Source organism: Cydia splendana, chromosome 27 (genome assembly GCF_910591565.1).
Source record: "Cydia splendana chromosome 27, ilCydSple1.2, whole genome shotgun sequence".
In the NCBI taxonomy this organism is placed as follows: domain Eukaryota; kingdom Metazoa; phylum Arthropoda; class Insecta; order Lepidoptera; family Tortricidae; genus Cydia; species Cydia splendana.
In genome coordinates, this window is record NC_085986.1 from 7,281,215 (window position 1) to 7,353,303 (window position 72,089).

A 72,089-nucleotide genomic window follows, 5' to 3' on the forward strand; every position below is an offset into this window, starting at 1 on the left:
TCACCGCTATCCGCAGTCACAAAGTCACGCAAATCATTATTATTGCGTCAACAATAAAATTAATATGCATACTACATTCTTACCACCACGGATGACCCCCCCCCCCCCTCACTTTCGCCGCCAGAAGTGGGGGGTGGACATCAAGAGATCACAATAGCCATCTGTAATATCATAACCGCCACAACACTCCCGCCTCTCTTAAAAATTATACGCGCGAAATAAACGGAGTTGTAACCTAGAAAAACCGTGAGATTCTGACTTTGCATAATAGTGCCCAGCGGCCATTTTTATGTAATACGGTGTAATAAATTGTTATGCAACGATTTTGACCTCATAATTTGGCGGGTTGCGAACAGTCCGCGGCCATGATAGCACACGCTCGCGCGCTTTCTCATTGACAGTTCAGTGTTCGAAATTTGAATTTGTGCCTGTGACATTTTAGTGCAGTGACTTTGGATTTAAAAATGTAAGTTTCCCGCTTGTTGTGGCTAACCTGGTTGTGTTTTTTTTTCTGCGAATGTGAAAGTCAGGTACGGAAATGTGCCGCTGTTTTTTATGAAGCATATGTAGGTATGTATGCTGTGATATCGTAACGTGAAATTACATAGTAGGTATATTGCCCAATTTTTCTCGGCTCGCTTCCGCGGTCTTGATTGCTTTGACATTCAACTATTTTGAAATATCGACAGCGTTCTTATTTAGATGAAAAGATTGATTGAAAATAACTAATGGATTCTAAGAGCGGTTTTAGAAATAGAGGTACCTGTAGCTTTAATTTTTTAGTTAGTTTTGAATATTTTGGGTTGTTTGTATATAGAATAAACTGCCAACTTTTGATTGAAAAAAAAAAGAAAATGATATAGAAAAACAAAAGAGGAGAAACACAAGAAAAGCGTGTATTCCCACCTTTAAGTCCGGCAACGCACTTACAAGCCCTCTGGTGTCGCGGGTGTCCATGGGTGGCGGTAATCGCTTACCATTAGGCGATTCGTCTGCTCGTTTGCCTCATATATCATAAAAAAATCGGCCAAGTGCGAGTTGCACTCGCGCACGAAGGGTTCCGTACCATTACGCAAAAAACGGCAATAAAATCACGTTTGTTATATGGGAGCCCCACTTAAATATTTATTGTACTCGTATTCTGTTTTTAGTATTTGTTGTTATAGCGGCAACTAGAGATGGGTAACTACCCGGGTAAATACCCGAGAGCGGGTATTTACCCGGTATATACCCGATATTTACCTACCCGCGGGTAAATACGCGGGTATTTTCGTTTTTCTTCTAAATTTGATGTGTTTAATGGTATTTGAGTATAAATAAGATTAATTTAAGTATTTTTTTATAATGTTACATAAAATGTATGTTCAAACTAATTACGAAAAGATTGTTATGAGGTGAAGTTCGATTTTAACATATCAGTCCAATTATGAAAATGGTGTAAAATCATTCCCTGGCTTCCGAAAATGTTTTAAAACGCTTTTAATATATATTAGAAAGATGAAAATAAAGACTACTTATTGAATAATAATAAAAAAAATTGTGCAGTATCACAACTTGGGAGGCTTATAAGTCAAATACAGTTAGTTTTACGACAAAAATGTATATAATCTTTTTTGTAGGAAATTCTGTCTTCTTTAGTTTGTACATACAACACTTTTCGATATTAATGACAGATTCCAAGAAATATGAAAAAGTTCACTTTTACCCCTCTCCCCCCAACCACACGCCCCGTCGACCCAAGTTCGAATATGTATTATCAACGTATAAGTACGATAATTTACTCAAATTAAAAAAAATACTCTTATCTCGGCCTTTTTTTTTAATTTATCAAAATTATACTAAAAATTCCTTCGTTACAACTGCAGGTTTCATAAAACCATTTCATTTTAAATGACACACAATAATTACAACCATTAACTCGGTTTATATCTCCAATTTAACACAAATCGACATGTGCAACAAGAAATGAATCTACCCGTCCATTTGGGTAGATACGGGTAAATACCGGGTAGATGGGTATTCACCGGGTATTTACCTGGGTGGGTAAATTGGGTAAATACCCGCGACCCATCTCTAGCGGCAACAGAAATACATCATCTGTGAAAATTTCAACTGCCTAGCTATCACGGTTCATGAGATACAGTCTGGTGACAGACAGACGGACAGCGGAGTCTTAGTATTAGGGTCCCGTTTTTACCCTTTGGGTACGGAACCCTAAAAAGGTTTCTTCATTTTTGTCAATTCTGCATAGACTACCACACACAAGACACCGCTTATGAAAACTGATCAGCGGTCGCTGCACATAATTATAGTGGTTCTTTTAAATGTAGAATAATAATAACTATACTATACTATACTATACTATACTATACTATACTATACTATACTATACTATACTATACTATACTATACTATACTATACTATACTATACTATACTATACTATACTATACTATACTATACTATACTATACTATACTATACTATACTATACTATACTATACTATACTATACTATACTATACTATACTATACTATACTATACTAGGTATGATCTAGAATCTAGAACATAATTATTTTCCATCGTATTTTCACGGAAACGCACGAACGTGTCTTGCTATTCTGTCAGTCTCGGTACAAGAAGTACTGAGGCTGACTGAAGTAGCATGACAAATACGAACGTTTCCGACAAAATACGATGGAAAACAATTATGCACTACTAACCATAGTCTAATAAAACATGGTCTTCCATTCCCAGAGTGACACGGGCTTACGTCACAACAACATGGCCGCTATATATAGCGCTATCGCATATTATCATATAGCGCTGTCGCATGATGACGTAGGCCCGTGTCAGTTAGGTGACCTAGAAAAGACGGGAATGGAGTACCAGGCGGAGTATATTATTATACCATGCTACTAACCATAGTCTAATAAAACATGGTCTTCCATTCCCAGAGTGACACGGGGCTACGTCACAACAACATGGCCGCTATATATAGCGCTATCGCATATTATCATATAGCGCTGTCGCATGATGACGTAAGCCCGTGTCAGGCGGAGTATATTATTATACCATGCTACTAACAATAAACATACGACATATAAGGCTAATCAAGTACCCCCAGTGTAAATTTCATTTGAAAGCGTTATTTTGAGTTTCCAAAACGTCCCGCTTGGCGCGCTGTTTAAATCCCATACAAAAATAGACAACGCAAACGCGAACGCTCGTCACGATATCGAATGAAATAGGGGGTATTACTGCAATGTTCTGCCGCCAGAGTGCAGCACTAAGCTAGCTAGTAAACCATAGAGTAACTTATACATATTGTGCCTTAAACTGTTTCTTGACAAGTTTTCACAGACAATAAAATATGACATTGATGCATCAAGGCAGTTTGTTAACAAGGGCCTACCGGGAAACGCAAAAATTGAAATTTAGTTATCTGCCTCTTTATCGCTCGAATATGCAAGAGTGATAGAGAGGTTAGATAACGAAATTTCGATTTTCTTGTTTCCCAGTAGACCCCCAGATTGTGATGGATAGTGGTAGTCAAACAAACAAACAAACAAACAAACAAAATATACTTTATTCATGTAGGCCTAGCAACAAGCTCTTATGAATCGTAATTAATCTTAATCTAATTATCAGAGCAATTTATTGATGTTAATATTATTCCATAATAAAATTGGATTATTATACATACTTATCAAATTTAACACTAAAAATTTCACAAAAGGATCGTCAACATTAAAAAGATTGTATAAAAAAATACTAGCCTAGAATTTCTAGAATAAAATCTAAATGTCAAAAAAAAAGCATAAGTAACAAAAGAAGTAGATAGTATTACATCGGAATATCCATTTCCTCATCAATAATCAAATATACCTAATAAATAAATAATCATTTCGAATAACAATTAATCCCACGTTGTAATATCATTCATGTAGTCTTGTGTGGTATAATAAGCTTTAGAAATAAGTTTACGCTTTACATAATTCTTAAATTTATTAATAGATAATTCAGTAATATGGTTTGGAAGTTTATTATAAAATCTTACACAATTACCCATGAATGATTTTTTAATTTCATGGAGCCGAGTGAAGGGCTGCGAGCTTATGTTTATTTCTAGTATTAATATTATGAATTTCACAATTTTTCCTAAAATTTACAATATTTTTATGTACATACAGAATATTCTCATAAATGTATTGACAGTGCACTGTCATTATGTCAATTTCCTTAAATTTATCTCTAAGTGAGTCTCTATGGTTCATTTTGTATATTGCTCGAATAGCCCTCTTCTGCAGAACAAAAATGGTATTTATCTCTGAAGCACCGCCCCACAGTAAAATACCATATGCCATAATGCTATGGAAGTAACTAAAATATACTAATCGAGCTGTTTTCACATCAGTTAACTGACGGATTTTGCTCACTGCATAAGCTGCAGAGCTCAGTCTATTCGAAAGAGTAGCAATATGGGGACCCCACTGGAGTTTAGAATCTAAAGTTATACCAAGAAAAACTGTACTATCAACTAATTCCAATTCCTCATCCTTCACAATGACACTTGTTTGCACATGCCTTACGTTACTACTAGTGACAAACTTAATACATTTAGTCTTTTTCTCATTTAACAGTAAATTATTAACATTTAACCAATTTACTACTTTTGAAATAGCATTGTTTACATCATTGTAAGCTTGTTGCTGTCGTTTGACTTTGAAAATAAGTGAGGTGTCGTCTGCAAACAATACTATATCATGGTGGGTCTTAACAAGGAATGGCAAGTCATTTATGTAGATAAGGAACAGGAAAGGCCCCAATATTGACCCCTGTGGTACACCCATAGAGACCAATGACCCAAGTGATCGCTGTCCATTCACATCGACCCTTTGTATTCTACCATTTAAGTAGGACTTAAGTAAATTCAGTGCCGATCCTCTAACTCCGTAATAATGAAGTTTCCTGATTAATGTTTCATGACAAACACAGTCGAAGGCCTTAGATAAATCACAGAAGACACCTAAAGCATCTCGTGACTCCTCCCAGGCATCGAAAATATGCTTAATTAGCTCAACACCAGCATCGGTTGTTGAGCGACCCCGTGTAAAACCAAACTGCTTATTATGCATCAAATTATTAACGTTAAAATGTCGTACTAATTGAGAAAGAACTAATTTTTCAAAAATCTTGCTAAATGTTGGTAGCACAGATATCGGTCTAAAGTTAGTGGGGTCAGAGCTGCTACCAGATTTAAATAAAGGAATTACTTTACTATGTTTCATTAGATCAGGAAACTCGCCGCAATCAATACTGTTGTTAAATATAACTACCAAGTCAGGCGCTACAATTTCTACTAAGGATTTGACAGCATGGACAGAGACTCCCCAGAGGTCATTAGCATTAGTGGCGCCCATCACGCAGAGTTGTAGGGGTTTTACGAGTATATATGGAGTAACTGTCACTTAAAATGTTTGTACTTAGCTCTTTTAAGACTTAAGCACATATATATATCAATATACCTACTATCATAATATAATAATTTCAATATTTAAATTAAATAACGAATTTTGGGACCAATTTTGGACCATTTTACAGTAAAAAAAAAAAACAAAAAAAAAAGAATCCTAGTTTTTATTGGTTCCACTTTGTCGATATGATTGATATATAAACCCTTTGTCAGTGAGCCGGTTAAAAACGTGCCTATCTATATGAAGACGTGTTATTTACCGATTCTCTGCTCTCCACCGCGTTGCGACACTGATTCGATCACGTATCGAGAAACGGCAATTGCTTCACGGAGAGTGGGGTCATCATAATCATATGATAAATATTAATTAATTATAAGTGCATACAAACTTAATATAATACATATCTAGAAAGAAAATAATAAATAAATTAATAAATAAAAATTCATTTATTGTCGCAACAAAAACTTACAGCAACAAATCGAACAAAGAGAAAACAAAAAAAAAGGTTACAGCATAATAGGTAATACCATAAGTCATACCTAAAACATAATAAAATATCTACAAAGCTTAAAAACTAAATCTGAAAATAAATAAAACTAATCTAAAATTTAATATTAATTAATTTTTCACCACACCAACTGGTAAAGGCTCTCTCTGGTTGTTCAAAAACCGATAGCAAACTTGCATTTTATTCACGTGTGAGACAAAGTAATCAAATGCAAATTTTGAGTTGTTTTCTTATGTTTGCTGGTTGAATTGACTTTTAAATGATGATTTTGAATGATAAACATTTAATAACATTAATTTGGATTTGATTTGGTTTGTTATTGTTTGATATCTTACAGTTCATATTTTCTTCGGGTTGGTATGGTGGAATTTTGTGTTTCTCTGGGGGGGAAATTTTGTTTAACCCTCGTGCTTTGAAACCCTCGCAACGCACAACGCTACGCTCGTGGTTCAATTTTGGAATCTTTCGCTTACTCAGGTATCAATATGCACGAGCGGTAACTTTGCCCCCTTGTAAAACAAATAACTATTTTTGTTGTATTTGTTATTGCCAAGGTTAGGAGCCCATGATTAACAAGTCCGCCGGACGATATCGGCCTGTCAGTTAGCACAAAATTTTGACAGTTTCGAACAACTGACAGGCCGATACCGTCCGGCGGACTGTTAATCAGTGGGCCCCTTTACGAAAGAGAAAATTAAGACTACAAAAAAAATAGATACTTATATTATAGGTCAGGGGTCACCAATTAGTTTCTTCAGGGGTCCGATTTCTTTAAATAATGTGACCATCGCGGTCCGTTTCCACTTGAGTTTATTAAATAAATATTAAAATTATATAGGTCGGCGGTCCGGATCCGGACCGCGGTCCGCCATTTGGTGACCCCTGTTATAGGTGAAAGGAAGTCCGCCGTGTCATCTACGAGTAGTATATAGGTACAGATAAAATAAGTGCATTCCCGTTGCCAGGGAGGTTTTGGGATTATACCGTAAAATGGGGTGAGTAGGGTCAAAACTGAAATTCAAACCTCGATAACATTTTATTTTTACATATGAAAACTGAATGGTGTATATAATAAGTGGTCCGGACGTTTGTATTTTTGTTTTTATTTTATTTTGGGTAGTTCCATTTCATAACTTTGACGATAAAGAGGAAAACCCACCTCACCCCGTAGTGCCTCGTATTTGGGGTGAGAGGGTTTTCATACAAAGGTGATTTTGGAAGATTGTTGGATCGATTTTTTTTATTATGCGTATTACTATAGCTCCATTTTAAATTGGAATACATTATTTTTGTAGCAGTAGCCTTAAAATCCCTTCTCAGTCTCACCCCCCTCTCAAACCTTCTCTCCCCATTCATAACCCACCTCTCCCCGCGAAACCTACTCACCCCGTTTTACGGTACTAAGCAACTTTTACTATGGGACCAACCCCGAAATCGCGAAAAAAAATGAATCCTCCCATAGAAAATGGACCAGCCAAGATGTATGACACAGCCAAATTTTTATTTCGCGATTTCGGGGTTGGTCCCATAGTAAAAGTTGCTCAGTATAATCCCAAAACCTCCCTGGCAACGGGAATGCACTTATTTTTTGGACACCGTGTATAATAATAATAATATGGGGCATTATCTATGAAAAGGGACCTTATTGTCGATGGCGCTTACGCCGCACAGCGTCGCGCGGCCTTGTATTTATATCGAAGCATCGTTTATAATGGCGTAAGCGCCATCGACAATAAGGTCCCTTTTCATAGATAACGTCACATATATCATCTCGATGATAGTAACAATTAGGGATGTACCGACTAGTCGGGAAAGCCGACTATCCGGCCACATTTGTAGTCGGCGATTAGTCGGCGACTAGTCGGCAAAATGGCCGATTAGTCGGCACTTTATTAGTCAAAGAAAAACAGAAAAAAAAGAAATCGACAGTCAATATTTACCATATGTTTTATGTCTATTTTACTAAAATATACCTGTTCAGGATGCAAATGAAAACTTTTGTTCAAATTGATCCGACCGATGACCGTTTGATCGTTATCGTCTGTTGCTGGGCTAGTGTTTTCCCCTACAGGTCGATCTCAATTGATTCTCGTGTAATTTCATGGGCAAGTTCGATAGCACCTAAAATAATTTTATAATTATTCAGTTTTTTTTTATGGTGGAGCCATGGGGAACTATTAATGTTATTGCAAAATTTAGAAACTTAGACAGGGCACGTTGCTCGTAAAGACGCTGACCACAGGGGATAGGTTCTTAACTGGCGACTACGTACGGGAAACAGAGCCTTGGAAATGTCTCCTACAAGCTGTACTGACACTGACGGTCTGCTCAGGATCGCAAAATAAAAGAAAGACAAAAATTGAACGAGGATTCTTGTGTGTGACATAGGTGTTTGAACCAGTAGAGAACACCTTTTATTTAGCCAAGCTAATATGATGAATAGCGGAATCAAAGGAGCAAAACTATTGTTTTTCACCAGAACTTATACGAAACTCGAATGGCCGACTAATCGGCCATTCGAGCGCCGATTAGTCGGCTAGTCGGCCAAATCAATAGTCGGTACATCACTAGTAACAATATAATAATGTTGTTAGAGATTCAACCGGTGAGACCTTGGCCCGCTGTCGGATTACATATGACTTTATGACATAACCCAACTTGTTGCGTGACCTGCGTATATGTGGGTACATCAGCGGTGTTCCGACTTTCAAGCTTTTTATAACAAGTAGATTTTAATACTCTTTATTGCACACCTCATTACAGAAAACAATACAAATAATACAGGAAGAAGAGGTAAAACAACAGGCGGTCTTATCGCTAATATGTACCTACCAGAGTTAGACCAAGAAAAGTCTGCAGCGATTTTGATAGCCCACGCAGTGCAAGCGTTATCTTAAACGTCAAACTTCTATGAAATTATGACGTATAAATGACACTTGCACTGCGTGGGCTATCAAAATTGCTGCAGACTTTTCTTGGTCTAACTCTACGAAATTGGCTTTAACCTCCTTGCGGTTTTCATCGATTTTCGACAAGATTTGAGCCGTTACTCCTACATTTATTCTACAGATAGAATTATAAGACCAACGGCTATCGGTTCTTCAATATTTTATTTCCATTCTTGTCTGCCGGATTTTGAAAGAAATTAATAAGTACTTATTTTTTTATGATTTTTTTAAACATTGTCTAATAAAACAGTTTTCATAACTCGATTGTTGTGAAGGATTGTACATATACGAAATCTACATATTTGGGTTTTACAAAGTTTTATGTAGGTAGTGATATTCTATAATATTTATTGTATCAATAATGTTGTATATGTTTTAGGACTAAGATAAATAAAACTGGTTATAATAATAATTATAAAATAAACCTGGTCCAGTTTATCACAATTTTTTGTTTTACATCTAGATCCAGATTCCATCAAACCTTACATATAAATTCTTAATTATAAATTAATATCTCTTTTTAGGGTTCCGTACCCAAAGGGTAAAACGGGGCCCTATTAGTAAGACTCCGCTGTCCGTCCGTCTGTCACCAGGCTGTATCTCGTGATCTGTGATAGCTAGACAGCTGAAATTTCCTGTTGCCGCTATAACAACAAATACTATAAAAATTGAAAAATAAAAACTTTTTACAAAAAAAAGCAAACCGACTTCAAAAAGGATGAAATAAAATATTATCCTTTTTGAAGTCTATGCGTTACCAACTGATATGTTTGAAGTCGGTGCCAAGCCAAATTTTGAAGCATACCATGATTTTGGTGCGATTCGATAAGGATGTACCTACGTTGGATTGCCTTACACGACGACAATGAACATACTTTCTGTAGGTACAGTCGACGTTAAAAATATGTTTACACTTTTCGCCTTATAACAAAGGTGTAAGGTGCAAAAGTGTAAACATATCTTTGACGTCGATTGTATCTAAGAACACACCTCAGAACACACGATCAAACCTTCTTGGCGCAGTCTGTACCATGTTTGTCGGCACATTAGTGGAAATCCAATGCATTTTTTTTCCGTCGTATTTTTTAAAGAGCATTTCTTACTAATGCTCGAACAGTCTATAGCACGCAAGTGTGAGATTGGGACTGAGTAATTTCCCGTCCCTTATCCAGAGGACTACATTTCAAAATATAAAACAATTCAAGAAATTTACCTTCTTGCCAAATTTCACCTAAAGCGGTTCAGTTGTTTAGCCACGAAAAGGCGACAAAGAGGCAGACAGAATTACTTACACATTTGTAATAGTTATTAGTACAGTTCTAATGGGATTTATAGCCATAAAGCTGACTGGTATTGTTACTACTTGACTTGGCACCGACTTCAAACATATCAGTTGGTAACGCATAGACTTCAAAAAGGATAATATTTTATTTCATCCTTTTTGAAGTCGGTTTGCTTTTTTTTGTAAAAAGTTTTTATTTTTCAATTTTTAGTTTTAACGCATTGTTAAGAGCGCGACGCATGAATGAAAAACAAGATCATGTTTAACACTAAATTCGTGTACCTATTTCTTTAATAAATATGTAATCAGGAATTTTCTCGAGTCCGTCTGGGAAATTATAATTCCTGTCACTACTACACTAAATCCATCCTCCGCCCCGCCACTGACCCAATCCCTCAACGCCCCGATCACTCAACCTCACAGCGCATCAACCCCTGATCCAGGAACCCCTCGACCCTGAACCAGAAATTTTCTCGAGTCCGTCTAGGAAATTATAATTCCTGTCAACTAAATCCATCCGCCCGCCCCGCCACTGACCCAATCCCTCAGCCCCCCGATCACTCAACCTCACAGCACATCAACCCCTGATCCAGGAACCCCTCGATCCTGAACCAGCAACCCTTCAACCGCCATTCCCCGACCCCTTAATCCCTGACCCCTTAACTCCTAACCCTAATCCCCGATCAGTAGCCTTACCAGCTTACCACGAGTTTGACATTGATATATTCGCTAGCATGTTTGTAACTTGCTTCCTATGCATCTCGCTCGTACTAACCTTAGTGTGAGCGAGATGCATAAAAAGTTACATTTAGATGCATCTTGTTAGGGAATAACGACTTGTTAGCGAATGTGTCAATGTCGAACTCGTGGTAAGGCTACAGTTGCAGTACATCAAATTGGTGGTTTTCGGAAGCAAATGCTCGAGTTACTTTAGAAAACCCCGAAATCACTTAACACGTGCCTTTAAAAATTGAGGAGTTCCCTCAATTTCTCATGGATTCCATCATCAGACCAGAACCAAAAATAATACGGAAACACCTTGGAGGTAACTTCTTCCAAACAAAAAAAGAATTACTCAAATCGGATCACAGGTGCCGGAGTAATCGCTGAACATACTTACATTTAAAGAAATCATCATCATTATCATCAAAATAATCATCATCATCAGGTCTACTTCATCAAATTGGTGGTTTTCGGGAGAAAATGCTCGAGTTGCTTAAGAAAACGCCCAAAACACCATGCATGTGCCTTTAAAAATTGAGGAGTTCCCTCAATTCCTCATGGATCCCATCATCAGAACAAAACCAAATTAAAATGGGACCAACTCGGAGGTAGCTCCTTTCAAACAAAAAAAGAATTACTCAAATCGGACTACGGATGTCGGAGTAATCGGTGAACGTACATAGAAAAAAAAAAAAAAAAAAATAGCCACAACCGAATACAGAACCTCCTCCTTCTATGAAATTGAAGTCGGTTAAAAAACAGAATAAAATAAAGATTTAAGTGGGGACACCCATACAACAAACCTGATTTTTGACCGAAGTTAAGCAACGTCGGGCGGGGTCAGTACTTGGATGGGTGACCGTTTTTATAGACAATGGTACGGAACCCTTCGTGTGTGAGTCCGACTCGCACTTGCCCGGTTTTTTTGTATCGAGAAATGTAATACTTAGTTTATGTATTCTTTGTTAATATATCACAATTATAATCTTATGTTAATCAACTTTATGTACTTAATTAGATATTCGACTAGCGATGAGTAAGTTAAGGTCACTTAAAACTAGGTCACAATATACGTGTGCGAAATTTCACTTACGGAACTCCACATAGGTACAATCAGCATCAGCAAAAGTTGCTAAGCGGGCGATGTGTTCAAAATTACCTTGACACGCTCTTATTCTCTTAACAATAAAGTCGCGTCAAGATCATTGTGAACACCTGGCCCGCTTAGCAGCTTCTGCTGCTGACTGTACAAAATCCCGTGTATTATTTAGATTGGAATTGCCAATGATCCTGATTTAAGAAATAAGTTAGTTTGAAAGAAAACATGTTATACTCTAGCAAAAGTAGCAAATCCACTTTGTCGGTAAAAACGCGCGAAATTAAAATGTTCTATGGAAGACATACCTTTGCGTCTAAATTTTTTAAATTTGGCGCCTTTTTCTGCTGACGGAAATGGCTTTATGTGCCCTAAAACATTTCTGAAAAGTCGCCTCCTCCATAGGGTATTTGACTACTAGTCAAATCAGTTTCTTTTTTCGAACTGTCAAAACGATTTTGCTACTATGGAATTTATATGAAACACTAGCATGTGACGTGACAATCAAATTACCTACTCTTAATTTACTACGGGTTTTAAAATAGAAATTGTGTATAAAACGGTGCTTTATTTCATGCATGTCATAAAATATTTTATTTTAAATACAGCCAAATACCCTCGTATGTCACGAGACACGTCATGCATAGGTCACACACAAAAAAAAATATCCACTAGTCAGCTGGTAGCGTAAATGATGAAAACTTGATTCTGCAAAGTGAAGAAATAGAAAAGTAGTGCAACATCTAAATAGCGGCATAATTAAAGCATCTTTTCGGTCGAGCGGCCAAGCGAAACGTTACACCATAGGTGTAAGCAGCAAAGTATAATTCCATACTAGATATCTAGGTACCATTATTTCTCTATGCTATCAAAGAGAATAGAGTGTATAGAGACGGATTGTTAAAGTAAATTATGTAGGCACTGTAAATTTACTGCCATCTTTCGACAGAAGATTAAAATTGTTAGAACGCCATTTGACTTTGAAGCTTATTCTTTCACTGATATGAGTTAACTTGTTAAATATTAATATTAACGCCATCTACTCGAGAAAAAAAATATCAATGTCCATGTCCATGTCCTCAGGAAAGCAATTTCTATTTTAAAACCTGTATAAAATTATAAAGAGTAGGTAATTTGATTGTGACGTCACATGCTAGTGTTTCATATAAATTCAATAGTAGCAAAATCGTTTTGACAGTTCGATAAAAGAAACTGATTTGACTGGTAGTCAAATACCCAATTATTTACAAATATGCGAAAATAATGACGCCTTCGTCTTGGTTTTCTCTTCATCTGAATGTTTTGTATTGTTGTGCACTTGACCTGAATTAACTGCACGTTTTTGTGTTTCCGTGCAAAATGTAAACGGCATAGACATTGTCGGCCTGTTTGACTCTGCAGAATAACATTACTTAACTCACGTGTTAAGAATCGTAGGTTTTACACCTACCTACACGAAAAGTATGGTCTGAAACAAATAATATTTAATTTGTAATAAATGTTTCGATCGTCTCTTACATATTCAAAATCGAGCAAAAAAAATTAAACCGGCCAATTGCGAGTCAGACTCGCGCCCGAAGGGTTCCGTACCATTACTGTACGCAAAAAACGGTAAAAAAATCACGTTTGTTGCATGGGAGCCCCACTTAAATATCTGTTTATAGTATTTGTTGTTATAGCGGCAATACATCATCTGTGAAGAAAATTTCAACGGCTTAGCTATCACGGTTCATTAGATACAGCCTGGTGACAGACAGACGGACAGACAGACGGACAGACAGACGGACAGACAGACGGACAGACAGATGGACAGCAAAGTCTTAGTAATAGGGTCCCGTTTTTACCCTTTGGGTTTTGGGTACGGAACCCTAAAATCCACTCGCCTACGCAACATACTTAGATATAAACATACATTCAGACACCGTAAATATAGAATTTTGGGTGCAGCGGAGTGGTGTTAACGGAATTGGTATAAACAATTTCAACCCTAATGATTAATTAGCGTTATTACGTTAATGTGAACCTTAATTAACCATTTCAGTTGGAATTATCTATACCATTTCCGTTAACACCACTCCGCTGCACCAAAAATGCTATAAAATTTACAATGTCTGCACATAATACATAAATACTGGTAATTAATACATAGTAAAATACGAGTATAAGTACTGCACATATAAAAACAACTCTGCCGTGATTTCTCCTAGTTCTATTTTTAACTTCAGATTGTGTTAGAACGTCCGTACGTAATTTTTTTTTCAAAAATACTTAGGTATTTACTAGGTATTTTTAATTTTATAAAATGTCAAAACTTGCTCTCAAATTGGCATCATTTCATAACCCTTTCGTTTTGAAAATGCTTGATATGAGTAAAGCGTATGATCGTGTCAAACACGACATTTTACTAAATAAATTATACGGAATAGGGATACGTGGAGATGCCCACAACTGGTTCAAGTCCTATCTGAAGAACAGAATCCAATTAGTTGAAGTAGAACATTATGATATTAAAAGGAAAACAGTTGAGAAAATATATTCAGAAACTAAACAAATAACATGCTCCATTCCGCAAGGTAGTGTCCTAGGTTGTATCCTATTTTTGATTTACATTAACGACCTGCCAAAGATAATAAACTCCATCAATATCAAATGTTTTTTATATGCCGATGATATTTCCATAGTATTCTCAAGTCAAAATAATGAGGAAGTAAACCAAAAAATGAACAGTATCCTAAACGTAATTGTTAAGTGGTTTGATGACCATAATTTACTATTAAATCTTAAAAAAACCAACCTTATACAGTTTAGACCCCATCAAAGATCCCCAATAGATATAAATTACACATACCTGAATAATACTAGATTTAGATTTAGATTTAGATATTTATTCTCATAATATTAAATTACATTATAAATTATGCTAGACTAATCTACACTAATTTATTTACTTTCCTACAAATTAGTAATTGCAGTCTTCTTGGTATAAATATCGACGAAAATATCAATTGGAAATCTCATATTGACAAAATTAGTACAAAACTTTCTCGATTTACCTATGTCTTAAGAAATATTAAAAAAAAGCACAGATTTTAAAACGGCCGTTGCTGCATATTATGCATTTACCCAAACCTGCCTCCAATATGGAATCATTTTGTGGGGCAATAGCACAGACATACTACAACTATTCATACTGCAAAAAAGGTGCATAAGAATTCTTACAAATATTAAAAACCTTGAAACCTGTAGACCTCACTTTAAAAACTTAAAATTTTTAACTTTACCGTGTCTATATATTCTAGAAGCCAGTAAATTTGTCCGCAAGAATCCAAGTTTATATACAAAAGCAACAGACCGCCACACATGTGCCATAAATATAAGAAATAAAGTTAAAATAGCCATACCATCAAGTAACTTACAAATTAGTAACAAGAGCCCTCACGTAATGACTATAAGAATTTATAATTACCTTCCAAAAGAAATAACTATAACGAGCAAACATACACAAAATTTGTTACTAAGCTAAAAACCTACCTAATAGATCACAGTTTTTACTCCCTGCAAGAGTTTTTCAATGAAAATAAGTATAATTCAAAGATAATAAAATAATAATTTTGTTATATTTAATAGGCGTAGAAATAGATAAATTATAGTGTACCTTTCTTATGTGTATACATATTTTATATGCACGTGTATTTGCAATGCCCTTGTAGGTTGTAGGGTAACATGTTGTAACCTTATTGTACTTGTAGAGTAAGATCAATATGTGAGCAATAAACATAATTATTCTATTCTATTCTATTCTAAATTTACGGGGTCCCTTTGTTTCACATAAAGTTTTAAGTCATAATGTATTGTTTGTCATATTATCATTAGTCTTAAAACTGAAACCGTTAACTTTTCAGGGTTTTCGTAAGGTTATCCTATAGATAGGTTAGGTTAGGTTTGTTTTATGGCAATCCTGAAAAGTTACGCTTTTCTGACTAACGAAAATGCGGCCAATCACTACATTATGACATTTATGACTTAAAACTTTTTGGGAAACAATAGAGACCCTTAAATTTACTTTTTTTTTGTTCACAGAATGTGCTGAACTTCCACAATGGCGACTCTCGACACCAATAGTAACATTATAGATATACTGGACATGAAAATAGAGAACAGGAACGCACAGGAAAGCGCGGACAGGAGCAGGAACTTAAAACGGGAGAGGCAAACGGTGAAAACAGGAAACATGAAGGAAAACGATCTAATTCAACAGGAAATCGACAGGAATCAGGAGATAAATGGAACCATGGAACAGGAAAACAGGAATTTGGAGGACATCGACAGGAATCAAGAAATAAACGGAAACATGGAACAGGAAAACAGGAATTTGGAGGAAATTGACAGGAATCAAGAAATAAACGGAAACATGGAACAGGAAAACAGGAATTTGGAGGAAACCGACAGGAATCAAGAAATAAATGGAAACATGGAACAGGAAAACAGGAATTTGGAGAGTTTAAATAATTTGAGCAGTAAAAAGATTGATGAGTGTTTGGAGTGTAGGAAAGATGAAAAGAAATTGACAGAGATACAAAAGTTTTATCATGGGAAGAATATTATGATCACCGGTGCGACAGGTGAGTTGAATTTTTTCATAAGAAAGATAGTTTTTGGACAATAATTTGTCCCCTGTTTTTATGTAATTATCTAATCTTACATGTATCTTTGTTTTAATAAAATTCATTTTTTCCGGATCGTCACGTCCTATGGGTATTGCCTGAATTATATACAGTGAAACCTGGTTAAGTGGGACCTGGATAAGTGAGAAACCTCTATAGCTGGGACTCATGGTGCGGTCCCGACACTTTAGCACTGAATTACCTCTATTAGTTAGATAAAACGAACCTCTATAACTGGGATTAGTTGTTGTGATTTTATAGTCACATTTACCTCTATAATTGAGACAGAGAGTGTATTTTACCTCTTTTACTGAGACTATATTTATAAAATTACATTTTCCTAATTGTTTTTTAGAATTTTATAGGAATTGACCTCTGTATCTGAGATAACGTCAATCTATGACCTCTCTAACTTGGACTTTATTGATCTATTTCCGTATTCTTACTAAACCTTAGTCTATCCACAAATTCCGCATTTGCTTAATTGTGACTAAACGACTTCAAGTTTCATTTAGTTAGTTTATGTAGTTAAAACTATCGAAACGAAAGCTGAAATCTTGATAAGTAACAATAATAAACAAATTTTCATTTAATACATTTCTAAGACGCAATGAAGTCCGTATCAAATCTAATTGAAAAAATCTATCCTTTGGAAAATCATTCAAACTAAATTCAAAAAAATATTTAAACAGACTTAATAAATATTTAGGGACAAGGATTATTTTATCTAAACATTTAAAGATAATTACAAAATACCTTATTAACCACCTCTATAACTGAGATATATCCTCTATTCTCACCTCTATTAATGGGACCCTCTGTAAATGAGACAGAAATTTATTTGTACCTGGCTAACTGAGAGCCTGGGTAAGTGGAATACCTCTTTAAGTGAGACAAATCTGCTCGTCCCTTGAAGTCTCACTTATCCAGGTTTCACTGTATTTTAAACCTATTTGTATGTAGGTAGGTACGTGACGCACCGAAAACTCAACATTCCACACAAAAATATGTCTTTTTTAACCAGATCAACAGAGTGGATTCTCTACCTACTATTAAGAGAATACAAAAAAAACTTAAGTAGACAAAAAGTTTTAAATTTACTTACACCAATTGGGTGACCTTGACCTCATAAGTTCAAGGTTATCATAACGTTTTATTATTTATTTACTTATTTATTAATACACAGTACAGAGCTTAAATCTAGACGGACCCCTGCTGCAATAAGAAAGGCTACAAATATAATGACCACCAAAAAATACTTTGGTACCCTAAATAAAAAAATCATGCTTACCAAAAAAAATTACTGAACACCAAAAAAATAAGGCCTAAAATTACAAAAGTACCACCGTTTTAATTACGACTGCACTTCAAATTGTATTCGAATACCAAATATATTGAATGATCACCAAAAATCATTAATGATCACCAAATCTTGAAGACCAAATGAATGCGATATTTTCACCTAAATAAACCACTATGATTACCAAAAAATGTATACATATTACCAAATAAAGTAAAATGATGCCAAAATTACTAGCCCCTCCCGCTCAACCCCCCGTACTCGCACCGCATAGCTACCTAACCTAACCTACTCTTCTAGTAGCATACTGAAATGCTACTAGAATAGTGGGTTAGGTTAGGTTTGAACTGCGACCCTTACAGAATAGAAATGCTACTAGAAAAGTGGGTTAGGTTAGGTTTGAACTGCGACCCTTACAGAAAAGAAATACTACTAGAAAAGTGGGTTAGGTTAGGTTTGAACTGCGACCCTTACAGAAAAGAAATGCTACTAGAAAAGTGGGTTAGGTCAGGTTTAAACTGCGACCCTTACAGAAACGAAATGCTACTAGAAAAGTGGGTTAGGTTAGGTTTGAACTGCGACCCATACAGAAACGAAATTCTACTAGAAAAGTGGGTTAGGTTAGGTTTGAACTGCGACCCATACAGAAACGAAATGCTTCTAGAAAAGTGGGTTAGGTTAGGTTTGAACTGCGACCCTTACAGAAACGAAATGCTACTAGAAAAGTGGGTTAGGTTAGGTTTGAACTGCAACCCATACAGAAACGAAATGCTACTAGAAAAGTGGGTTAGGTTAGAAAAAGATGACGAAGTGGATTAATTACTTTAATAGGATAACGATATATTAAATATTTGCACATTTTTAATTAAAATGTGGTTACAATTTTGGTGGTCATTTACTATTTTTGGGTTTACAATGATTATTTTGGAGTCATTTGCTTTAATAGGATAGCAAGATTTAAAAATTTGGTTAGAATTTTACATTAAAATGGAGTTCTAATTTTGGTGGTCATTTACTATTTTTGGGTTTACAATGATTATTTTGGTGTCATTTTATTTAATAGGATAGCAAGATGTAAAAATTTGGTTATCATTTCACATTAAAATGGGGTTTGAAATTTGGTAATCATTTCCAATTTTTGGGTTAATAATGATTAGTTTGGTGTCATTTCCTTTAATAGGATAGTAAAATGTAATAAAATTGGTAATCATTTCACATTAAAATGGTGTTATAATTTTGGTGATCGTTTATTATTTTAGGGTGGTAAAGTAGATTTTTTTGGTATTAAATTTTATTAAATCTGGTGATCAGTTAAATAGCAGCCAATAAGAAATAAAATTTAGTTTTTAATTTTGATATTTTGTTTATATGAATTGAAATTGAAACTCTGTAATGTAGAGGCCCAACGGAGCCGACTTGTCTCATTGATAAAGGCTTCTTTTAAATATGTAGATTAAAAAAGAATATTTGTGCTTTTTTTAACTTTTCCGTTCTTTATCAAAATCGCCTTAGTTTGACGCTACAACGGAATCAAAACGCACCCACTATAATATATAATCTATACAATAATATCTTATATTTTTTATAAATTAAAGTAGGTATCGTTACTGTAGCCGTTAAAAATAAATATTAAATAAATAAATAAATATTAGGGGACATCTTACACAGATCAAACCTAGCCCCAAACTAAGCAAAGCTTGTACTATGGGTACTAGGCGACGATATACATACTTGTATAGATAAATACATACTTATATACATAGAAAACAACCATGACTCAGGAACAAATATTAGTGTTCATCACACAAATAAATGCCCTTACTGGGATTCGAACCCAGGACCATCGGCTTAGCAGACAGGGTCACTATCCACTAGACCAGACCGGTCGTCAAAAAATATTAATGACTTTTTAATATTCAAAGAATATACTTATTCATTTTCGTTGCAACACTAACATAATAAGTAGGTATAGATGGTCTAGCAAATCTTGTCAGTAGAAAAAGGCGCGAAATTAAAATTTTCTATGGGACGATATCCTTTCGCGCCTATACTATAGGGTATACTACTACTAGTCAAATCAGTTTATTTTTTCGAACTGTCAAAACGATTTTGCTACTATGGAATTTATATGAAACACTAGCATGTGACGTCACAATCAAATTACCTACTCTTTATACTTTTATACAGGTTTTAAAATATAAATTTTGTCTAAAAAGAACTGCTGTCTACGTTTCTCTATTAATCTTCTAGTGTTTTATTTTATGCATGGTGTAAAATATATTTTTTTAATTACAGTCAAATACCGTATTGTACAGTCAGCAATACCAAAAAAAGTAAGACAATTAATGTTGCCAATGCAATAATTTGTTTGTAAAATAGTAAATACCTTTTGATAAATAATCACGCTGAGATAATTTATTTATTAGTAATTTTACTCCTACGATTTAAAAAAGTACTTTTATTTACTTATTTTTACATAAATACAAGACGCGCTAGTAAAAAGTGGCAACATTGTCTTACTTTTTTTGGTCTTGAATTACGTTTTGAAATATAGCACCTTTGAATACAAATACAAAATACAAATACAAATGCGTTTATTTCATTACTTTTTACATAAGTTCTTAGGTATAGTATAAGGGTTAGGTAGGTAATTAGTCCATCTTAGGTATACAAATTTCGATGCATTTCTATTAGTTCATCTCTGATTGAGAACCAATGTTAAAGAAATGTACCTACTGGCCAATGTCGATAAAAAACTGGACAAGTGCGAGTCGGTCTCGCCCGCCGAGGGTTCCGTACTTTTTAGTATTTGTTGTTATAGTGTTTGACGACCGGTCTGGCCTAGTGGGTAGTGACCCTGCCTATGAAGCCGATGGTCCCGGGTTCGAATCCCGGTAAGGGCATTTATTTGTGTGATGACACAGATATTTGTTCCTGAGTCATGGTTGTTTTCTATGTATATAAGTATTTATGTATTATATATATCGTTGTCTAAGTACCCACAACACAAGCCTTCATAGGCTTACCGTGGGGCTTAGTCAATTCGTGTAAAAAAAATGTCCTATAATATTAATATTAATATAAAAAAGAAATACATCATCTGTGAAAATTTCAACTGTCTAGCTATCACGGTTCATAAGATACAACCTGGTGAGAGACAGACTGACGGTGGACAGACGGACAGTGGAGTCTTAGTAATAGGGTCCCGTTTTAACCCTTTGGGTACGGAACCCTAAATAGTGACAGCATTGATAGAATTTATAAAAGCCGAAACGTGGTCTACATTCAAAATAGTCTGTGACCTCGACCCCATTACTTTAAATCTTCAAAATTCATCGCAGTATGTATGTAGTTCGAAGCGTCCAGACGTGGTATTCACATTATTCATATAAATTAATTACAATTAGAATCTGGGCTATAATCGCGAAAATCGAAGTTCGCAAATTGCGGGCATTTTTCTCTGTTAGGTACTCTAATCACGCCTTCATTGGAGTAAAAGAGAATGATTCCCCCAGGCTGTTCCGTTAGGCACTAGAGTCAGACCAAGAAAAGTCTGCAACGATTTTGATTGCCCACTCAGTTCAAGTGTCATTTTAAACGTCAAACTTCTATGAAATTATGACGTATAAATAACACTTGCACTGCGTGGACTATCAACATCGCTGCAGACTTGCCTGGGTCTAACTCTAGACACCCTATTGAAAACAACTGAAACTCGACCTTCTTGTATTTTCTCTATCCTCGTCCCAATTTTCTATATAAATAGATACTTTGTGTCTATAATCTTGTTTAATTGATCATCTGATCACAGGATGTGATCATCATAATGTTACATAATTGCAACTAGAGATGCCACGAATATTCGGCAACTATTCGGTATTCGGCCACTTTGCCGAATATTCGGTATTCGGCCGAATGTTGTCTACTATTCGGCCGAATACCGAATATCTGTTGCGCCTACCTAAAAAGAAAAATTACACAAAAAACTAGGCATATTTAATATTTAAAATGTATTCTTGGAAAGTAGTTAAATACGAAGGCACGTTTTTGAGCATTTGTTGATTACAAAATATTTTATTTTTATCATGGGTTTGATTTGATTGACTCTAACTACATTCATTAATTCTGTTCCACATATAATATATCTTAAGGGGCCCACTGATTAACAGTCCGCCGGACGGTATCGGCCTGTCAGTTGTTCGGAACTGTCAAAATTTTGTTCTAACTGACATGCCGATACCGTCCGGCGGACTGTTAATCAGTGGCCCCCTTTAGCAAAGGTTGTGCTCTGTTGGCGAACAGTTTTCATAATAATTGTGACTCAAAATGTTCGCATGTCATGCCGAATATTCGGTCGCCGAATATTTGGCATTCGGCCGAGAGAGGGGCCGAATATTCGGTATTCGGTATTCGGCCAAATTCACTATTCGGGGCATCTCTAATTGCAACACAACCGGACTTATCCCAATAAGGCCTAATTTCCCGTCTGAGTTGGAAGGTCAGATTGGCAGTCACTTTCGTAAAAACTAGGGATGTACCGACTAGTCGCCGACTAGTCGGGAAAGCCGACTATCCGGCCACATTTGTAGTCGGCGATTAGTCGGCGACTAGTCGGCAAAAATGGCCGATTAGTCGGCACTTTATTAGTGAAAGAAAAACAGAAAAAAAAAAAGAAATCAAGTCAATATTTACCGTATGTTTTATGTTTATTTTACTAAAATACCTATTCAGGGTGCATACGAAAACTTTTGTTCATATAATTGACCGTTTGATCGTTATCGTATGTTGGTGGGCTGGTGTTTTCCTCTACAGGTCGATCTCAACTGATTCTCGTGTAATTTCATGTGCAAGTTCTATAGTTATTTTTTTTTATTATTATTCAGTTTTTGTTTTTTTTTTAATGGTGGAGCCATGAGGAACTATTAATGTTATTGCAAAATTTAGAGACTTTAGTCAGGGCACGTTGCTCGTAAAGATGCTGACCACAGGGGATAGGTTCTTAACTGGCGACTACGTACGGGAAATAGAGCCTTGGAAATACCTCCTACAAGCTGTACTGACGGTCTGCTCAGGATCGCAAAATAAAAGAACTAAAGACAGAAATTAAACGAGGATTCTTGTGATAGGACGTCTTTGAACCTGTAGAGAACACCTGCTAGCCAAGCTAAATTATGATGAATAGCGCATCCAAAGGAGCAAAACTATTGTTTTTCACCTGAACTTATACAAAACTAATGATCTGGCCGACTAGCCGAGTAGTCGGCCGACTAATCGGCCATTCGAGCGCCGATTAGTCGGCTAGTCGGCTAGTCGGCCAAATCAATAGTCGGTACTTCACTAGTAAAAACTAGTGCCTATGCCAATGCATGGGATTAATTGCCAAGCGGACCCAGACAAATAATGAATTGCGACATTTGCAACTATTACGTATATATAATTCTATTTACCTATAAATAGAATTCATTTTAGTATAAGGTGGCCAGTTATTGAAACCTTAATACTAAAATTAATTTAGTATAAGGTGGCCAGTTATTGAAACCTTAATACTAAAATGAATTCTGTTTATAGAATAGAATTCTTTTTTAGTTTAGGGCGGCTAATAGTTAGAGTCAGACCGTGAAAAGTCTGCAGCGATTTTGATAGCCCACGCAGTGCAAGTGTCATTTTAAACGACAAACTTCTATGAAATTATGACGTATAAATAACACTTACACTGCGTGAGCTATCAAATCCGCTGCAGACTTTTCTTGGTGCGACTATACTAAAAGTGGCCAGTTATTGGCGAATTACCCTATAGCGCGTATTTTTAATAGGAAAGGGGACGACCGCTTCTCCACACCAACCATTCTCTAAGTGTGTTCCGCGGAACCCTAGGGTTCCGCGACACCCCTGCAGGGGTTCCGCAAGAATTTAGAACACTATGCTTTAGTTGCCTCGAAAAATTTTACTATGCAAAAAACACACTTCTAAAAACTATTGTGTTATTGTAGGGTTCCATCAAGTATTTTGCTTTCCAAAAGGGTTCCGTCAAAAAAAAAGATTGAGAACCGCTGCTCCACACAAACTGTCCCCATTTTCCTCTCTGGACATTGACATTATGGAAAATATAATAAAGAAATAAATTTTGCTTAATATCTTACAACCGATTTTGTAACAGCAAGTAACAGGTAACACATAATTCGCAAGTCCCCATTTTTAGGGTTCCGAACCTCAAAAGAAAAAAAACGCAACCCTTATAGGATCACTGGTGCGTCTGCCTGTCTGTCTGTCCGACCATTTCCCCCCCCCCCCCCCCTTTATCTCCGAAACTACTGTGTCTAAAATTTTGAAAAAAATACACAAAATAGTTCTTTACCTATAGATGACAGGAAAACCTATTAGAAATGCAGTCAAGCGTGAGTCGGACTTAATTACTTAGTTTTTGATCCGACCCCTACGGGTTGATTATTTTTAAGGCAGGGTCAAAGACCTATACGGACGCTCCTGGTATCTCGCTCGGTGGCACACCTCTGAACAGGGTGCAAAAGGTGAAGTATTTGGGTCACTGGGTCACGGAGGACTTAAAAGATAATTGTGACGTGGAGAGGGAGCGCAGGTCGCTGTCTGTCCGTTGTAATATGTTGGCTCGCAGGTTCGCAAGATGCTCACAGCCTGTGAAAATTACATTGTTCAAGGCATATTGCCAATCTTTTTATACATGCGGTCTGTGGGTCAACTTTACGCAGCGGGCATATAGCGACTTGCGAGTCCAATATAACAACGCGTTTAGGGTTCTGTTGGGGTTGCCGCGGCACTGTAGTGCGTCGGGCATGTTTGCGGAGGCGCGGACCGACGATTTTGCTGCCATAATGCGCAAGCGGTGCGCCTCCCTGCTAGCCCGAGTTCGCTGCAGCACCAACGGGCTCCTGAGCGCGTTCGCGGACCGCTGGGATTCCGCGCTGATGCGGAGATGGACACAGCTCCATGTATCGCGCTCCACGTAGGTAGGTTATAAGTTTTATTTGTTAAATTTTATTTATGTTGTTTTGCACTAACACTAAATTTAAGTAGTATAAACTTGTTACTAACATAATATGGGACTAGTCCTGAAATAAATATTATTCATTCATTCATTCATAAAGATATTTCTTTCACGTTCCACATAAAAAATACATTGTTAAAAATTGAGTAACGTACGGAACCCTTGGAACGCGAGTCCGACTCGCACTTGACCGGTTTATTTTGTAACAAAATATGTCGTTACTGTACCTACCTATTAACATTTATTTCAGCGTATTTTTGGTTTTCAGACATTAGGTACCCTACAGCTTCGCTGGGCCTGATATAAAAAAATAAACGAACATTAATCGTATACCTACAGTCTGACTAACCTTCTCCATTCTTCTCCAGGATTCCTCGGCAAGGTGCTCATGGAGAAGCTTCTCCGCTCGTGCCCTGGCGTGGAGAACATATATCTGCTGGTGCGGCAGAAACGGGGGAAGGACATCTACACGAGGATAGAAGAGATTTTCGACGATCCTGTAAGTTCTCCATTCTCCAGGCTTCCTTGTGGAGAAGCTTCTCCATTCTTCTCCAAGATCTCTAGGCTTCTATCGTCGCAAGTTTTGCACGGCCCGCCATTTTTTTTGTTCCGTGCTAATTTCCTGACTTTTCGCCCCTAATGTAAATATCATTCGATGGCGTGACGTGACGTACGCGTTTGCGTTAAGTGTCATTTTGTATGGGATTTTGAGTTTCCAAAACGTCTTGGCGCGCTGTTCAAAATCCCATACAAAAATAGATATAGCGCAAACCCGAACGAATTCGTACGTATGTGTGACAGGGAGGCAACACGTCGAACGTGGTTCGCGGTAGACACTCTGATTTGATCAGGCATTTTTAATCAGAAAGGGAGAAAATTGTCCCGTCTGGACGGGCCTTATCATCATCATCATTGGCCTTTACATCGTTTTCAGATGTTTATTACAGCTGCTGTGTATTCCGAGAGTCGCCTCTTTTCTTGTGACTGAACAAACCGATGCGGGCTCTGCACTGCTTCCCACAACGGTCACAAATAAATTTGGCGTTAGCTGGAGGTGCCGGCTGGACGGGCCTTAAAGCTACAAATTTCGTAAAGACGGCCTAAATGTAAACGCGCATTTGAGCGATTGCTCATTTGTTTTGAATGGGCCTGCAACACATTTCATATATTCTTGCAGCTCGAATGTCACAACTGTACGTGGTGGCCATACGAATGCAGTGAGAAGGCGCATTGCATTTATACTCAATCAATAGGTGTCTAATAGTGTGGAAAATTCGCGAACGTTCCGTGTCAATATACTTAAAATTTATTGACCGATGATGGTCTCCGTTTCAAGTTGGGCAAAAATGTTTTCGTATGTCCGGATGTTCTCCTCTACAGGCGTATTATGGATCGCTTTAGCCACGAGATAAAATAACTGTCACTTTTTAACTTCGCGGGATAGAAAGCGACGGACACCGTTTTATCACGCTGTCACGTAGACAAGAACGACCATCATATCCGTAGGTCGCAACTCTCAACCGATTATCGTGAAATTTTCTGAGCAGGTTCAATAATCAAATAGATTTTTAACCGTCAATTATTTTTTGGATTTTGTTCAAAATGGCGGAGCAATACATTTATTCAGTTTTAAGCTATGCCCGCGAGGTCTACAGCTCACAGAGCCACTACCACTAAGTAGTTATAAATTTATTAATCATCTTCCTCGCGTTATCCCGGCTTTTGGGAGCCTGGGGTCTGCTTGGCAACTAATCCCGAGAATTGGCGTAGGGCGTCTAGGCGCTACTTTTTACGAAAGCGACTGCAATCTGACCTTCCAACCCAGAGGGGAAACAAGCCCTTGTTGGGATTAGTCCGGTTTCCTCACGATGTTTTCTTTCACCGAAAAGCGACTGGCAAATATCAAATGATATTTCGTACATAAGTTCTGAAAAACTCATTGGTAGAGTCGGACCAAGAAAAGTCTGCAGCGGATTTGATAGCCCACGCAGTGCAAATGTTATTTACACTTCATAATTTCATAGAAGTTTGACGTTTTAAATAACACTTGCACTGCGTGGGCTATCAAATCCGCTGCAGACTTTTCTTGGTCCGACTTTACGAGCCGGGGTTTGAACCCGCGACCTCCAGATTGAAAGTCGCACGCTCTTATCGCTAGGCCACTTAGTGCTTTACATTAATCAGAATTGTAATTGTAACCACAAGAAAACCTAGATTTGGAAAATGTCAGCCTGTCTATTTCTATAACCTTGAGGCCCTTTAATCTGAGGTGAGGTTTACCACAATTAACTATCATCATGGTAAATCGTGTTTCAGAGTAGGTACCTTCAAAACTTTGTCCGTCCGTCTGTCTGTCTGTCACATTGCTAAATATCTTGAGAACTAGGTACTTAAGCTATCGATTTGAAATTTGGAATAGTCGTGAACAACGCTAACCTAGACACATTGAAAGTATTATTTAATATTGAGCCTAGCGAGGCAGTAGGGTACCTATTAATGTTAGAAAACCAAAAATAAAATAAATAAACAATAGGGTATTGGACTACTAGTCAAATCAGTTGCTTTTTTCGAACTGTCAAAACGATTTTGCTACTATGGAATTTATATGAAACACTAGCACGTGACGTCACAATCAAATTACCTACTCTTTATAGTTTAATAAGGGTTTAAAAATAGAAATTGTGTCTTAATATAACTGTTATCTACGTTTTTCTATTAATCTTCTGGTGCTTTATTTCATGCATGGTGAAAATAATTTATTTTCAATACAGTATCCTATTGGACAAATTTACCTTGTGACATTTAAAAGCGACTTGAACAACATCAATATTATTATACTTTAATATGCATCTTTGCATCACTGGCATTGAACCATATTTGTTTACTGCACTCCAACAGAGTAAATATGTGTCAATTTGACCTTAGGGCCCTTGACGACGTTGACACAAGACACAAAGTGTTTTCTTTGACATGCTCTTGTCATGTTTAAGGTTGAGTGTCAGTAAATATGTCAAGGTAATGTGGGTTTTCCTTCTAGGTAAAAGGTACAGTCAACCAAACTGATACCATTGACGTTTGCGACCGCACGGGCTGATTTGTTCGGACAATTCAATCAGATTGGCATAAAATTGTCCCCGTCTGACATTGAACCTGTTTACAGTAATACAGGATTTCCAATAAGCAAATGCATACATATACATTCGTGCCCCGAGTTAGCATTAGTTATAAACATCGATAACTCAGAAGCAAAATATTGAAGCGTTAGATGGAGCGATGACCTTCGCAAGGCGGCTGGCAAGAGCTGGATCAGAGTTGCCGCAAATCGTGCTCAATGGCGTGCAATAGGAGAGGCCTATGTCCAGCAGTGGACGAGAGTAGGCTGATGATGATGATGATGAAATATTGAAGAATTTTCTTGTTCCCAGGTATTTGACAGGCTTAAACAAGATGTACCGAAGTTCCGACACAAAGTGGTGGTGATACCCGGAGACTGCGAGGCGGTGGGGCTCGGATTATCGCTCTCTGACAGACAAATACTTACGGAGAAGGTAAGATTTTTGCTTAAAGCACACAACAAATTGTGTTTTTTTGAGTTGACATTTTATTGCAAAATTAATGTGGGTTGACACGTTTTTGCTAAACACCATCCAGGATGCTGATACGCAAAAATGTGTCAACCCACATTCATATTGCAATATTAAGATGTCAACTCAAAAAATTACGCTTACTCACATTGTTATTTGTCAATAGTACATACAAAATAGCCAGGGGGCTATTCATAAATTACGTCATTTCAAATTAGGGGGGGGGGGGATCTGGACATCGGATGATGGTAGCATGACGTAGGAGGAAACGGGGTCATTCGAAGCATGATTTTAGGGGGGGGGTCAAAAATCGTCAAAAATCGATGACGTAATTTATTGACAGCCCCCTGAGGGAGACTCGCAGGCCCCTGTTGCCGACCGCTGCTCTACACGAATCGTTTTCCCTCATTTTTCCCTATTTGGCAGTGTTTGGTCTTCATTTGGTGAGCTATCAGCCTATCAATTAGAAGAATGGCATCAATCTACGGAATTATGACGTTTAAATAACACTAGCACAGTCTAGGCCAGTGGTGGGCAAACTTTTTCATGGGGGGCCAGAAAGTTTAGGAAATTTAAGTGGAGGGCCAGAATTGTAGCCAAAATGTATTTTGATTTGCGATAGTCGTGGGCCAATGCCATATACTAAACATATACTAATTATTTCATAGGACCGGCGGCGGGCCGGATAAAATCCATTCGCGGGCCGGAGATGGCCCGCGGGCCGTACTTTGCTCACCACTGGTCTAGGCTATCAAAATCGCTGCCAACTTAGCTTGGTTTACCCTACTTACCCTTTCAGGTAAACGTGGTGTTCCATTCGGCGGCCACGGTGAAGTTCGACGAGCACCTCCGAGCGGCGCTCGCCACGAATGTTCGCGCGCCGCTACATCTGCTGAGGCTCGCGAGAGACATGAAGGACTTGAGCGTGAGTATATAATATGAAGCCACGGTGAAGTTGCGAGCACCTCCGAGCGCCGCTCGCCACGAATGTTCGCGCGCCGCTACACCTGCTGAGGCTCGCGATAGACATGAAGGACTTGAGCGTGAGTATATTATATGAAGCCACGGTGAAGTTGCGAGCACCTCCGAGCGGCGCTCGCCACGAATGTTCGCGCGCCGCTACATCTGCTGAGGCTCGCGAGAGACATGAAGGACTTGAGCGTGAGTATATTATATGAAGCCACGGTGAAGTTGCGAGCACCTCCGAGCGGCGCTCGCCACGAATGTTCGCGCGCCGCTACATCTGCTGAGGCTCGCGAGAGACATGAAGGACTTGAGCGTGAGTATATTATATGAAGCCACGGTGAAGTTGCGAGCACCTCCGAGCGGCGCTCGCCACGAATGTTCGCGCGCCGCTACATCTGCTGAGGCTCGCGAGAGACATGAAGGACTTGAGCGTGAGTATATTATATGAAGCCACGGTGAAGTTGCGAGCACCTCCGAGCGGCGCTCGCCACGAATGTTCGCGCGCCGCTACATCTGCTGAGGCTCGCGAGAGACATGAAGGACTTGAGCGTGAGTATATTATATGAAGCCACGGTGAAGTTGCGAGCACCTCCGAGCGGCGCTCGCCACGAATGTTCGCGCGCCGCTACATCTGCTGAGGCTCGCGAGAGACATGAAGGACTTGAGCGTGAGTTTACCTATGGCTTAATTTTCTTTATAAATTAATCGATGACATAAGTCATACGGTCCACAGAATACAATACAAATTATACTCTTAAAGAGGCTTCTAGACGGGCCACAAATTCGCGAAAATGTGTGGCTGCAACAGTGTGGCCCGCAGAATCAGCCAGCATTTCCAGCTAGACTAGCAATATTTTTAGTATGGCCCGGATATATTGCCACATATTTTGAGTGTGGTTACTCATGTTTACGCTCCCGGCCATATTGCCAAAAGAATCGCTTCGCATTCGAAAATACCTGCAATATTTCTCGGCCATTCTATTGCTGTTTCGCGTTACGGCATAAGTGCATCCCTTTCTAATGTTACGTGAAGTTTGCCGCGGTTTGAGTAGATACAGATTGGTGCTATGTTCATTCGTGTTGTTGTCAATGAGCAATACATGTTGCAGAAATGTTGTCGAGATATATACATATTTCTCGGCCTTATGCAACAGTGAAAATGACCGGGCCCGCCTAAACGGTTTTGTATAGCCGGTATATGGTCGGCAATCTTGTGGCCACATATTGCAGTAAAAGTATTGCCCGTCTACAGGGGCCTTTAGATATTGCACACCTCAGGAAACACAATGTAACAGCAACTCAAGAAAAGGCTACCTAAACAACAGTCTTTTCGCTAAAAAGCGATCTCTTCCAGACAACCTATATAGGTATACAATAAATGAATAATCAATAGCACTATATAACTGTAATTCTTCATAATTTCCAGGTCTTCATGCACGTTTCAACAGCATACTCCAACTCCCACCTGGAAGCGGTTCAGGAGAGGTTCTACCCTTGCGCAGCCAGCTGCGACCATCTGGAGACGGTGATAGACAAACTGACAGATGACCAGATCAACCAGATGCTACCCACGTAAGTCCTCTCCTCCTCCCTCCTCCTCCTCTTTATCAATTCCCACCTGGAAGCGGTTCAGGAGAGGTTCTACCCTTGCGCAGCCAGCTGCGACCATCTGGAGACGGTGATAGACAAACTGACAGATGAACAGATCAACCAGATGCTACCCAAGTAAGTCCTCTCCTCCTCCCTCCTCCTCCTCTTTATCAATTCCTACCTGGAAGCGGTTCAGGAGAGGTTCTACCCTTGCGCAGCCAGCTGTGACCTGGAGACGGTGATATACAAACTGACAGATGAACAGATCAACCAGATGCTACCCACGTAAGTACATTCTCATTACCAACCGCCACCTGGAATGGTTCTACCGCTGTGTAGCCAGCTGCGACCTGGAGACGGTGATAGACAAACTCACCGATGAACAGATCAACCAGATGCTACCCACGTAAGTCCTCTCCTCCTCCCTCGTCCTCTTTATCAACTCCCACCTGATAGCGGTTCAAGAGAGGTTCTACCCCTGCGCAGCCAGCTGCGATTACCTGGAGACGGTGATAGACAAACTGACAGATGAACAGATCAACCAGATGCTACCCAAGTAAGTCCTCTCCTGCTCCCTCCTCCTCCTCTTTATCAATTCTCACCTGGAAGCGGTTCAGAAGAGGTTCTACCCTTGCGCAGCCAGCTGTGACCTGGAGACGGTGATATACAAACTGACAGATGAACAGATCAACCAGATGCTACCCACGTAAGTACATTCTCTTTACCAACTGCCACCTGGAATGGTTCTACCGCTGTATAGCCAGCTGCGACCTGGAGACGGTGATAGACAAACTCACCGATGAACAGATCAACAAGATGCTACCCACGTAAGTCCTCTCCTCCTCCCTCGTCCTCTTTATCAACTCCCACCTGATAGCGGTTCAAGAGAGGTTCTACCCCTGCGCAGCCAGCTGCGATCACCTGGAGACGGTGATAGACAAACTGACAGATGAGCAGATCAACCAGATGCTACCCACGTAAGTCCTCTCCTCCTCCCTCCTCCTCTTTATCAACTCCCACCTGATAGCGGTTCAGGAGAGGTTCTACCCCTGCGCAGCCAGCTTCGACCTGGAGACGGTGATAGACAAACTGACAGATGAACAGATCAACCAGATGCTGCCCACGTAAGTACCTCCTCTTTAGTAGTCGCTTAAGCAGTGGTTCCCTTTCGTCTTAACAATGTTTATTAACATATTCTCATAACATTCCAGCATCCTAGGTCCGTGGCCGAATACCTACACATTCACCAAAGCACTAGCAGAGAAGGAGTTGAGGAAAAACGCTGGAGATCTTCCTCTCGGAATCTTCAGGCCTGCGATAGGTGAGTAACAGGGTTATACATGGTGTAACAAAAATAAATTTGAAGCGATTTTTTTTCTATGGTGTTGGTCGTCTAGGACCCACCATGCTAAGACCAAACATTTTTTGCGTAATATTAACGTTCTTCAACATTTTCTTAATCAGAACACGATACCGAATATGCCCTTATACGGATCCCCATTTTTGTTACCTTGTAGAATGATTAATTTTATGCCTATGCTATTTTGTTGGAATAAAGTGTGATCCTTTTCTTATGGGTAGGGATGTAAAAAGGTATTGAAATTGCCGTAAAATGTGCCTACTGTATTTTTCTCCCCACTGGGTAATAGTGCTCCAACCGCTTTATATAAGAAAGCTATAGTATATATCACAACCTTATTTATATGTTAGGACATGTTAATAGTAAAGTGTCATTCTAATGGAACTTGCTAACTATGTAAACAAAAGTCACTAGTAAATTTATCATTCTTTAACAGTTTCAATATGGCGGTTTGTTTACATAGTTAGCAAGTTCCATAGAATGACATTTTAAAGTGATGGTCTATTAAATCGTCATATATATTCAATATACCTACCACGGTATAATAATTAAAAAATATATTCAATTACGAATTTTGGAGCAAAGTTAGGCATATTTTACCGTTCAATCTACTGTATATTTATCATTACCTTCCTCGCTTTGTCCAGGCTTTTTGCCACGGCTCATGGCCCGGGGTCCGCTTGGCAATTAATCCCCAGAATTGGCGTAGGCAATAGTATCGCTTTGCTACAATGTAATATCAACCTTCGGGCAGTCTGATAAGCTTTACAATGGCGCTTTGTACATAAAAGGCGTGGTGTTTAAAGGGTTAAGTAAGATAGCAGTCATTTTCGTAAAAAAAACGAATGAGCCAATTCTTGGGATTTGGTTGCCTATCAGACTCCAGGTTTCCTAAGTGAGTTGTGGCAACGCTACGATGATGAGCGATATGAGGTAGCTAAAAGTACATCCGTTCCACACCAATTTTGGTGGCTATTAGCCATAGGCCGCGCGTGGCGCTGTCGCCACCTAGCGGCCATATCTGTCCTGATCGTAACAGACGGGTTTTGTTAGAGAGTGAGTCTTCTGTACTTACTGTACTATTATTTATTCTGTGCTACTAGTCAAATCAGTTTCTTTTTTCGAACTGTCAAAACGATTTTGCTACTATGGAATTTATATGAAACACTAGCATGTGACGTCACAATCAAATTACCTACTCTTTATAGTTTTATACGGGGTTTAAAATAAAAATTGTGTTTAAAAATAACTGCTGTCTACGTTTCTCTATTATTCTTCTGGTGCCTTATTTCAAAAGTGTAAAATAATTTATTTTAAATACAGTGAAATACCCTATTTAGACCATATATTTATATTTTACAGTAACATCAACTGCGAAAGAGCCGCTAGTATGTTGGCTGGACAACATGTACGGGCCCACGGGAGTCGCCATCGGCACTGGTGAGTATCAGATCACTACTTTTTAGGGTTCCGTACCTAAAAGGTAAAAACGGAACCCTATTAAGGATGACTCACGTTAGACCGGGCCGGAGCTTCCGGCGCTTACTTTTCTATGACATGACAGGTGATCACGTGACGCTTTCCATAGAAAACGATGCGCCGGAAGCTCCGGGTCGGACACGGTCCGGTCTAACGTGAGTCATCCTTTACTAAGACTTCCACTGTCCGTCTGTCTCTCTGTCACCAGGCTTTATATCATGAACCGTGATAACTAGACAGTTGAAATTTTCACAGATGATGTATTTCTGTTGCCCTGTAACAACAAATACTAAAAACAAAATAAAATAAATATTTAAGTGGGGCGGAATATAACAAACGTGATTTTTTTGCCGTTTTCTGCGTAAAAGTACGGAACCCTTCCCGGAGCTTCGTTTTCTATGGAAAGCACAACGTATCACCGATCAGCCGTCATAGAACATGTCGTGTCGGACGCCTAGGCCCGGGCCCGGCCCGGTCTAGCGTGAGTCATCCTTAAGGCCCCATCAATCTTGTTTCAGTAACGGGTATCCTCCGAACCCTGCAATGCGACGAGAAAGTCACAGCGGACATCGTGCCGGTGGACATGACGGTCAACAGCCTGATGGTGGCCGCTGCTAACGTACACAAAACTTACAAAAGGTATCTATGAATACGGTATTTGACCGTATTTAAAATAAATTATTTTACACTATGCATACAATAAAGCATCAGACGATTCATAGAGAAACGTAGACAGCAGTTATTTTTAGATAAAATTTCTATTTTAAAACCCGTATAAAACTATAAAGAGTAGGTTATTTGATTGTGACGTCACATGCTAGTGTTTCATATAAATTCCATAGTAGCAAAATCGTTTTGACAGTTCGAAAAAAGAAACTGATTTGACTAAATACCCTATTTAAACTTGTGAGTCATAGGTACTAACCTAAGCCCACAAAATGAGGGCAGCATCAGTGGTGTACTTAGCAAATAGAGTACCTAATATTTTTTTTTAATAAATTAATAATTCATTCATTCTTGTCCAGGTCACCGCCCCCTGAGCCCCCAATCTTCAACTATGTCAGCTCCGTGGAGAACCGGATCACTTGGGGCGAGTTCATGACGCACAACCTCAAGCATATAGACAAGAACCCCTTCTCAAATGCTGTGTGGTAAGACGATAACATCATTTATAACATAAAAATAAAAACTCCGCGTAGAGAACGTACATGAGGCGAGTTCATGACGCATGACCTCAAGCATATCGACAAGAACCCCTTCTCCAATGCCGTGTGGTAAAAATAACATCAATTATGACATAAAACTGAAAACTCCGTGGAGAACTGAACGGTGGGTGAGACTGAGATGATGACGTTGGTGTATCTGGTTGCTGCTGTTAGGGCTGAACCCCTGGAGCCTGGCTCCCGCGGGCCGGACGCTTTGGGTGTCGGCGGGCCGGGGTTTGGAGACCCTGCTCTAGACTGTTAGAATAGAAATCCATAATTATTAATGTTAATTTCCAGGTACGTGTCGCTGATGCTGCACAGGTCCGCGTTAATGAACCAGCTGTACATAATCTTCTTGCATCTGCTGCCAGCAGTGCTGGTCGACGCGTTGGCTGTGTGTCTGGGAAGGCAACCAAAGTAAGTCACTACTATGAAATGAAATGAATGAAATGAAATGAAAACATTTATTTTCAGGCAACTATTGGCCCATAGATAAATACCTTAAAACTAGCATACATATTATTACAAAATATATCTTAAAACTAAAAACACAATTATGGCTGCGATGCAGTTCGCAACCCCGCAGTGTCAGGGAGCCGGCCGCGGAACCGCCGGAACTTGACACCCTTCGGCCAAAACTCCTCCTTGGTGAAGGTCGCTAGATGTTCAGTCGGAACGCTCAGCACAAAAGAATTAAAATTCACACTGTGTCGAGATTCCAACTTCACGACCCTCAGGATGAATCCGGACTTGGCTCGTACATACTTCACGATCTCCTCGACCTTCGTAAGGTAGTGTAATCGGGACACATACAGCAGCGTCGTCGGTGTTGCAGGACGCAGCAAATGGTTAGGTCCAGTCGGTGCGGTACCGCACTGATTCGGACGAGCTGACTTCTTTCTCCTCTCCACCTTTTTGAAGCCATCTCTGTCGCATCCCGACTCTTTTAGAGTCAGCTGTGACCGATCCTTGTGAACAGGTTCACGAAGGCTCTGCACCCCTTTCTTCGGCCGCTGCTTAGACTTGGACACAGCAGGCGGCTTAGCGGCAGTGGCAGCGTAGGAACGTTGTGGGGTCAACATACTCTCGCGTGACGTGCGCGTCTCCGGTGACGTAGACGGGCGGGCGGCGGGGCGCGGGTCGGCGGTCGCCTGCTCAGCAATCGCCGACGCATCCAAATTCGCGGACTTGAAACCGCCGATGGACGCATTCCGCGCAACGTGACACACGGCTATGCTAGAGTTATCTGACCTACATTCCGAACTAGCACTTCGTATTAACGCTAATTCAGAACGTAGTTCACTGATGGTATTATTCGATACCTCCAACTTAGCCTGCATTTCAGCCAGACTGTCCTTCAGGAAAATGATATCCTTTAGCAGCCTGGAAACGTCAACATGGTCCAACGAGACGACAGGTAGCCGATGTAGGTCCTTCGCCACGAAAGAGGGCATGTTTGATGAATCGGTCCCCTTGAACACCGAGATGATGTCCCGTAGACTCTTCACGCCTCCATCTCTTCGTCGTGATGGCATTTCGTCGGCTTTGCCGAGCGTCTGGTAGAGCAGCGCCTTGCCACTACATATGTCCTCCTCCTGGAAGCTGGACTTGCAGATCTGCACGATGCTGGTCTCATCCAAAGTCACGGTGGCATTTTGAATAAATGCCAACAACTCGTTGACTACGACTTGTGATGAAGTCATAGCGGGTAAGCAGGCAGCGGCTATTGCCGCGCGGTTCGCGAATTTTAAAATTCGTGCAGTGCACTACGGCACGACCGCTTCCGGCCGCGCATTGCAACGCACTGCGTAGGTACCTACCTATACTCTATACTATATATATATAGTAGGGTAACCCTATACTAGTAGGTATACAGGGTGTAATCGTTAAGTGTAGCCAGGCGATAATTCCGTAAATATAACAGATATCAGAAAACTTCAAATTGATATCGAAAGTGCGTTACCCAATGAGTAAAATTACATTAATAACTTTTTTTAAATAAAAGCAGAAATATTCCAAACATTAATTTCAAACCCTCCCATACATTTATATCCCATAAATAAATATTAGATTTATTATTCCATAAACGGTAGTTTTATTATTTTATTACAGTTTATTATCGCAAATAATGAATCTCGAGCAGTTTTATCTCTTACGAAACCGACGTTCTTTTAGCGGTGAGTCATCGTACTAAGTACTAAATGTATTGGAGGGTTTGAAGTTAATGTTCGGGATATTTCTGCTTTTATTTAAAAAAGTGATTAATGTAATTTTAACTCATTGGGTAACGCACTTTCGATATCAATTTGAAGTTTTCTGATATCTGTTATATTTACGGAATTATCGCCTGGCTACACTTAACGATTACACCCTGTATACCTACTAGTATAGGGTTATCCTATACTTTGTATCTTTAGGTATTTAAATCGAAGTAAACAAATAAGTTGTACATTTTCGGGTAGTTATAACATTTACTGGTTAACCAACCAAATACAAAACCGCTTGGATCTGTCACTGAACGACACTGACAGTAACCTACTTTATTTGATCATGTAATGTTTTCATCTACCCTCAACTGGCATAAGGAGCCATTTGAGGGTAGATTTTGTTTAGTTTTATTTAAATACCTAAAGATACAAACTATATGTTGGCTGTGGGTCTGGGAAGGAAACCAAAGTGAGTCACTAAAATATCGCATTTATACTATACTTTTATGTTTTTTCCATGGAGTAATATCAAAGACATATGTAACTTCGTATAAGACGAATAAAGTCTAAGGAAAAAACGTGCCTCGGAATTCAAGTAAAAGTCATTCTCGAATAGATGCCGCACACACCTTTAGCCTATCCTCGGCTAGATGGCGCGACGACACCGTTTCATATTTAACAACTTTAACACATAGATATCAGTGAATGAACATGGATCAAAATGATATAAAAATAATAAAATCATTTATCCATATATATACATTTTTTGATAACTTTATACGTTTTCATTTTGAGTTTTAGTCGTGTGTCGATAGATGGCAGTAAATTTACAGTGACTACAAAATTTACAATGACAGGACCCCTCTATACTATCTATTCTTTCTGGTAATATACTATATACTATACTATATATATATATATATATATATATATATATATATATATATATATATATATATACCTAAGTAAAGAAAGAATGGTAACTCCATACATCAGTTTTCTTACCAAAGAGTTATTTCGTAGTCGACATAACGTCAAGTAGCGGAATTATCAGTTCTGCTACTTGACAATAGATGTAGCATCGACCGGAAAGTCTAATGCTCAACAAAATAAGACTTTCCGGTCGGTGCTACATCTATTGTCAAGTAGCAGAACTGATAATTCCGCTACTCGATGCTAGATGTCGACTATGAAAATAATAGTCTTTTTGGTACCAAAACTGATGTAGGTATGGAGTGAGCATTCTTGTCTTACTATATTTCTCTATGATATTAGCTGAATAATAATTACATGAGAAAGATAAAAGTACGGAACCCTCGGTGTGCGAGATAAACGAACTTATTTTTCTTCCAGAATGTTGAAGGTGTACCGCAAGATCCACAAGTTCTCTTCTGTTCTCTCCTACTTCTGCACGCGGGAGATACATTTCTGCAACCGGAATATAAGGAATATGTGGGACAGCACGCCAGACGACGATAAACAGGTATAGACATGTCTTCCATTGATTACGTCCAGGCCGCGTAGCCAAGACGCCAATCGCTTACGCTTCGTAGCGATCGAAACGCAACTGTCACTGTTACACTAATATGGAAGAGTGATAGAGAGACATGATGCTTTTCGTTTTCGAAGCGATAGCGATTGTAACCTTGGCTAGGCCGGCTGGGCCGTCTTTAACTATTTATGCTGGGGCCCCGGGGCACATAAGAATTAGGGGCCCTTTTGGAAAGTAAAGAAAGCTAATTAAACTAACATTTTTCTACTATGATCTTCTATTTATTATGAGTAATCAAATATACTGTTACTGTCTGTCCTTCGGGGCCCCCTGAGGATGGGGGCGCTGGGCACGGGCCCCGTGTGCCCTTATGGTAAAGACGGTACTGATTACGTCACACGTTTATTAAGGGGAGGGAGGGCTCAAGAAATGTGACATCTTGTTACAAGGGGAGGGGGTGTCACAAACTTTCATCTGTGACCGAATATAGTTAGAGTTAGACCAAGAAAAGTCTGCAGCGATTTTGATAGCCCACGCAGTGCAGGCAAGGCTCGGAACCGGTTTTTTTTTCATACAAAAAATACCGGTATTATTTCAGTCTTTTTCGTTCTTTGGTTTATTATTTCATTTTTAATGGGACAATCTAATAATACTAAATTGCTACCTAAATACATGATTCAGTCCTACGTAAAGAGCATAAAATAATTAAAAATATTGGGCTATTTCGGGTTTTTCAAATAAATTGGTTGCGAGCCTTGAGTGCAAGTTTTATTTTAAACGTGAAACTTCTATGAACATATGACGTATAAATAACACTTGCTCTGCATGGGCTATCAAAATCGCTGCAGACTTTTCTTGGTCTAACTCTATGATTTTTTGTTCGCTGTACTTACATAGATAGTTTTTGAGTAATTGCAATGACACCCGTTTTCGTTCATGTAATTTTTATAGCTAATCGGTTTTGTGTTATAAAATGTTTAATATTGTTGTTATCAAAAATATTTTGTATTAAAATACCTAAATGATAACTAATTCGAATTGCCAATTTCTTTAAAAACAATATTGCCAAATATGTGACGTCACACCAGGGGGGGGATTTGCCAAATGTGACAACGAGGAGGGGGGGTTACACATTTTTTTTAAATCCTTGCAACTTAAGCTTCTATTTTTCAATTTTGTATTAATCTTTCGCTTGCTCGGATATCAATATTAGCACGAGCGGTTAAACAACTACTTTGCCCCCTTGTAAAACAATAGTAGTTTGTGTTACAAGGGATCAAAATGATATACTTCCGTCAAGGGCGTACATTGAATCCTGAATGAAGCGATGGATTCTAAAGTAGAATAAAGTAGAGGGATACAAGTGTCGCCCAAGACGAACTAATTTTGATACCGTGTGACATATTACCTATACTGCTTTTCACATCAACTATGAGGAAATTGTTATGTTCCAAAATATGTATTATTTGACCAAAAAAAATAGTATGAAAGAAAGAAAAAGTCGTGTCCTAGAACAGAAAAGTACAACTTCGATCCCTCCTAGCAGGGAAGGAAAGTGCCACTTTGATCCCTCCTAGCGGGGAAGAAAAAGCCCTTATCGAATAGGTGATGTGAAAATAACGATCATTTGATCTTTCCAGATATTCCCGTTCAGTATGTCCGAAGTGAGCTGGGAGCTGTATTTCCAGCAGTACCTCATCGGAATCAGGCGATACATGTTCAAGGAGAGCGACGACACGCTGCCGCAAGCGAGGATCAAGTGGAGAAGGTATTTTTTAATCAGTTTGAGAGTCCATCAACGTGCACACTAGCGCCACAGCTAAATAATCGTGATTATTTAAATTTAACGAAAGATATTTAAAAAAAGGGGGCCACTACGTTCTGTACTGTATTTTGTATTTAGGTAAGTATCTTTTGAATACATCAGACTAGATTTTATGTTGCTGGATTCGTCGATCTATGCGTCCAAAGTTAAAACGGCCGTTTTTGTTTTGAGTTCATTGAAAAATTCAAAACGTTCGCATGTCATGCCGAATATTCGGCGCTTCGGCCGAGAGATAGACCGAATATTCGGTATTCGGCCAAAACCACTATTCGGGGCATCTCTAATTTTTCTTTCTAAGTAGGAACCAGGGTGCAACGGATATTCGGTATTGGGCCGAATAGTAGGCAACATTAGGCCGAATACCGATTATTCGGCCACTATGCCGAATCGCATCTCTAATTGTAATACTGTTTTTTTTTTTGTTTCAGACTTTACTACCTACACCAGTTAGTAAGGCTAATCTTCTCCGCTTTAGCCCTATACGCTCTATGGTCCATATTAACTACACTATTTTAGAACCAAAGAGTTATTGCTTTTCAAATTAAGGACGCTAAGCCCCCATTCGCACGGGAGATTTTTCAACGCTCGTTAAAAAAGCGCTTGAATCTGTCTGCACTCTAAATTCGATTTAACGACCAAGGGTTAAAGTCGAAAATCCAACAACGTTTGATAAAAAGCGCCACCGCTGTCGTCTGAATACATACATGGTTATCCATTTGTGTCATTCAAACGCTTTTTTAACGCGCGTTGAAAAAGCTGCCGTGCGAACGGGGCCTTAAGCTCGGTTTTCCTAGGATAGCGGTCGTCTCCATACTAAATAATACGGCTAAATATGGATGTCGTAGTATTTGTATGGAGACGGCCGCTATATAACGGCACCGCTATCCTAGGAAACCATAGCATGGGCCACTAGGGACTAGCGTCTTTTGAGCGTAGGCGTTTAGTGAGCGCTATGGAAAATAGCGTCGTTGTGCAGTAACGTCGAGCATAGGGAATGCAAATCGGTTATAACCGTAACCGAAATAATCGGTTATAACCGCAACCGGAAAAAAGCAGTGGTGGCCGAGTGGATATGACGTCTGACTTTCAATCCGGAGGTCGGGGGTTCAAATCCTGGCTCGTACCAATGAGTTTTTCGGAACTTATGTACGAAATATCATTTGATATTTACCACTAGCTTTTCGGTGAAGGAAAACATCGTGAGGAAACCTGCATACATCTGCGAAGAAATTCAAAGGTGTATGTGAAGTCCCCAATCCGCAGTGGGCTAGCGTGGGGACTATATAGCCCAAGCCCTCTCGCGCATGAGAGGAGGCCTGTGCTCAGCAGTGGGACGTATATAGGCTGAAATGATGATGATGATGAACCGAATATTATGACAAAATTTCATAACCGAATATTCGAAACTCGTATAACCGGTTACGGTTATTTATTTATGACTTCAATTCTGTGTTTTTATCATCTAATGACTGCAAAATCCTGCCTTTTTTGGCTGTGACTATATTTATTGTCATTCGTGTACTTTAATAATGAAAATATAACAAATTTACTTCTCTTATTATGAAATATTTTTATTGAATATTTTATCACGCCCTAGTGTTTTATTAAAAAACGAAGACTTATACTCACATTCCCTAATACTTTACCTTTCTTTTCGTATTTTTTTAATTACTTTATTGTAAATTCATCATTTTTTGTTGAAAATAACCGTAACCGTTATTCGGTTATTTTTCGGGCATAACCGTAACCGAAACCGGTTATGAAGTTCGGCCGGTTATTGCATTCCCTAGTCGAGTAGCAGCCATAGAGTTGACTAGACGCTGACGCTCGGGAGACGCTAGTGTGGGGTGGCCCTAAGTACGAATAATTTGACCCGCCTGTTCCTATCTCGCACGCATATAATTTATATTGCTGTCTCGCGCCAGTGGTCAATACCACAGTACGAGCGGGACAGCTATATAATTATACGCGTGCGATAGAGATAGGAACAGACGGGTCAATGTACAAAATTCCTCATGCTTAGCGTCCTTACCTTAGTGGAGATGTAAAGTGTAAGAAAACATTGTGGCCCCGAGATTGACAGCCGAAAGTAAAGAAAAATAGGCGAGTCGGACTCGCCCACCGAGGGTTCCGTACTTTTTAGTATTTGTTGTTATAGCGGCAACAGTAATACATCATCTGTGAAAGTTTCAACTGTCTAGCTATCACGGTTCATGAGATACAGCCTGGTGACAGACAGACGGACGGACGGACGGAAAGTGGAGTCTTAGTAATAGGGTCCCGGTTTTATCCTTTGGGTACGGAACCCTAAAAAGTAAAAACTAAGGTTTTCCCCATACTTCAGCTGTCAAATACGGGTACATTTTTTCTCGAACTTTATTCTTTTTCTATTAATAGGTAACTCTATAGAAAATAAAGAAAATATTGCAACATGTACAGAGACAATTGTGACGTCCTACGGGTAAAGGTACCTTATGGCGGTTGGCGCTTACGCTATTATTTTAACGCCGCTCCAATATTATTGCGGTGCTATGCGACGTAAGCGCCAGCCGCCATAAGGTACCTTTTGTCGTGGAACGTCACATATTTGTATGATACATAATTTAAAATTTTTAACTATTTTTTTATGAAAATTGTATAGATTATTCTAAAAAGTTATATATAAGTGTGTTAGTTATTTTTATGTACCTAATTTTGTTAAATAATATACTAAGCTATTATTGTGATTAAGTCAAGCGATTTTAAGCTTTATAGCAGTTGATATAAAGTATGATTTTGTAAATATAGTTAAGAGACAATATATTTTTATTTTTATTATTTTATAAACTACAGTATTTCATTAAGTTACAATTACAATATACATATAAAGGGTTAAAAATATAAATAAACATGTTAATACCAAAACGTCTTTTTTGTATACCCGCTGGACCGATTTAGATGGAGATAGTTTAACCACAGAATAAATAATAGTACTAGGTACAGAAGACTCACTCTCTAACAAAACGCGTCTGTTACGAACAGGACAGATATGGCCGCTAGGTGGCGACAGCGCCACGCGCGGCTTGGGTTATTCCCACTAGTTACCACCAAGTTGTTACCAGTGGTAACTACTGGGAATTTTTTTCCCACCTTTTACCACTGGTAACTACTGGGAATAAAAATTCCCACCAACCACCACCACCACCACCACCACCAACTCGGTTTAGTGGTAACTACTGGGAATTTTTATTCCCAGTAGTTACCACCAAAATTTTGTTAGAGTTAAATACTAATAAAAAGTATAAAAACACTATAAATAGTGTAGTACAAATATATAGAGTAATTTAATAAATAATTATAAGTCGATTAGTGTTTTAGTAAACTCACTTAAAAGTGACCAAAAATATTGAAATAGTTTAACCGGTACTAGTACAAAAACTATGATATATGTACTTAAGGATAAATTTTATAATCCATTTAGATGATTTTTCAAGTGATTTTATTAGGCAATTCAAAATAACTCTATTCATACTATTCATACCTACTGTTTTTATTAGTATTTAATTCTAACAAAGTTTTGGTTGTAACTACTGGGAATTTTTATTCCCAGTAGTTACCAGTGGTAAAAGGTGGGAAAAAAATTCCCACCACAGTTACCACTGGTAAAAACTTGGTGGTAACTAGTGGGAATAACCCCTTATGACAAACCCCAAAATTGGGGCGGAACGGATGTACTTTTAGCTACCTGTAGCAAAGCGACGAAATCGCGGAGTGAGCCACGCCTGGTTTAACCTTTTCGACGTCAACGACCGATATATCCGAACAGCAGGTCCACGCCAAAGACTTATTAATCCGTCACAGACGAACATAGACCTACGAGCGTATGCATAAGGTTCAATTTCAGTTTTGACACTGGTTGGCTGGTGACGTGGCGTCCGAGTGACAGCTTTTGTGTTTGACACGGCGTCACAGAATAGTAATACTACCGTACAGAAAGGATACTTCCTACAAAACCGAAGTTTGGCAGCGATTCAGGGTCGAATCATGATATCCCTTTCTAACTTATGGCCTTTCGGCTATTTAGGGTTGTCAAAATTCAAGTCATTATCTTATCTGTGCTCGTGCACGCAAAGGGACGTCAAGTTCACGTCAACCCTAATAATTACTCGGAACAATGCTGAGCCGAACGGCCTTTCCCATTGACGACGTCGAAAATAGAGATTAGAGAGAAATTTGGAGGGAAACTTGCAGCACCGGATCGCCGCTGCCTGGCTGAAGTGGCGGGAAGTCACTGGCGTTACCTGTGATCGGAGGATGCCCGTGAAGCTTAAGGGCCTAGTCTATAAGAGCATAATAAGACCGGTTCTGACCTATGGGAGTGAAACATGGGCTATGACGCAGAGCCATGTCCGTTTGTCCAAGTCGCCGAAATGAAAGTTGCTCCGGTGGATGTGCGGGGTAACGAGGCTCGATAAGATACGCAACGAGTACGTTCGCGGTAGCCTCGGAGTACGTGATATCGCCGATAAGCTACAAGAGAGCCGACTGAGATGGTTTGGGCACGTAAAAAGAAGACCTCCTGATTACATCGGGAATGTTGCTATGGATCTGAACATTGTCGGCTCCAGAGGAAGAGGAAGACCGAAGATGAGATGGGCAGACACCATAGCAAAAGACATGAGGGCCTGCGACGTTTCAGTAGACGACACGTCCGATCGCGCGAAGTGGAGAGAAAAGACCAGAAAAGCAGACCCCACAATCAGATGGGAATAATAATGCTGAGGAGAGAGAGAGAGAGACGTCGAAAATAGAGATGCAACGGATTTGGCCGGATACCGGATATTCGGCCTGACCGTCGGCCGAACATTCAGTCGGCGTATACCTACTTACATTTCGGTTTTTCGGGTGCGCATTTTGCAAGTTTTGACCTTCGTAGTGAACGTTCGCGCGGACTCATTTCTAGGTTCGAAATGAGTGCGCGTGCAAGTGACGAGTGGAATGTTTAAATGGGGTTGGCAACTGTCAAAGGTTTGCATAGATGGGGCCATCATAGCTTGCCCCTTTTTCTATGAGATTTGGCTTAAAGGGCTGGCATCCAGGGTATTAAAAAAACAAAAATTTGACACAATTCTAGGGATTGACAGGGCAAGCTATGATGGCGCCATCTGCTAAAAACTTCCACCGGCCAACCCCATTATAAACGTTTACGATTGTTTCTTAAATCCGATTTGTTTACTCCGAAATCAAGCAGTTACTATCCGGTATCTGGGCGGTTAGTAACTGAATATCCGGTGAATCTCTAGTTGAAATGGTTGAGGCCCGAGGAAGGACATAGGATAGTTTTTGGGTCAAACAGATCACTGTGTTATGTCTTTCCTGTAGACATACACAAGGGCTATAAAGGTTAATTTTCTTATTTAACATACATATGTATTTTCTTATTTTGTTATTCCCTTATCCACGTGAAAAGGTCCTCCTTTTATTTAGAGAACTATGATAAAATCATTACTTACATGCCCACAAGCTGTTAACTATTGCCCACAGGAGAGAAAAATGTACAGTTCGTGCGAACACACTACCTAGTTTTCTCTCCTGTGGGCAATAGTTAACAGCTTGTGGGCATGTAAGTAATGATTTTATCATAGTTCTCTAAATAAAAGGAGGACCTTTTCACGTAGATAAGGGTTAAATAAGAAAATTAACCTTTATAGCCCTTAACTCTTGTGTATGTCTACAGGAAAGACATAACACAGTGATCTGTTTGACCCTTTTATTTTATCAATCATCATCCCACGCAGACGAAATCGCGGGTAGAAGCTAGTAGAAAATAATTTAACCTTTTGAACGCCACAGACGGCAATTGACGTCAACGCAAAATCGTGACGAAGACGGCATTTGACGTCGATCGTTTTTTGATGAAAATTACTGAAAAAACCCCACTTTTAGGTTGGCATTATTTATTCACACAACTAAATTTTACCCCCGTGGCGTCAGTGGCACGGCCAATGGATGCGCCGTTTGGCGTTCAAAAGATTAAATGTCATCGAAATTAAACACAAGTGAAAATAAAACACGATATTGTCATACATTTTTTATTAAAAAACAAAAATTTGCACTAAACATACAAGGCTGAAAATACATTTAGAATCGATACAAAATACACAGATAAATAATAAATTAGTTACAAAAAAGTTACAAAATTGTGAGAAACCGCTACAAACATATATTCACTTAATACAATATGAAAAAAATAATTGCTAGAGCCTGACGAAAAACAGTAGAAATTAAAAAGTAGCAATATTGTAGTGTCGTCCCGTTTTCTTAGATTGATTTGAAAGGTACGCCACTTTTTAATTACTACTACTGTTTTTGTCAGACTATATATAAAGCGTAATCACTCGGAAGAAGCGTAGAAAAATCTATGTGCATATGAGACTCCACAAGTTGTCAAAACTATGCAAGATAGGTATAATCTTAATAATACCAGACTATAGAGATTCATTAATGTTACCGAAATACTTACAAAAGTCTTAAAACGTCATAAAAAACTAAAACTAACATTTGACAAATAGAGAAAAATCATCTTATTTCTTTTATTTGACCGAGCGTGAGCGGAGGTCTCCGTTTCAGCTCGTTTCAATTTTCAACCGATTCTCGTGAAATTTTGTGACCAGATTCTATTATTATATTAAATACGACTTTTTTGTCGATCAAGTATCTGGAAAATATTAAAAACGGCGGACCCATACATTTATTCAGTTTTAAGTTATGCTCGCGAGGTCTACAGCTCACAAAGCCTATACTCTGTATCTTTTGGTATTTAAATAAAAGTAAACAAAATCTACCCTCAAATGGCTCCTTAAGCTAGTTGAGGGTAGATGAAAACATTACATGATCAAATGATGTAGGTTGACAGTGTCAGATCCAGGCGGTTTTGTATTTGGTTGGTTAACCAATAAATGTTATAACTACCCGAAAATTTACAAATTATTTGTTTCCTTTTATTTAAATACCTAAAGATACAGAGTATATTTCAGTTAATTTAATAATGTGGTTTTAAGGGACAGTGTATAAAGACATATTTTTCTCTATTTGCCATAAAAAGTCTTTCAATTGGATGGAATCAATAATCAAAATACAGTCGAAATTATGTAAATCTAAAGCGTTTAGTTACATCTTTTATAAAAATAATACAAAATCGAGAATCTCCCTCATCTTAAATAACAAAATGTGACGTTGCACGGCAAAAGGTACGTTATGGCGGCCGGCGCTTACGTCGCATAGCGCCGCAATAATATTGGAGCGGCGTTAATAATAGCGTAAGCGCCAACCGCCATAAGGTACCTTTACCCGTGGGACGTCACAAATTACGAAATATACAATATAAAAAGAACAATGTTTGAATTCATTTTATAAATCAAAACAGGAATGGTATTTTGGAAGAATCGGTACATATTTCATATCTATAAGATAATTACCTACAGGGTGGGTAAAAAATAACTGCATTCCCGTTGCCAGGGAGGTTTTGGGATTATACTGAGCAACTTTTACTATGGGACCAACCCCGAAATCGCAAAAGAAAAATTTTGCTGATCCATTTACTTTTACTTTTTCGCGGTTTCGGGGTTGGTCCCATAGTAAAAGTTGCTCAGTATAATCCCAAAACCTCCCTGGCAATGTGAATGCAGTTATTTTTTAGCCACAGTGCGTACGCAAAATATTAGTGGCAAAAAATACTAAATACACTTTACTAAAATAATTTTGGTAGTACAAAAATCACATACTCTCTTACTGAACAATAATTGAATATTTCACTCCGTTGTACAAAAACTACTATTCACTTATTACTTATACTAAATCTAGAAGTATAATTAATAATTTAAGTGAATATTCTTCTTTAGAATTATTAATTATTCCTAGTACATCGTATTCTTGCCTAAAATTCTTTTTATACTATAGTAGTGCTATAAGTAAAAATCATTTTTCGCCTCAGCAGCAAGAACAAGGGTACTTTGCTTCTTAAAAACAGTGAGCAAAATGCGATTTTGCTCACTGAGTCATTTTGTCTCACTCAGTGAGCAAAATCGCATTTTGATCACTGATTGTGTCTCACTCAGTGAGCAAAATGCGATTTTGCTCACTGAGTGAGACAAAATGACATTCAAGTGACCTTTATAGTCATTTCAACATGCGGGGTCTAATACAAGTTCGATATACTTGGGTTCTATTATCTCTGTCCCTCTAGGTATGTTCTCACTGCTTAGGGTGAAAAATTTTGTGTACTACACGAGATCAAAGTTATTTACATCTCGTGCGCTTTTGAATCCCTTACTACGCTCAAGATTCTAAATCCTCTCGCTACGCTCGTGAATCTATTATAGAATCTTTCGCTTGCACGGGACTCAAAATAAGCACTCGAAGAAATATCAAACTTTGATCTCTTGTTGTACAAATAACTATTATCCGTCGTGCTAAATGGAAATAAATTTTAAAGCTGGCTTTTAAATTATTTTAAAACGAAGTATCTACTATAAGCTTGTATATAAATGCGTGTATACTACATGTATGTCAAGTGCTGTAGGCAAGTCAATTAGACTTAATAGTACAAAAACGAAACCAAATGGTGTCAAATCATGGTGTCAAATGACAATAGGGAATATTACGCGAAACTCTGCGTAGGGGGCGCCACTACCACTATCCATCACAACCTGAGGGTCTACCGCGAAACAAGAAAATTTCGTTATCTATCACTCTTGAATATTCGAGCGATAAAGAGGCACTGATGCAGATAACTAAATTTTGATTTTCGCGTTTCCCGGTAGACCCTTGTTAACAAACCGCCTTGATGCATCAATGTCATATTTTATTATCTTTGAAAAGGTGTCAAAAAACAGTTTAAGGCACAGTATGTATAAGTTACTCTATGGTTAATGATGGGTGCTAGTGCTGCACTCTGGCGGCAGAACATTGCAGAAATACCATACCCCCGATTGTCAGCTGACAGCATTGAGTTGTCAGTAATTGATGTAATAGTCAGTTACAAATGTAGTGCGTAATTGTTTTCCATCGTATTTTCTCGGAAACGTTCGTATTTGTCATGCTACTTCAGTCAACCTCAGTACTTTTTGTGCCGTGAATGACTGAAATAGCAAGACACGTTCGTACGTTTCCGTGAAAATACGATGGATAATAATTATGCACTATATACTCTGTATCTTTAGGTATTTAAATAAAAGTAAACAAAATCTACTCTCAAATGGCTCCTTAACCCAGTTGAGGGTAGATGAAAACATTACATGATCAAATAATGTAGGTTAAAGTCAGGTCGTTCAGTGACTGATCCAGGCGGTCTTGTATTTGGTTGGTTAACCAATAAATGTTATAACTACCCGAAAATTTACAAATTGTTTGTTTACTTTTTTAAATACCTAACGATACAGAGTATACATCTGTATTTTGTGAACACCTTAAAGTCCTAACAAGGTTTATAACTAAATATGTATTTAGTGTTTTCAAATATGAAGATTTATAACTGAAGTTTAAATTTATTAATTTCATAAATTTGTGATCACTGTTCAATAAAAATTACACAACCATTATTACATCTAGAATTGTATATGGTGCAATACAAAACAAAGTACAAATCGTATAGAAATTTTGGTTTATGTATTTTTTTTACCACTGATTCTTATATAGGTTGGGCAGTAAATTTTTGCACTTTTCATAAAAGTAATGCTATAAATGTTATTCTCTTATGATTTTTTTCAGCCTAACAACAATTTAATGTTACTAATATTTAAAAAAATTACGTTGTATTTTTTTTTAACAAAATCTTGTATAGTTCTATTTCTGTCAATGTTTCAAAAGTGCAAAAACTTTTGGCCCACCCTGCACTTTGCTAGTAGTAAAAAAATCCATTTTCTTTTTTCATAAAAGCTTAAGAATTATTCTCTAGTTTTTGCCATAGAATAGAAAGCAGATATTTTAATAATTTGTATATTAATTTCTCTGTAAATGGCACAGTTATTGGTGTATATGTGCACACATAAGACACTTAAAACGGCATTTGACATTTGTCAAAATGACAACCCACTTATGACACTGTAATTGTCAGTGATCAAATTGCAGATGCCACTTTTAAAAACGATTTAAGGAAACAGACGAGGTGTCCAAAAAGATCTCCACACGGTTTTTCTCTTAAGAAAGGTCTGCTAGGATTATTTTGACCACCTCGGCCGGTTAGAATATTTATTTGCATTTGGTATATTTTTTTTACGATAATGAGTTTATTATTAAATTTAAATTAGCTACCAATTGTGATGTTTCGTTATTCTTAATAATATAGCGATTCTTATTGCATTTAAGATTCTAAAATAATAATAATAATATTATTACATTCCTATACTTTAGGGACTAAGTTCCGATACAGACGGACAGCAACCCGACTGCAATTTACATACATACATACATACATATTAGGGGAAATCTTACACAGATCAAACTTAGCAAAACTCGTACTATGGGTGCTAGGCGACGATATTATACTTATATAAATAAATACACTTGTATACATAGAAAACACCCATGAGTCGGGAGCAAATATCTGCGCTCATCACACAAATATATGCCCATACCGGGATTCGAACCCAGGACCATCGGCTTCACAGGCAGGGTCACTAACCACTAGGCCAGACCGGTCGTCATTTGTATGTATTTACCAGTTGCAGTTGGATTGCAGTCCGTCTGGGTCACACACAAGATTTTAATGTTATCATTTGTATTTTCTGTAAAAATATGAAAATGGGGTTCAGTCAGCAGCAGAAGTTGCTAAGCGGGCGAGGTGTTCAAAATTACCTTGACACGCTCTTGTTCTCTTAACAATAAAGTCGCGTCAAGATCATTTTGAACACCTCGCCCGCTTAGCAACTTCTGATGCTGGCTACACAAAAGTCAACAATTTCAGAAAGTAGACTCTAACCTCCTGAGACTAATTGTACATTAGAATGTACATATTAGTTGCAATCTAATTTGAACCTTCCGTGAACCAAATAAAGTAGCATTTCTTTAAATTCATTGATTTTTAAAACAAACGATATTCGTTCCAATTTACTTATAGAATAAGGTTCAAATTAAAAATTGATACTAGAGATGCAACGGATAGTTGATTGGCCGGATACCGGATATTCAGCCTAACCCTCGGCCGAATATTCAGTATCCGGCCGCCGAATATTCGGCCGGCGGAACTATACCTACGTTTCGGTTTATCAGGTGCGCATTGTGCAGGTTTTGACCTGTTTCCTAGTGATCTTTCTAGGTTTGAAATGAGTGCGCGTGCAAGTGAGTGGAATGTTTAAATTGTTATAAAATAATAAACGAGTACGATTATGACGGTGACTGTTTCTTATTTCAATTTTGTTTACTCCGAAATCAAGCGTTGTTCCTATCCGGTATCCGGCCGGATAGTAGGCCACTATCCGGTATCCGGCCGGATGTTAAAATAATGGCCGGATACCGGATAGTAACCGAATATCCGGTGCATCTCTAATGACTATGCTGTGTCTAATACAGTTATTAAAGTATAAACTTAGCCGCCATTTTGAACAAGTAGAACAGTACTAACGATATGTGTATGTTTGTGTGTATGTCCGTCGCACCGCTGTATCTGCCGTAGTAGAGCGGGTCCGGACGCAGGCCCGGGTAGTTAATATCTGGGATTGGCGATTCTGAAGAAAAAAAAAGTATTTATTTATCAAAAGCAAACTTATGGTACAAAAGGCGGACTTAATGCCTAAAAGCATTCTCTACTAGTCAACCTTAAGACAAAACAGAGATTGTGGGCGGTGCTACTAATAAGTAGAGCTAATCTGAAATTCTGATAAAGTATTTATTACAATTTGATACAAATATTTATTGCAGACTGTACTTTTCTTTATAGGACTAGGTAGGTACTCTAGGCTTAAGCTCACTATCACAAAAAAAAAAACGTGTCGGGTGTATTTAAATATGATAATAGGTCTAATTATCAATAAAACAAATTCCAAAACGTGCAAACAAACACTAAATTTTACAGATGATTCTACTAATTCTACATGGTAGGGTGACCACTAGGGTGGGTCATTTTTACTTTTTTTTAATTTAATAGGGGACACAGTTAAAAAAAGGTGCCATTTGGTAATTAATTATTGCACGTATTATTATTTTATTTTTAGCTTTAATTTTACTGCCTCCGGATTTTAGTCAAAGTTTTTGTTAAATGTGTGGACATTATGAAAAAAAAATGTTTCTTTTTGAGTACTTTTTTATTTTTTTATTGGCTCTGAACCTTTACCATGCTATTTAGAGCTAATAATATTATACATTTTTAGCTAAAGTTTGAATAAAGAGACGATACATAAATATACTCCGCAGACCATACAAAATATAACAATATTTATATGAAAACTTTGAAATGGATCCCGAGGCAGAAAATGAATTCCGATTACAGAATAATTTGAAATACTGTTTATTGGCATTATTACGAAACTTTTTGTAACTGTGCCCGAAGGATAACTAATACTTTTTTTTTCTCCATACACGAGTGACCCACCCTAGTGACTACTATAGTAAATATTATGTATAACCATGTATGTCGTCTGTTGGTGACTTCATCCATATTAAATATACATACCTTCTCCGCGGACGAATTAAGTGAACATTCCGCCCACCAAAGTCCACAGATCTAATAAAACGAAGTCACGTAACATTCCGCCCACCGAAATCCACACAAAACGAATTGACGTCCGAAGTCAAAAATCGTGCTAGAGTCAGACCGATATAGGTCTGCAACGATTTTGATATCACACGCAGTGCAAGTGTCATTTTAAACGTCAAACTTCTATGAAATTATGACGTATAAATAACACTTGCACTGCGTGTGCTATCAAAATCGTTGCAGACTTACCTCGGTCTAACTCTATGAACATCAGTGCTATAAATAACTATGCATACCTCCTTAAAACGTGTGTAGCATATAACCCACACATGAGCAGGGCTGAAGGAGCGACAGAGGTGGCGCCACCAGCGTACCGCGTCTGGCCGCAGGCCGGCGGACACACCGGGATTATGGTTTCTACAAACATGCCACAACAACTACTGTCAAAATGGCTACTGACGTCAAAAATACAACCGACTTCCAAAAGGCATAATTAAAATAAAAAGGTTAGACCAAGAAAAGTCTGCAGCGATTTTGATAGCCCACGCAGCGCTAGTGTTATTTATACGTCATAATTTCATAGAAGTTTGACGTTTAAAATAACACTTGCACTGTGTGGGCTATCAAAATCGCTGCAGACTTTTCTTGGTCCAACTCTAGAGTAGCCACCGAACACACAGGGCATACAGGCAACAGGCAAAGAATAATTTGAAAACACACTTTAAAATAGCTTTTCTCAAAAATGGACGGCAAAGTCGACTTTGCCGTTTAAACAATAGGTTGCGAAGCGCGTAGTTTATGGTCAGTCAAAAATTAAAAAGTTAAAAACATTGCAGTCTCGATTTTGGGACTGCAATGTTGCATACAAATTCCATTATTTGTCGAGTTCCAAACTTTTTAAAAGTTGAAATGGCCATATCAAATGAAGGCACAGGCCCATTAAACAGCCAAACAGATGATTAGTACCGCGACTATTTAGCTGTCTCAAATAGGTTGGCGTATTTTCGGCAGAAAAATACACTTCTATTTTTTTATTAAAAAAATAAAAAGGCGGCAAAGCTAATTTTTTCAATTGTTTCTACTTTTTTCTGTGAAAATATATACGTAAGAAAGTTGCTTTTGTAAAATATTTCTATGATATTTATATTTCTTGCACCATTTTTGAGAAAAGCACTATATATGACTCGGCTGGAAGGCTACTTGCTGGCTTCGGATTCAATTAAACGGACTCCCAAGGTCGTCCGTTTAAAACGAATCCTCAGCCTGCAAGTAGCTACTTCCGAGCCTCGACAATAATGTACTATTGTCATAAGATTTGGCAAGCATATTAGAAGATGATAATAGGTAATCATTCGAGTTATTATTACTATAGTTCGTTTTTTTTAGCATTAGAAAGAACTTGAAAGAAGGTAAGCGATCTTGACAAGTCTTTTAATTGAAAAACGCTTTTTAAAAATCAACTATTACTTATGAAAGCAGAAGAATATAAATGTTCGTATTAGATTCATAATTGTTACATATTTGCCGTAACTTATTTTTAAAATGTGTTTTTCAATTAAAAGACACATCAAGATTGTTTACCTTATTTCTAATGCTAAAAAAAAGGAACTATATAGAGAAGCCACACCAAACAATGAAATTGTCGTAATCGCAACCTGTACCACGCGACCAAAACGTCGTAAGCGCCGTAAAACTCATGGCGCTTACGCGTTTAGGTCGCGAGACTCACGCTCCGCTTCTATGGTTTGTTGTCAAAACAACAGCTCATGACGCAAAATACTGGTTTTCTGTGCCGGTTCTATACGTAGTAATAATAGTTCAATGTCGATATTGGTACTACATATTATGACCCAATGAGTCTCAGTAATATAATAATAAACACGTTAAATACACAGTCACACGAGAACTTTTGGAAGTCGGTTGACAAAAACATGCCAAAATAACACTGTTAAATACTGAAACTTTACTAAGTAGAAGCAGAAATGTCCGCAAAATATCTTAATATGGGGCATTATCTATGAAAAGGGACCTTATTGTCGATGGCGCTTACGCCGCACAGCGTCACGTGGCATTGTATTTATATCGGAGCATCGTTAATAATGGCGACAGCGCCATCGACAATAAGGTCCCTTTTCATAGATAACGTCACATATACCTCAAAACAAAGGGAAGTTCATAATGAAATCACGAGTTTACATCACAAGCATTGACACATCGCATTTAAAAAAAAATATAAAGAAATATGGTTTTATTTTCATAAGCAGATTAGCAACATTAAAATACCTAATATAAAAATAATAAAGAATAAAAGCTGTATTGACTAGTCTAAGTACTGAATCCGAACAAAAATATGATGGTAGGTCTGGGGTAGTTATGGGTACATGTAGGCGGCCGATCGTAAAATCCGCCAGATCATGAAATTCCTAGGCATGTCGTGAAACGTGAAAATCATTGTCTCGTTCCCTGAGTTGACGGAACGGGCTTCAATTTCGGGACATTTTGCCCTTCGGGCATCTGAAGCCACCTAACGAAGCTATCCTACAGTTAGATCAAGATAAGGCTGCAACGATTTTGATAGCACACGCAGTGCAAGTGTTATTTTAAACGTCAAACTTCTATGAATTTATGACGTATAAATAACACTTGCACCGCGTGTGCTATCAAAACCGTTGCAGACTTGTCTTGGTCTAACTCTAGTCCTTTAAGCCTAATTTGTTACCCGACTACTGCGACGTAAAATGAAGGTTATGATTTTGACCGGTATGTATTATAGAAGAAAATTAGAGAAATGAGCTATGATGGCGCCATCCCCCATCCATTAGCCAACCCCATCGGCCTGTTTGACCGAATAGGGGGTATTACTGCAATGTTCTGCCGCCAGAGTGCAGCACTAATCTAGCTAGTAAACCATAGAGTAACTTATACATACTGTGCCTTAAACTGTTTTTGACAAGTTGTCACAGACAATAAAATATGACATTGATGCAACGCGTTTGTTAACAAGGGCCTACCGGGAAACGCGAACATCGAAATTTAGTTATCTGTCTCTTTATCGCTCGAATATGCAAGAGTGATAGAGAGGTTAGATAACGAAATTTTTATTTTATTGTTTCGCGGTAGACCCCCAGATTATGATGGATAGTGTTAGTGGCGCCTCCTACGCAGAATTTTGCGTAATATTCCCAATTCCCAAAGACACAGACAAGACATCCTCCAGACCGAGCATAGTAGCTCTACCCCCTCTGCCACAAATACGGTAGTTTTACTCCATTTTCGAGTTGAAAGTGTCTTTGTGTGACGTCCGTGTCTTTGAACGGACCAATCCCGGCACGGGACCTCGCTCACCTCGTCCCCCGCACCCCCGTATTTTTGGCAGCATCGGTTTCATGAAATAATTGCTCTAAACTCCGTATAGAGGATTCTTATTAAATAACAACCTACATTATTTGATCATGTAATGTTTTCATCTACCCTCAACTGGCTTAAGGAGCCATTTGAGGGTAGATTTTGTTTACTTTTATTTAAAACCTAAAGATACAGAGTATAGCCAACCCCATCGGCCTGACTGAATAGAATACATACCGAATAGTTCCACGTGACCCTCGTCGGTCCCCAGCTTGTTGGTGGCCTTGCAGGTGAACAGCCCGTACTGCCTCTTCTCTATGGTGATGACGCGAAGTGTCGTGTCGGTAAACTCGTCGGCGGTGGCGAAGTGGGAGATGCTGTAAATAAATATTATAGGACATTCTTACACAGATTGACCAAGTCCCACAGTAAGCTCAAGAAGGCTTGTGTTGTGGCTACTCAGACAACGATATAAAATATAAATACTTAAATACATAGATAACAACCATGACTCAGGAACAAATATCTGTGTCATCACACAAATAAATGCCCTTACCGGGATTCGAACCCGGGACCATCGGCTTCACAGGCAGGGTCACTACCCACTAGGCCAGACCGGTCGTCTAAAGCTGTAAGGAAGATCTAAATTGTAATGTTTTCTATAACTTTATTGATTTTAACCGTATTATAGCTTACTGTTAGTATGACTCACGACAGCAGGGCTCGGAAACAGTTTTATTTTATAAACCGGTTTTGTTCAATCACTCGGGAACGAAAAGGATTTCGTTTCTGTTTGCGGTTACCGGTTAATTGAAACTGAAATTATTTATTTCAGGCACAAATCCCATATAGTGTTAGTACAAAAAAAAATTGGGTACCTATATCTATGTTAGTGATAGTGTGCGTTAAAGAACTGTTCTTTTGAGATAACGGTTTATGCCAAATACGTTTTCATTTCGTTCTTGACTAACAAAATTAACAGGTTAAATTGAAAATATAACGATAGAACGAGTAAATATTGCTGTCTCTTTCACGTATGTCACAGAGTTTAACCGTGTCTCCGAAATATGAAGTAACCGATATTATATTGTTCCCCGCGAACCATAAAATTCCGTTCCCCCTTTTTACCGGTTAATAGATAGACCTATTTTTTAAGTTCGCGTTCCTTCAATTAACAGGTTTTTAATGAACGAAATAATATAACGGTTTTGGAACGATAATTACGATAAACGATTAACAGGTATTTCAATACCGGTTCCGAGGCCTGCAAGACAGTTTTAATTCGATTTCTCTGTAGTTTCTGAACTAATTCCGGTTTTAGTTTTTTAAACTTATTTTGTATCAGGGATCGGATACCGGTATTTTTTGTATGGGAACGAAAACAGTATTTGTTGGTTCTTGGTTAATTATTTAATTTCTAATTGGGCAATCTAATAATACGAAGTCATTACCTAAATACACAACTGAGTCCTACATTTGGAGTATAAAATAATTTGAAATAAATAAATAAATATGATATGACATTCTTACACAGATTGACTAAGTCCCACAGTAAGCTCAAGAAGGCTTGTGTTGTGGGTACTCAGACAACGATATATATAATATATAAATATGTACTTAAATACATAGAAAACAACCATGACTCAGGAACAAATATCTGTGTCATCACACAAATAAATGCCCTTACTGGGATTCGAACCCAGGACCATCGGCTTCACAGGCAGGGTTACTACCCACTAGGCCAGACTGGTCGTCAATATATGGTTATTTCAAAGTTTTTGCAAAAAAACCGGTTCCGATCCCTGTTTTGTACTATATTGTCTATATTTATCTGTAGTGCTGGTTGTTGGAAAGCTGGAACTCGCCCTTGAGCCAGACGATGGCGGGGGGAGGGTACGCCTCCACGTGGCACTCCGTCCATGTCGTATTGCAGAGCCTGGAATATCGCGGAGTGAGCCACGCCTGCCTATATTTACCTGTAGTGCTGGTTGTTGGCAAGCTGGAACTCCCCCTTGAGCCAGACGATGGCGGGGGGAGGGTACGCCTCCACGTGGCACTCCAGGTCCATGTCGTATTGCAGAGCCTGGAATATGATACCACTATAATAACCTCCTTATAAGGCCCATACCACTATAAGGCCCAGCCATACAAATGAAAAATCGAAAATTTGCCATTGAAATTAGAACCTATAAAGTAGGAAATATAGTTGATTTTGCGTTGTTGGAAAATTTATCAAAATAAAACAAAAGCGACTCTGTTCCAATAGGCCTGTTGCAAGTAACAAAGAATCACGGAATTAATGGTTTCAAAGAAACATATACGTTAATATGATTGTAAAAAATGGCCCAATCTCAGTATAAACTGAAGGATTATTAATATATTCAATAAAATAAAACTGCAAAATTCTCCAATCGGCCATTATTATTGAAACGCCAATCAGAAGCGTTCCAAACAGTGACGTCATCAATCCATAACATATTTCTTAGAGCAACATAGACAACCTCATTGACCGTAATCCATACGTTCTCACCAAAGAGTTCGAAAGTGCAAAAAAAATGTTATTTCGCCACTAAACATTTATTACGTCCAAAAAATATTATTACACGATATAAAGGAGATATCTATTTGTTATTATCTAAATAAAATGCTAAATAATACGATATTTCACCAACAAACTTTTTTAATTATTTGGCTGAATGGAACTATCATTGCCATGTTGGCTGTCGTAACTAGAAAAAATGAAAAATTAAAAAGTAAAACCTTTTCACTCAAAATTTACATGTATCTAAATAATTCATCTTAAATTGCAACCGTGTGAGAGTTTTTGTGTAAAATGAGTTATTGTGATACATTTTTGTAATGTATTTATCATCCCTAATCGTAATATATGGTGCTGAATTAACAATATCATTCGGATTCAAGGGAAATTCGTAACTGTAAGTATGTAAACAATGTCTACCACCATAACACCAACTAAATGGTGACGTCACAAATGTCGTGCGAGGCGTTTTCGCGCGAGTTTTAAACTAGCTATAATAAAATGCAATTATTTATGTTAAATCTTATGAGTATAGCTGAAATATTGTGTTTTTCGGAACCAATACAAGTGTACCGACAATAATAAAAGGGATTTCAAAATTTGTCATCAGGCCTATTGAATAGGATTTAAATTATATCGAACTGAAGAGGTACAGTCGACGTCAAAGATATGTTTACACTTTTGCACCTTACTCCTTTGTAATAAGGCGAAAAATGTAAACATATCTTTGACGTCGACTGTACTTAGGTCCTTGGGCCTTAGGAGGATAAGAGTATTTGCCAATAAATAATAAAAAAAAAGTTTCGCGATTTCAGGGTTGGCCCCATAGTAAAAGTGGTTCAGTATGACCTACATATTCACCCCTCAGAGTTTAGTCAGTGAAAATAAAAGCATCCTGTATGTATTTCCTTTTTACAAGGTTTTACTTAACTTATAAGCACATTTCTAATAGGTTTTCCTGTCATCTATAGGTAAAGAACTATTTTTGTTTCCGTTTCTTCCTTTTGAGGTACGGAACCCTAAAAATGAAACTTATTTTGAACTAACCTGTCCTAGCCGGGGCCTCGGCACGGTGATGACGGGCGCGAACTCGACCTCCAAGTTGATATTCCGCCGCGCCCCCTTTCCGACCCCATTCTCGGCCACGCAGTAGTAGGTGCCGCGATCCTCCTTGTGCACGGCGGCGATTTTGAACGTGTTGCCCCTGAAAATAAAACGTTTACCCCCTTCAAATTAAAATATCTGGGAATCCGAGCTTTGATCGGAAAACATATAAAATCTCAAAAATGCGCGTTTTCCCAGAGAGATAAGACCTAGCTAGATCGATTTTTCGCCCCCGAAACCACCCACATAGCAAATTTCATTGAAGTAGAGCCGTTTCCGAGATCCCCGAAATATATAAATAAATAAATATACATATATACAAGAATTGCTCGTTTAAATGTACAAGTTAAATTAATATACATATTATAGCTTCATAGGCCTCATAATTTGAGTATTAGAACATTGCCCTCAATGTTATAACCCTTGTTGTAATAACCCTTTATTTATTTATAAATAGACTTTTAAACATCGAACAAACGCATATATTGTATCATTAAAAACATTGACACACTTTAAACGAGTTTATTTCAATTTCTAGTATAAATTATAAGCACTACGATTATTCAAAAACTTGCTGGCTAAACCTACCGCACCCTTAGGGTAAGTAATTATTTAATAATTATTGTCCAATAATAATTTATTTATTTACCTGTAAATGGATCCTCCAGTCGGCAAGATGGCGTTGTTTTCGCGACGCCACGAGATCTTCGCTGGCGGGAAGCCACCCGCGTAACATTCCATCACAGCACCTTGAATAATAGAGTTTTGTTAATAGGGAATATTACTGCAATGTTCTGCCGCCAGAGTGCAGCACTAATTTGTTTAGTAAACCATAGAGTAACTTATACATACTACGCCTTAAACAGTTTTTTGACAAGTTTTCACTATGGCATTGATGCACCAAGGCGGTTTGTTTACAGGTGGCTTACCGCGAAACGCGAAAATCGAAATTTCTTTATCTGCCTCTCTAATCTCTCTATCGATCGAATCAGCAAGAGTGATAGAGAGGCAGAAACCGAACTTTCGACTGTCGTGTTTCACGGTAGGCCATGTGATTGAGTCAGTGACGCCCTCTACGCAGAGTTTTACGTAATATTCCCAATTTACCACACATTTGAGCAGATTTCGCTTTCTTCACAACGCCAACGTTTTTAAAGGTGAGATTCCACCAGTGTGGCGCAAGTATTTTTGTGTTGAATATGCTTGTGCCGCACACTGGTGGAATCTATGTACTTATAATATGACGTTTTGTACTACTTACTTTCCCCTTCGCTAGCGACGAGATTCCTCGTGGAGTTGTCAGATATGATGGGCGGTGTCCGGACCTGCAGCTCCACTTCCGCCGTGATCTTGTTCGAGGCCGATATGATGACCTGGCACTGGTACCAGCCGGCGTCTGTCTCCTGGATATCTTTGACCTGACGAAACATTAATAAATAAATATTATAGGACATTTTTACACAAATTGACTAAGTCCCACGGTAAGTTTAGGAAGGCTTGTGTTATGGGTACTCAGACAACAATATACAGGATGATTCATGAGACGTGAGCAGGACTAATCCCGCACACTCAGTAACTGATAATTGATCGATCACCGTCGTATTTAGGAGAAACAACAACACTTATTCCTATAATCAATTCTCAATAATCATGGTCACCCTACAGGACCTAATTAATAAACATAAAACCTCTTTAACCGTAATGGCATTTTGATTACGAAGAAAATAAACTGTCAAACTTGAGTGGGATACGACTTTTCAAAAGTAACCAGACCGTGATGACAGTGATGACATTCAATTTGACACAGAGTTTAGTATTCTAATTTTAGGGTGACCATGCATGTCGTAAAAAAATTAATAACTTTTTTTTTCAACACGACTAGAAAATTAAGTAACGTTAACCTCACTAATACTGATACGAAACAGTTGCTTATAATTAACGATATGCGGAGTGTTAGTCCTGCTCACGTCTCCTGAATCACCCTGTATATGATATATAAATACTTAAATACATAGAAAACAACTCAGGAACAAATCTGTATCATCATCATACAAATAAATGCCCTTACCAGGATTCGAACTCGGGACCATCGGCTTCATAGGCAGAGTCACTACCCACTAGGCCAGACCGGTCGTCAAAACATGAAAATTGGTTACAAAAAAACCGGACAAGTGCGAGTCGGACTCGCCCACCGGGGGTTGCGTACTTTTTAGTATTTGTTGTTATAGTGGCAACAGAAATACATGATCTGTGTAAATTTCAACTGTCTAGCTATCACGGCTTATTACATACAGCCTGGTGACAGACAGACAGACGGACAGTGGAGTCTTAATAATAGGGTCCCGTTTTTACCCTTTGGGTACGGAACCCTAAAAACCGAATAATAGACTACTTTCCTACTAGTCAAAACAGCTTTTTTAGAACTGTCAAAATGATTTGCGTGTACCATCGCCCGCACTGTTAACTGTCCATCGGTGGACTGTATGCCTTTTGTAATAAGGTCCACCGATGTACAGTTAGGAGTGTTGCTGTTTGTACAATAAAAATTAACGACTCTGGTATTCCGTTTTTTATTTGAGTCTCAAGTACTGAAAAAATGTATCTCTTAAATTTGCGATGTCTACAGAAAAGTCTAGAGTTAGACTAAGAGAAGTCTGCAGCGCTTTTGATAGGCCACGCAGTGCCAGTGTTATTTTAAACGTCGAACTTCTATGAAATTATGACGTATAAATAACACTTGCACTGCGTGGGCTATCAAAATCGCTGCAGACTTTTCTTGGTCTAACTCTAAAATGTGTATGACCCAGCTAGCTTCTACTAACTAGAAAATCACCGCACAACAGGGATAGACCCGTAAAGGATGACTCACGTTAAACCGGGCCGTGTCCGGGCCGGAGCTTCCGGCGCATCGCCTGTCATGTCATAGAACAGTAAGCGCTGGAAGCTCCGGCCCGGGCGCGGCCCGGTCTAGCGTGAGTCATCCTTAATAATAACGCTCCATCTTGTAAGTGATCTGATACCGACAGTGTGTAAGTGGCAGAGGCTGCGTCATACCGTAGCGAGAACCTAGAGTCTCGTATGATGAGACCAGACTTGTATGACAGACGCAGAGCTTCGGTCTGGTCTGGTCGACTCTTTCGGTTTACCATTTAACTGAGGCTGAAGTTATTATATATGGATTGATATGGACTAGATGCGTTGGGACGACGACATCAAAAGGACTGCGGGGAAGAAGTGGCTCCAGGTCGCACAGAACCGTGACGAGTGGCGTAAAATGAAGGAGGCCTATATCGGAAGGGTAGAGAAGGGCTAAAGAGAGAGAGAGGTGGATACTTACCGATAAAGTGTAAGTGGCAGAGGCTGCGTCATACCGTAGCGAGAACCTAGAGTCTCGTATGATGAGGCCAGAATTGTATGACAGAGGCAGGGCTTCGGTGGTCTTTATCCGGTCGAATCTTAACTGGAAACAAAAAAAATTCAAGGTGAGAAAAACTTTATTTACATAATTAAATATACAGAGGTAAGTACTACAATACGAATACTAAACTAAATTAAAAATATTTGGAAAAAATATTAATAATACTTAATTCGAATTGCCGATTTCGTTGAAAACAAAATTGCACAAAAATGTGACGTCACACCAGGGTTAGGGTATTGCAAGGAAAATGTGACGAGGGGTCAAAATACATAGAAATTCGTGTGACGTAGTTAATGGATGACCCCTTTTAGATTTAAGCTAGTTATTTATTTAGTTTAGTATTTAGACAGTTACTGTAATATCTCTATATATAACCAATATGTAAATAAACTGATAGTAAATAAAAACTGAATTAAGGTATGTAGTTTAAAATAACACTTGCACCATCTGGACTATCTAAATCGCTGCCAACTTAGCTTGGTCTAACCTTCTCACTTGATTTTAGATGAATCTTCTGTTTAGTTTAACCAGCCGACGTCCTTCATAAGGGGCTGTCTATTGAAAGTATTAAAAGCCCAACCAAATGTCATTTTAATATCACAATTCAAGCATAACGTAATAAAAATACCACTACTTCCTTTCCATAGAAAAGGTCCCAAATGCGTACCAAATCTTCACACATAAGACCTTGTAATGGGGGTATGATCAAAATTCAATGGTGGCTGAGGCCCCCTATACAAAGCAGTGATGCGTTGACAGTGACCCCAGTCATTGGGTCATTGACAATGTTTGAGATACAATAAAATCTTGATTGTGTGTTTGTCTTCAAATTGAGCATGGGGGTACGTTAAGGAGTGACTTAAGTATGTTTTAATAGGTTCAGAATCTCAACTTGAGAACTTCAGTTCGTTGGAATCTATGTAGGTATGTATGAATATACACAGCTTAGTTTTGTACAACTTTTTGGGAACAAATCAAATTATTTTTTTATCAAAAATTTTGATTTGTAGTTTTTAGGGTTCCTATGGTCTGTCTGTCTGAGGCTTTGCTCCGTGACCGTTAGTACTAGTAAAAAGCTACTATTTGGCACGGATATCGGATATATAAATCAATTATGCCGATACATACGAGTGGCGCCTGAAAAGTTCGCGGCCTTAGAAAAAAAATGAAAGAGAGTATTAAAATAAATGTTTTTATTTTTCAATATAGTCCCCTTAGGCCCGCTTGCACCATCCCACTATCCCGGAGTTAAGCGGTTAAACCGTGTCAAATTGTACTGGTAACCATGGTAACTCCAGGTTTAACCGGTTAACCCCGGGATAGTGGAATGGTGCAAGTGGTGCTTAGAGTGATAAGCACTTTTCGCTTCAAGCAAACAATGCTTTAATACCGCCGAAAAAATAATCTTTTTCCTTCGTTTCAAAATGGCTCTCTACCGCAGCCTTGATCTGATTGTCATCGGCAAACCGGCGACCATGTAAGTCTTTTTTCAAATTTGAAAAAAGGAAATAATCGCTTGGAGCCAGGTCTGGACTGTAGGGTGGATGATTGATTTCTCCAAAACCAGTGTCTTTTAGAGCCTGCGTAGCAACACGGGAAGTGTGAACTGGTGCGTTGTCCTGTAAAAACAACACTCCACGGCTACGTTTCCCACGTCGCTTCTGGACGACCGCATCACGTGCTTGAATCAATAAATTTGCATAATATTGACTGTTCATTGTGGTCCCTTTTGGCAAATAATCAACTAATAAAACTCCTTCACTGTCCCAAAACACGGTCGCCATAAGCTTCGAAGCTGACTTGTCCACTTTAAATTTCTTTGGAGCCCTCTCGCCCTTTTTTAACCATTGCATAGACTCATTTTGATTCTGGATCATATTGGCGAACCCACTTTTTATCTACGTTACGATTCGGTTGCAAATTTCGTCCAGATTCCCTTCAGCTAGGTCCAAAAATTTTTTGCAACTTTACCTCACCGTTCTTTATCAAGCGGTGTCAGCATTTTTGGTACCCAGCGTGCAGTAATTTTTTCATGTGTAAACGTTCATGTAAAATGTGTCCTACCCTTTCTTAACTAATTTGTAGTTCCTCCGCTATCTTCTTCTTCTCCTTGTCCTTTTCCCATTATTTGGGGTCGGCTCTCCTAGTTATATTTCGCCAGGCTTCACGGTCCTGGGTCGTCTCAGGTGTGATTTGGGCTTCTTCCATATCCCTCTTCACTGTTGCCAGCCATGTCAGTCGGGGTATTCCTCGTCGTGATTGCGTGGGGAACATATCTAGCACCTTACGTGTCATGTGTTCGGATTCTCGGCGCATGACATGTCCAAACCATCGGAGTCGCCCTTCGGTTAATTTTTCAGGCAAAGGTCTGACTTTAAAACTACCACGGACGTAGGTGTTACGGATGTGGTCAAGTAAGGTGACACCTCCGGCCCAGCGGAGCATTTTCATCTCGGCGGCGTGAAGCTTATCCTCTAGCTGTTTTTAGGGTTCCGTACCCAAAGGGTAAAACGGGACCCTATTACTAAGACTTCGCTGTCCGTCCGTCCGTCCGTCCGTCCGTCCGTCCGTCCGTCCGTCCGTCTGTCACCAGGCTGTATCTCACGAACCGTGATAGCTAGACAGTTGAAATTTTCACAGATGATGTATTTCTGTTGCCGCTATAACAACAAATACTAAAAACAGAATAAAATAAAGATTTAAATGGGGCTCCCATACAACAAACGTGATTTTTGACCAAAGTTAAGCAACGTCGGGAGTGGTCAGTATTTGGATGGGTGACCGTTTTTTTTTTTGCTTTTTTTTTGTTTTTTTTTTTGCATTATGGTACGGAACCCTTCGTGCGCGAGTCCGACTCGCACTTGTTTAGTTCCTCCGCTATCTACCAGATTTTAATTCTTCTGTCAGCCAAAACACATTTTTCCACTTTTTCAACATTTTCGTCAGTGACCACCGTGACAGGCCGGTCATGGCGGGGGTCATCTTCACAGCTCTCTCATCCTTGTTGAAATAAAATAATGTACGGAGAACTTAAATGATTGAGAGTATCTATCATATCATCAAAAATCTCTTTAGGCGATTTTCCTTTTTTTACAACATACTTAATATCTGCGCAGTGTTCAAATTTATCAACATTTCCGCATTCGACAGACATTGTTAAGTTTATCCGAGCACAGAACGAAAAACGAATAACTTTTTTTTTAATGGCGGCAATATTTAAACTGCCAAAGAGGCGGGGAAAAAAGTAGCATAGTTTTTTTATTTACTTTTCTTTTTTTTCTAGCTTAGGCCGCGAACTTTTCAGGCGCCCCTCGTATAATTTTTTTAGGGTTACACGTAATGTGGGGATGGATTATTTTTCGCGACAACCCTATTTATAATAATTACCAAATATTTGGCCTGTCTAATTTAAGTTAACATGGATTTAACGGGCACGGTTGAGATTAACCCTTTATAATTGACCAACTTGGACGTTTGACCTTTGAATATAATAACAAATGCACAGTCCAAATAACAAACGTCATTTAGAGATATTGAAATCAGTTGTGTCTAGACCAAGTCTAGACTAGTGAATAATAAATATTTGAGGACAATCTCACAGATATCAATCCCCAAACAAAGCACAGCTTAGTGCATAATTATTTTCTTTCGTATTTTCACGAAAACGTACGAACGTGTCTTGCTATTTCAGTCAGTCTCGGTACAAAAAGTACTGAGGTTGACTGGCGTAGCATGACAAATACGAACGTTTCCGAGAAAATACGATGGAAAACAACTATGCACTACATCTGTATCTCTATATAAAATGACCATCGCAGTCCGTTTCTCCTTTAGTTTATTAAATAAACAAAAAATTAAAACAGGTTAGCAGTCCGGATGCGGACCGCGGTCCGCCATTTGGTGACCCCTGATATACATACTTATAAGATGGTCTCATCGGAAGATCAGCGCTGGAAGTCGCAAACAACCAGCAACATGCTGAGATGTGACCATTTCGTGACACTTTATTTTCACTATGTTCTTTGTATGTATGTCTATTGTCTGTGTGTTTACGAATAAAAATATTCTATATTATTCGTATTACATACTCATATATCTACATATATGTATTATGTTTAAATATGTATAACATTCACAACTCAGGAATGTGTTCCCGATTTGTGGATGTTAATAATTTGTTGTTCATGACAAACAGACAAATAAATGCCCTTACCGAGATTCGAACCTGGGACCATCATCTTCATAGGCAGGGTCACAACCCACTGGGCCAGGCTGGTCGACTATAGTCGGATCTTGTTTGAAACTTACCCATAGCACTGGATATTCTTGTGCGTAATGAACAGAGCATTCTAACTCCACCTGGCTGCCGATGTCTCTGATTTGCTCTTGAGTTATGTGAGAGATGGTCGGTGTCCGTTGGCCCCATGCTGGAATAAAAGTACAATTACAATAATTTTTATTGTAGGCTGTTCAAGTGAAATGACATATTTGTAGCATATCCTGAGAAATGGCGTCAGATGGGTCCAACTAGTGGTTTTTACGAAAAGCCAAACTGCGATCTGAACTTCTAACCAAGAGGGGATACTAGGCCTTATTGGGATTAGTCTGGTCTCCTAAAAGCGCCTGGTAGATATCAGATGATATATACATAAATTCTTTACACATGAATTCTGAAAAATTCATAGGTATGAGCCGGGGTTTGAACCCGCAACCTCTGGTTTGAAAGTTGCACACTCTTACCACTAGGCTAAGTGCAAATCTAAAATGCTGCTCTAATCTTTACTTGCTCTTTACCACTTAGGTAAGAGTAAAGTAAAAAGTAGAGGAAAAGTTACTAAGATTGTGTAATTTACAGTAATTTTAGAAGAATGGGTCTAATTTTAAAAATTATTGAAAAATAATTGGCCAAGCACGAAGTCAAGACTACGGTGTTCAGAGCACCGTTCCCTTTGTCTATACGCCTTACCAAGCCTTACTAACTCTATGTGCTCTATTGTGAAAAAAAAAACACAATGACAGTGAAGAACGGAATTCTTAATTTGAATTTTTTCAGATAAACTGCAATAATAAATATGATTCTTACTGGGCACATTGAGATAGTCAATTGGTTGGAAAGCCTGTTCGAAATTTAAACTTATTTGCAATATAATAAGGTTGTATTTTGTAGATCTCTCTCATACTTATAGTAGGCTATTCAGAAAAAAAAAATATCCCACAAAAATAAGCAAGCAGAATTAAACTTTGTATCAAAGACATAAGTCATAAATTTCAATGCCAAAGTTTTAACTAAGGATCTTTCTCGCTAAAACTACTTCCTAATATGAAATGACCAGTGTAAGCATCAGTTAGCTAGCCCTAAGCAACCAAAGATCAGGCTGCAGTTGAAAAACTAATAAAGGTAAAGTTAAGTTGATAATTTTCCCGCCGTGTCCATGCTTCTTTAAGTTGGGTATTGACTGGTCAGCTGCCTGTTAGCTATAGTTTTCGCGAAAATCGCCAGGACAGAGGTGAAAATTTTTATATGAAAACTTGCAACTTTAAATGCATTTTTTATCGAAACTATTGCACTCTAAAATGAAGTCAAAATCAGTCCATCGACTCAATTTTTTGCAAGCTTTCTAATGGTACCCCACACGATTCTTACAAATAAAAAAAATTCAAGCTACCCCTCTCAACCCCCTAAATTTCCCCCTAAAATCAGAAATAAGCAGTTTTGACTTATTCACAGTGTTAGTGATGGTACTTGCCATAACTATTCCAAATTTTAGGTACCTACATCAAACGGTCTTTGAGAAAAACGCATTTAAACGATTTGCAAGACCGAAGTGATCCCATAAGAGCACCGTGAACAAAGTTTTGTACGGTGCTCTAAAAAATCTCACACATTTATTCCTTTGTTTTAAATTGGAATTCTACTTTCTTTTTCAACACTATCTTGTCTAATAATAAGGTAAATTTGCCTAAAACTGATAAAGAAGGTAAAGGCATGTGAAAGAGAACATCTTACACCTGTACAAATTTAAATATCAACGAGTATTTTTTTTATTTTATGGCCTGGTTACGAGACATTTAAGCCAGAGCATAATTGAATAAAAGCTCCAGTGATACCATCAAAAAATCACTAAAGCATTGACACCCTAATTGTCACTATTATTTAACAAATGGTTGATTTAAATAAAAGCTTACAACCCGTAATTTATTACACCCTTTATCGCGCTTCGGATCACCCCCAGTATCCTGTTTTTACTCAATGGAGCGGCAAAATTAATCGATAGACGAAGGGTGGCCGGTCGCGATCCAAAAACGCTATTTACAACATCAATTTTGAGTTGTAAACCTATTATTAGGCCCTAAATTTAATTCGTAACTAGACGAAAGAGTTTTAACGTTCGAAAAGTCCGTTACACGATGTATTAACTGCATGTAGATGATTCATAAATTAATAAAATGTGAATTCTAACTTGATTTTATATATTTCGTAACTTTTTAAGCACAAATTAGGTTGTTTACATGGTGTTTTCAAGAAACGTGATAAAAGGGTGTGTCTGTTAATAAATAATACGTGCATGGAACCAAAACAATTGAGTACGCGAACACCTTTGTGTACGACTTAACAATTACATACCGGTTTTAAGTGTTTTTTAACATTAAATGCATACTTTAAAATATATTTCAGTATGTAGCATAATAGTTTTAACTTACCTTTCGTTGTTAAACACAGTAATAACGTAATAAATTCATAAGATGCCATTTCACTTATCGTTACACCACACCGCACACCCAAAACTTTCTTAGCCGATTTAGGCGTTATGCCGCTCCCTGTTAAAACGAACGAAATTCAAATGAATGGATCACGCGAACGAATGGAAGTAAGTGGCAGGTGTACACTCGGGTTGCTAGCTTAAAGAATGAAATTCCCGGGAAATATGGCATAACCAAAACGAATGATTATGTTTTAAAATAATAGTCTTACCATTAAAACGTAAATAATTCTACTCAGAGCAGGGGCCTACTGCGGCCTCTTGTAGAAATTAAAAAATAAAGTGGCAACTAACCAACTAGACGGACGATTGAACAATAGATGTTGACCAGTACCAGTAGGTCCTCAAAGATCATCTCGATCTCATCAAGATCTCGATACACCAGAAACACGATAAAAAATGGACACAATATTTCCATATTCCCGACCTCTTTCCTTTAACGACTGGACTGATGTACCTAAATTTAAACTTGGTCAAGCAGATTTTGTCAGTAGAAAAAGGCGGCAAATTTGAAAAATGTAGGCGCGAAGGGATATCGTCTCATAGAAAATTTGAATTTCGCGCCTTTTTCTACTGACAAGATCTGCTTGACCAAGTATATATTTTAGCTTTCTCAATTACTTACAACCCTATTACATTGAATAAAAATTGGCCAGGAATATTTAAAATACCATCTACACATATTCTTCAAAATTACGGACATACATTCTCAAAATTAAATAAAACAAGTATGTAGTTGGTTATGTTAGTTAATTATATTATTTCCACAATTTCAGATTCATGTTGACCTCTAGCAACATTCAGCAATCAAATCCTGAGAACCATTCACAAATGCTCTGTGGGTAAAGCAGATGCATTCACTCATTCGTTTATTTCTAGTTCCCTATTCAACGGTAGATGGCGCTAAGTATAATATGTTTTAGTTCCTCTATTCATCACTAGATAGCGTTAAACACAAGAATGGGGCGTTGCAGTAAGTAAATTTATCAATTGACCGTGACCATCCGTGACCCATCCGCCTAGCGAGTATATAGTCCGGTAGCAATAACTTTTGAAGTTATAAGATTATTAATGTTGCTTATTTTTTACATATAGTTTCCAGACCACATACCAAACCTAATAATAATAATTTGTGTCATCCTAGGTATTTGCTTAGGTAGAAATTTAGGTATTTCTTTTTTTAAACAGCATTTGGTAAAAAAGATATTCGAGATGAAATTCTTTGTTTCCCTGTAAAAGCAAAGTGGCTTCCGACGTACACACGCATTTTGTGTCATTATTATCCACGGGTATAATGACATTTAATAAATACCTAATAGTGACCCTAAAATGCCTACAATAAAATTATAGTCGGTAAGTGAAGTGTTGTACTTCACAGGATATTATAATATGTTATTCCATCAAATGTGTGTCAAATTCATCCACCGCTTTGATTTTTAATATTTTTTTTTCTTATAAACATCATGTATCTGCCACAAAAAAAAATTCATGTTATTAAGTTTACGTCTACATTATTATAATGCCACA

At 38.3% G+C, this 72,089-nt stretch overlaps 2 protein-coding genes across 3 annotated transcripts; one reads left to right on the plus strand and one right to left on the minus strand.

Moving 5' to 3' along the window:
* Window positions 1–246: 246 nt before the first annotated feature.
* Window positions 247–41,273, plus strand: LOC134803719 (fatty acyl-CoA reductase wat-like). 2 transcript variants are annotated; one of them, XM_063776527.1, is made up of 14 exons: window positions 247–466; window positions 16,113–16,654; window positions 25,386–25,516; window positions 28,443–28,565; window positions 29,401–29,526; window positions 30,994–31,139; window positions 32,369–32,478; window positions 33,880–33,957; window positions 34,515–34,635; window positions 35,022–35,147; window positions 35,499–35,618; window positions 38,762–38,891; window positions 40,541–40,668; window positions 41,154–41,273. In XM_063776527.1, exons 2-14 carry the CDS (start codon window positions 16,132–16,134, stop codon window positions 41,239–41,241), a joined length of 1,950 nt encoding a protein of 649 aa, XP_063632597.1. In that variant the 5' UTR covers window positions 247–466; window positions 16,113–16,131; the 3' UTR covers window positions 41,242–41,273. The 2 variants fall into 2 exon arrangements, with proteins under 2 accessions (XP_063632597.1, XP_063632598.1); XM_063776528.1 differs by lacking the exon at window positions 247–466 and adding an exon at window positions 494–570.
* An 11,063-nt stretch (window positions 41,274–52,336) lies between these two features.
* On the minus strand, window positions 52,337–70,653 carry LOC134803751 (lachesin). Its single transcript, XM_063776585.1, has 10 exons — window positions 70,504–70,653; window positions 68,110–68,228; window positions 63,721–63,843; window positions 61,645–61,801; window positions 61,033–61,132; window positions 60,327–60,483; window positions 58,717–58,823; window positions 56,978–57,117; window positions 53,692–53,812; window positions 52,337–52,427 (listed from the first exon to the last, which is right to left on the minus strand). The coding sequence occupies exons 1-10, from the start codon at window positions 70,550–70,552 to the stop codon at window positions 52,406–52,408; spliced, it is 1,095 nt and encodes a 364-aa protein (XP_063632655.1). The 5' UTR covers window positions 70,553–70,653; the 3' UTR covers window positions 52,337–52,405.
* Between the last annotated feature and the right edge of the window lie 1,436 nt (window positions 70,654–72,089).

What these genes read in the sequence shown, in the direction of transcription:
- LOC134803719 (XM_063776527.1), top strand. Translation starts at nt 16,132, where the DNA reads ATGGCGACTCTCGACACCAATAGTAACATTATAGATATACTGGACATG. An exon ending in TATGATCACCGGTGCGACAG is followed by an intron (nt 16,655 to 25,385) that starts GTGAGTTGAATT and finishes ATTCTTCTCCAG; the next exon opens with GATTCCTCGGCAAGGTGCTC. An exon ending in AATCTTCAGGCCTGCGATAG is followed by an intron (nt 32,479 to 33,879) that starts GTGAGTAACAGG and finishes TATATTTTACAG; the next exon opens with TAACATCAACTGCGAAAGAG.
- LOC134803751 (XM_063776585.1), bottom strand. Translation starts at nt 70,552, where the DNA reads ATGGCATCTTATGAATTTATTACGTTATTACTGTGTTTAACAACGAAA. An exon ending in CGTCGCTAGCGAAGGGGAAA is followed by an intron (nt 61,133 to 61,644) that starts GTAAGTAGTACA and finishes CTATTATTCAAG; the next exon opens with GTGCTGTGATGGAATGTTAC. An exon ending in ACTGGAGGATCCATTTACAG is followed by an intron (nt 60,484 to 61,032) that starts GTAAATAAATAA and finishes TTTTATTTTCAG; the next exon opens with GGGCAACACGTTCAAAATCG.